Here is a 66,010-nt window from a genome sequence, read left to right as displayed (position 1 = left end):
TGAGTTTATAGTGGGGTTTAGGTTTAAGTGTCATTTTCCACCCCTGTTTTTTTGGCCCTGTCGCCCTTCTCTTGGCACGACTCCAGCGACGATTTGGGGATCTGCCCCATCCAGCTCGGGAATTCCAGCTGATCGTGTAAAGTCGGCATTATGAAATTGTTGGGCTGTGAAGCCTTCATGTGGAGTCCAACATTTCTTGACCGGGGAGGGCTGGGTCAGCAAGACTAGGGGAAGTGTTCATTCGTTAGACCTTAAATGGGCACCCGTTCAGGCAGACACACCTTGGAAATTGGGTTCTCTGAGATTGGCAGGATTCACCCCTCCGATTCCTCTGCAAGCAGGGGGAAGCAAAAAAATCAACCAGGGCGGAGCAAACACACCAGGTGCTGGGATGGGGACACGTTAAGTGGAGAGAAGACTCACAGAAGAAAAGCCAGGAGCTGCGGGGAAAGGATATGGGGCACCCCACGGTACTCTGTCCAAAGCCAAAGCACTGCACACTCCCCAGCAGTGAGGAACCCAAGCCAGGGAAATGCACGCAGGTGTGCTGGCTGCTTTGTCTAGAGCTGTGTATTTCTTGTGCTAGTGCGCACAGCTGAGTGACAGCGTTTGGAGGGATGGTTTATTCCCTGAAATATGTAGTTTGGGGTCAACTAAAACGTCACATATCCAGATTGAATTCGCCAAATAGTTTCAGATGAAAAAAAAATTCAGAGAAGTGGAAACGTTTTTGGACATATTCCAAATGAACCATCTGCACTTTTCACTTTGAAGCAACACTTTCTTTTGAAATTTAGCTAGATTGATATTTTTTAAAAAAAAATCTTAATAAAAAGGGGAAAGAAAGAAAGAAAGAAAGAAAGAAAGAAAGAAAGAAAGAGAAATGCCACATTTCAATCCAGAACCTCACCCCCATGAGAACCTTCAGCCAAGGATACTCTTAACCCTGACCCCATTATAACCTTAGCCCTACGACAACCTTAACTCTTGTCCCTAACCCCAATGATACCACTTTATCCCATCTCACTCCCCTCCCACAGCTGGGATCAGACCCAGGATTCCTGGCTGCCAGCCTCATTCCCATGGCACATTCCCAGGGCAGATGTGGAATTTTGGCTGGCGTGAGGACAGCAGGGTTGTCCTGGGGCAGTGGGTGGAGTTTGGGGAATTGTGGTGGAGCTAATGTCCCAGCAATTCCTCTGGATGTCCTCACCCTCATCTGCTCCTACACACTCATTAATATCTTCCGCTTCTCTTTGTTTGCTCCCTAGGTGCTCAGGGGAGCTGGAATCAGACAGGTAAGACACCCACCGCAAAACCCCAGCCTTACCTGACCTGGACACATGGCATGAATATGAGGCTGGGAGCCAGGACTCCTGGGTTCTATCTCCAGCTCTGGGAGAGGAGGGGGGCTAGTGGGTTAGAGCAGCGGTGTGGAGCTCCGGCAATTCAAAGTGTGTCCCAGGGCAGCCACCCCCTCCTTACACTGGGGCAACCATTTGGTATCAGGTTCCCTGTGCACCTGGCAGCTGGGGACTTTCCCCAATGACCCTTCTCTGGGTTCTCCTGTCCCTCCCCTTCTCCATCTCCTGTTCCTGTTTTAGCTGCTTCGCATGGTCTCAGCTTGCTCCTTCTCCCGGCCAGCTAGTCCTGCTGCCGCCTCCGTGGCTCTCAGACCCTCTTGGCTCTCTGCCTGGGTCCAATCAACCTTCTCCAGCTGTGAAACCAGCGCCGCCTTGTTGAGCTCGCCGGCACCCACCCCTCCATTCCTTCACAGTTTGGTGATATTCTTCTTCGGGAGCTGGTTATCCGCCGTTCTCTTCCTGTTTCCTTTGACTACCCTCGTTTTACTGCTGCAGGTCACAATACTCCTAGTGCATTCGGTATCCCACCGCTGCCACCATCTGTCACAGAGCCACAGGATCGGTGCTACGGCCCCGGCTTTGGAACGGTGTCTAGGAGGATCCCCTTCAGCAAAATACTTGGGTTTGTTGGTCACCTGGCACACAGCACATGGGGTTCTTTGGGGAGCACAATTAAACCATGGTCCATTCTGGTCAGCCCAGAGGTCCAGCCATGCTGCAGTGAACCCCACGCTCAAGCTCTGTCTGACCCCCTGGGTCAGTCCCCAGGTGTGAACCCCGACTCCCTCCAGCACTCAACCCTTATCCCCCCCCACACCTCCCCAGTCCTTTCTTCTGGAGCTGGGGGGTACTTCTCGGCTTCCCTGCGGAGAGGTGGGGAAATCCATCTCCCACCGGGGCGCTGGCCACCAGGCGTCAATGGCTGGTGGTTGGATTTTCCGTCATCTTCATGGATTCTCCACCAACGTGGGGTTGGCCGGTCCTTTTCCAGGGCCCCGGCCTGGCTCAGGCAGCGAGGCGACAGTTACGCCTCAGGGCTTGGCTACACTTGAAATGCTGCAGGAGGGGGTATCTCTCATCAGCGTAGTTAATCCACCTCCCCGATAGGCCGTACGAAGGGAGAATTCACCCACTGACTGAGAGCTGGCGACACCCGGGGTTAGGTCAGTTTAACTTGCCCGGGGGTGTGTGTGGATTTTTCACACCCCTGAGTGACATACTGATGCCGATCGAATTTCCCAGTGCAGGGGAGGGCAGTGTCACTAGCCTGCCCTGAGAGAAAACAATCCTTTCCCACACATGGGGTGACAATGCAGCATGCAGGGGAAACTGAGGTACAGCTAGTGACCATAAAAATAGTTCAGAAAATTCACACTTGCTCTGGCGAGTCAGTGCCACGATGGGGACCCAGGTTTTGGTGGGGGAGGAGGTCTGGGCAGTGCCCAGCATGATGCAGGGACTGAGTTCAGTTTGGGGGTGGGGGGGGGCGTGTCTGTGCCCAGGGGCCCTGAGCTTGGTCAGTGTCTGTACAGCGCCTGACACAATGGGGGCCCCAATCTCGGGGGGGGGGGTCTGCGCAGCACCCGGCACGATGGGCCGCCCCACACTCTGCTGTCCCACAGCTCATCCCAAGCAGTGGTGGCAGCAGGACTGACCCTAGCGGAGGCGGCGCCAGCTGCTGCCAGACAGGTCGCGGCTGCTGACGGGAGGAGATGGAGTTTGCAAAGCCGATTTATTGATGATTTTCGGAGCACAAGTGGCCAGATCAAAGCGGCTGCGGGGCCCTTCCCCACCGGCCTCCCAGTCACCCCCGGGGGCTGTGTGCTGCAGCGTTGCAGGAAGGGCTGGATATGAACCCCTGTGCCCACTCCCCATAGCGACCTCCTGAGCTTCCGTCCACCACCCTCTCCCAGCCGTGTCCCCCAGGCCCCAGCAATGCGGAGCCCACACCGGGTGCCAAGGGGGGGGTCTATACACACCCCTGCTGGCGGGGGGCTGCCGTGTTACCTGGGGCTGCGTCTGGGCCGGGGGGGTTGGCGCGGGGGGGAGCCCCAGGGGGCAGGTCACAGGGCCAGCAGCAGGAGCCCAGCAAGGAGCGGTGCAGCCAGAGCCAGCGCTAGGCATGAGCAGACTAAGCCGTTGCTGCAGGGCCCCGGTGGGGTGGTACTGGCGGTACCGGCACTGAGTACGGCAGGAGAGACGATGGAGAGGCCAGCGCCACCCGTGACATTCTGGATCCAGTTGACATAGAATGGAACCTGGACGTACACCTTGGGGAGTAGGGGTGAGCAGTCTATGCCCCAGCTGACGATCCCAGTCAGGACGAAGCTGCCGTTCCTTTGACAGACCAGAGGCCCCCCAGAGTCAAACTAGAGAGAGAGAGACACTAGGGTCAATGAGGGCGGCCCCTTCGCCTCCCTTCCCACAAAGTGCCTCCTGTTTTTCCTCCACCAGAACCAGGGAGAGAACCCAGGAGTCCTGGCTCCCAGCCCCGCTCTAACCCACTAGCCCGCACTCCCTCCCAGAGCTGGGGATAAATCCCATTTCCTTCCCATGCCATGTCCTGCTGCAGTGCCCGGGCAGAGCTTCCACCCTTGTTAGGTTTGTTTTCTCTGGCATTAAGCTCAGGCCAAATTTAACCCTCTCACTTCAGCAGGGCTAGAGCTCAGAGAGTTCCCCCCCATCTTGTGGTGACTTGTGAGATCTCCCAGAATGCACTGGTGCTGGGAGAGCTGCTTTCTCCATCAATGAGACGCGCAGAAGATCAAATTAAAACATCACCCACCTGGGCCTTGTTTGAGAGCTGGGGAGGAAGGGCCAATGTTTGCAAACAGAACAATGGGCCAGATAATTTCAAGCAGCCCCAGTGCTGCCCCCCTAAGCCAAGAAGCCCACCTTGCAGGGGCCATTAGGGTCACACCTGGCCCCAGCGCACAGCATGTCATCTTTGATCCAGTGGCTCTGTTTCCCAAACTGTTCTCTGCAGGTCGACACATCGACGAGAGGAACCTCCACCTCCTGGAGAGTCCGGGGCGGCTGAAGTGCATCTGGAATGAGAGAGTCGGGGATGGAGCCGCGGGGAGCCGAGGGAGCTGGAAAGGACGGGGATGGGCTGGGGAAAATCTCTCCTAGTGTAACACGGCGGCTCGGCATGTGAGCAACAGCACAATCCAGGGGCTGCAGATCAGAGTGCGCATAAACGTCCCCGTCAGGGGAGATTGTGTGTGAGCGCGCGCAGTGCTGCCCCCTGATGGAGAAGACAGGGCAGAGAGTGAGTGTGTGTGTGTGTGTGTGTGTGTGTGTGTGTGTGAGCGCGTGCAGTGCTGCCCCCTGATGGAGAGGACGGGGAAGAGAGTGAGAGTGTGTGTGTGTGTGTGAGCATGCGCAGTGCTGCCCCCTGATGGAGAGGACGGGGAAGAGAGAGTGTGTGTGTGTGTGTGTGTGTGTGTGTGTGTGTGTGTGTGTGAGAGCATGCACAGGATTTCCCTCGTGGCTACACAGCCCTGTGTGTTTCGAGCTCAGAGGAAGGGCTCTCAGATCACCCCCCATCACCCATTAGACCCACCAAGCTCCCATCCCCCCCTCACCTTTATTCTCTGGCCCGGTATTCCCCCAGCCCATGACCCAGCACTTTTCCCCGGCTGGGAACTGGGTGGAGGGGCCCAGCAGGGAGACGGGGCGGATGGTGTCCGTGAAGTTGACAGGTTCCATCAGCTGCACCAGGGCAATGTCGGCGAAGTGCATGCTCTGGTTGTAGTCGGGGTGGCTGATGAAGCGACGCACGGGGGACGAGATGCAGGTGCGGGAGGCGTTGGGGAGCTGGTGCTCCCCCAGGTTCACGCAATAACTAGATTCATTGAGATTGCTGGGAGAGGAGGGGCAGAAAATACTGATCAAGGAGGAAAGATAGACTGTGAACATAGACAAAAATGCAGCCACCTCTGGGGCAGCGAGGCTGGGGAACAGCCACACAGCAACGCGATGCCTCACCCAGCATTAAGATACAGCCAGCTCTGGGGTGGGGGCAGCAGGGGAACGGTCACACTGCACCATGGGGATAGTCTGACCAAGAGCGGGAAGTCAGCGATGGAGCTGAGACCATAGACAGATGTCACTGCAAACCAAGTCAGGGCAGCCTGGGATCCCCTGCCAGGGTGACTCACCGATCGAAGCAGTGAGCGGCTGACACCACCCACTGGGCTGAGATGAGGGATCCTCCACAGATGTGGTCGTATTCATCTTTATCACCATCATATTTCTGCACACTGACCTGCCAGGGCCATCGACCCTTCTTGGCATCGTGCCCCCCTATGATACGGCTGAACACTGCACAAACCAGGGAGCCATGTTAACACAGGACAAGGTGCACACCTCCCGCCCCCCAGAACTAAGGATAGAACCCAGGAGTCCTGAGTCTTTACCTGGCTGGTCTTGACTCTCCTCAGCACCTGTGGAGGGAACAGAAATGTTGGGGAGACATTACAGCATCAGGGCCATAGGGACAGGAGCGGCATTAGGATCCGAAGGAAGGCAGGAGGATGGAAGGTGCGGAACTACTAACTGTGGTATATAACTGTGGTATGTATCATTTCAGTCAGCTTCTGGACCCAATGAATGGAGGATTAGCTAATGTGACTCCAGAGGTGATCCCAGAAATTACAGGCCCGTAAGCCTGGTTTCAGTACCGGGCAAACTGGCTGAAACTATAATAAAGAACAATATTGTCAGATTTATAGATGAACATAATTTGTTGAGGAAGAGTCAACATGGTTCTTGTAAAGGGAAATCATGCCTCACCAATCTACTAGAATTCTCTGAGGGGGTCAACAAGCATGTGGACTAAGGGGATCCGGTGGATATAGTGTACTTAGATTTTCAGAAAGCCTTTGACAAGGTCCCTCACCAAAGGCTCTTAAGTAAATTAAGCTGCAGCGGGGTAAGAGGGGAGATTCTCTCAATGACTGTTAACTCGTTAAAAGATAAGAAACAAAGGGTGGGTATGAATGGTCAGTTTGCAGAATGGAGAGAGGTAAATAGTGGTGTCCCCCAGGGGTCTGTACTGGGATCGGTCCTATTCAACATATTCATAAATGATCTGGAAAAGGGGCTAAACAGTGAGGTGGCAACATTTGCAGATAATACAAAATTATTAAAGATAGTTAAGTCCCAGGCAGATTGCGAAGAGCTACAAAGGATCTGTCAAAACTAGGTGACTGGGCAACAAAATGGCAGATGAAATTTAATGCTGATAAAGGCAAAGTAATGCACATTGGAAAGCATAATCCCAACTATCGATATAAGATGATGGGGTCTAAATTAGCGGTTCCCACTCAAGAAAGAGATCTTGGAGTCACTGTGGATAGTTCTCTGAAAACGTCCACTCAATGAGCAGCAGCAGTCAAAAAAGCCAACTGAATGCTGGGAATAATTAAGAAAGGGATAGATAATAGGACAGAAAATATCATATTGCCTTTGTATAAATCTATGGTATGCCCACATCTTGAGCACTGCGTGCAGATGTGGTCGCCCCACTCACAAAAGATGTATTGGAATTGGAAAAGGTTCAGAAAAGAGCAGCAAAACTTATTAAGGGTCTGGCACAGCTTCCGTATGAGGCAAGATTAATAAAACTGGGGCTTTTCATCTTGGAAAAGAGGCGACTAAGGGGAGATATGATTGAGGTCTATAAAGTCATGACTGGTGTAGAGAAAATAGATAAGGAAGTGTTATTTACTACTGCCCATAACACAAGAACGAGGGGTTGAAATGAATAGGCATCAGGTTTAAAGCAAACCAAAGGAAGTATTTCTTCACACAACGCACAGTCAACCTGTGGAACTCCTTGCCAGAGGATGTTGTGAAGGCCAAGACCACGACAGGGTTCAAAAAAGAACTAGAGAAGTTCATGGAGGGCAGGGATGGTGTCCCTGGCCTCTGTTTGCCAGAGGCTGGGAATGGGCGCAGGGGATGGATCACTTGATGCTTCCCTGTTCTGTTCATTCCCTCTGGGGCACCTGGCATTGGCCACTGTCGGCAGACAGGACACTGGGCTACATGGACCTTTGGTCTGACCCAGGATGGCCGTTCTTATGTTCTTATCGGGCTGGAATACAAGCCCCACCCACTGTCCCATAGCTCCTCCCATAATCCCCATACCGTACCCCAAATTGTAGGTGGCTACCATGTGTCAATAGGTTTCAGAGTGAACATCGACATGAGATGAACGAGGGCTGCACTCAGCTCTCTCAGGGCCACACGTGCTCTTTCCACCCAGCCAAGCCTGAGGGCAGGAGATTGGGGCACAACAAATGGGAGGGGGACTGGAGGCAGTGGCTCCTGTGGGGGGTTAGTCAGAGGGGTGGGAGGGGTCAAGCCGGTGATGCCTGTGGGGGTGGGGATCAGGGTCCCTTCATGCACAGCAGGGCCTGGGGACCGGCACTGTCATTTCTGCCCCTCTCTGGGCAGGATCTGTTTTCCTCACGTGCCCCCAGACCCACAAACCCGCAAACCCAGGCCCTGGGAAAGAGTCAGAGCCAGACCACTGGGGCAGGATCTGGATCTGATCTTCCCCTTCTGGTCTGTTCCCCGTGGCTCTGCATCGCTCTGGATCCCTTGCTCCCTCTTACCATGCACTGGGGACGGCAGCAGCACCAGCAGCAGGAGCAGCGCGGCCAGCTGGGAGCAGAGTCCTGCCATGATCCAGCCCCACAGGAGCTCTGGGTCGGGACGGCCCAGCTCAGCCTCCAGCCGGCGGAGCAGGGAGCTCTGGCTTCGAGGCAGCGGGTTCTAAACCCAGCGGGAGCCGCCCCGTGGGTGTGGGGGCTGATTTTGGCCAGATGTGCTGATGCTGAGGAAGCCATGGCACCTCGGACTCTTGTTCTCCAGCTGTCTGGCTCGGAGCCCAGCAATTACATTTCTGATTCACAGGAAATTGAAAGCAGAAGCTCATGAACCCTCATCTCTGCGCCCCACCCCATTGTGAGACACACCCGTTCACAGCCCGGCTCCCCTCTGCACAGAGTCTCTTTTCCTCACATCCCCCGACCTACAAACCCACGAGCCCAGGCCCTGGGAAAGGGACAGAGCCAGGCCACTGGGTCAGGCTCATCCCCTCTGGTCCGTTCCTGCCCCCAACCTGGTGGCAACATGGAAGCTCCCAACCTGCTTTCCACCCAGGTCTCCTGACTCTGGCCCGTGTCAGGAAGTGGCCAGTTGGCAGATGTTTGTCCAATCTGTTCTTAAAAGCCTTCAATGACAGATATATTCCCCAGCCTCCCTCGAAACCCTGTTCCAGGCACCTTAACTACCCTTAGCCTTAGAAAGCTCCTCCTAATATCTAATCTAGATCTCCCTTCCACCTCAAGATTAAACAAGGTCAGTTATATAATAATACATGGAGATATACTTATCTCCTAGAACTGCAAGGGACCCAGAAAAGTCATTGAGTCCAGCCCCCTGCCTTCACTAGCGGGACCAAGTACTGATTTTTACTCCAGATTCCTAAGTGGCCCCCCAAAGGAATGAACTCATAACCTGGGTTTAACAGACCAATGCTGAAACCACTGAGCTATCCCTCCCCCTAAACCTTATAGGCCCTGTTTTCTGAACCTTTGATCATTTATGTTGCTCTACTCTGGACCCCTCAATTTGTCCACATCTTTCCTAATGTGCGGTGTCCTGAATTCAGCACACTCTGCCCCCTGAGACTTCACCATAGAGTGGGCAAATGACCTCCCATGTCTTCCTGACAACACTGCTTTTAATACAGCCCCAAAAGATATTCGCCTTTTTTGCAACAGCGTCCCATTGTTGACTCAGATTCAATTTGAGATCTGCTCTAGCCCCCGGGTCCTTTCCAGAAATACAAACCCCCAGCCAGTGATTCTCCATTTTGTAGTTGTGCATTTGATTTTCCTTCCTACTTTGCGCTCGTCTTTCCTGAATTTCTTCTTGTTGATTTCAGACCAACTCTCCCATTTGTCAAGGTCTTTTTGACTTCTGATCCTGGACTTTAATTAATCACTATGCTTGGAAGGATCAGATTGTTACCGGTAAACGTCAATTTCACTGCATCCACCCCAACTGATGAGCAAATATTTCCATCGGCAATCATCAAAATTTACCAATAGGAAACATAAGAAAAATGTATCAGAGGGGTGGCCATGTTAGTCTGGATTTGTGAAAAGCAACAAAGAGTCCTGTGGTACCTTATAGACTAACAGACGTACTGGAGCATGAGCTTTCATGGGTGAATACCCACTTTGTCAGATGCAATTGAGTATTCACCCATGAAAGCTCATGCTCCAGTACGTCTGTTAGTCTACAAGGTGCCACAGGACTCTTTGTCGCTTTTTACATAAGAAAAATGCTGTTTGAAAACTTAGAGTCAGAATCCAACGATTCAGATTTCTGAACTAGGCTTGTTACAAACGGGCTAGTGAATGAAGAGGTCTGATTTGAGATTTACTTTGTATATTTTCACATGCAGTGTTCACATTTTGTGTTCACGCGTTATAAAGCTTAGACGCTTTGGATCGCATTTACTATCAGTAAAATAATTGCCTGACCGCCCCCACCCCCCCGCCACACACACACCCATCATTTCCTGCAACTAAACAAAATTAAATAGATAAAAACCAAAAAAAAATGCTTAAAAATAAGTATTGTTCTCTATCAAAATTATCAAAAAATAAAATTTAAATTCTACCGAGCCTATTCCTACCCCGGGCGGGCAGACACCAGGTCTGTAGCCACCTTTTGGCTGACTTACAGTTACGATTGATACAGTTGATTATCTAAGCCATTGTATTGTCCAGCATGGCCATGCCCTGCTCTCAGATCCGGCTTCCACCAGATCAGGGGCTTCCATCTGAGCCTTGACTGACCATCAGACCATGAATTTACGTTTCCTGGAAGTCAGTGGCTGGAGCATAAAAGTCTGTGCATGAGGAATTGTGAGAGATAAAACAGGATCCAGTAGGTTGGCATTGGCACCCCTGTCGCTGCCCCTTGCCACCCTGAAATGGCAGGCTGGGTTCTCCTCTTTTGCCAGGGTTATTGGATGAGAACCGGGCATCGCATGATGTGTCACCTTTCTTTTAAAGCTCTGAGCTCCAGGAGCCAGGTGATCGCTGATATTCGCAAGGGGTCAGTTACTTGCCTTTGTGGTGCCAGAGAAAAACTCGACATGAAGGCTCAGAAAGCCAGAAGCTGCATTTGCCCCTTTTCTCCATCTCTGACCTCCCCGAAAATCAGCAGGGTTCTGGCCATTGGCACCTAGAACATGCCCGGCACTTTTGGAAGCCCTGGATGTGGCATTCAAACGCTATCACGTTACAGACAGGATCACCGCTGCACCCTGGCTTTGCTAGAGACCTTTGGAGGAACCGCTTCAGGGCACCCGACCTTCAAGGGATCCCCCTCTTTCTTCAGGGTCATTGTCCAACTCCGGCAGACCCCGGCTGAGTTCACAGGCTCCGCCTGCCGGAGATCCCCGGGGATCAGCGTCAGTTGTTCAGTCCTCAGGGCTCCGTTGTCCTGGCCAACCCTCCATTCACACGGGTCCATTTCAGCCAGTCTTGTAATGACCCAGCCACCCTACCCCAGTTATGTCACCCAAACACCCCATGTTTCCTTCTCTGCCCTCAAAATGGCTTTTAACCCTTTTTCACTCCTGGGTAGCAATGCACCGTAGAGAGGGAAACTGAGGGAAAAATAGGACAGGAGATTCCTACTTCATCACAGCCCCACCTCATTCAAAGGGTGGGTGTGAAGCTGCCCAGGAGCTATGGGCTGAGGATTGGTTTAGGTGGAGGCAGGGGCGGGGGAAGAGAGATCACAGGGGAGCTGAGGAGAGACAAAAGACAGAGGAGAGGAGAGCAGAGACAGAGGCAGAGGCAGGGTCTTGTGAGAACAGTGTGATGCTGGGAAAAGCCAGACTGAGAGTTTGGGGCTCTGCTGGTGAAGGGGGCTGAAAGCTAAAAACCCTGCTCCTTTCATTCTCAGCTCCCCCTGGGTTTGGAGAAGCAGGACTTTGTATGCTCTGTGTGTAACCAGCAGGAAGCTTACCTCGATCCCTGGGTGCGTGTAGCTCAGGGGAACCAGGCTGGTTTGGGGAAGGATTGCAGGTGGTCTGCTTGGAGGATGGGTGTGAAGCTTGCTTTGTCTCTGTGAACCCCTTCTTCATCTACGTCAGTTTCAACCAGTCTCTTAATGACCCTATTCGTTCCTCCCAGACAGCGCGGTGACAAACACCCCCCTGTGCCTCTTAGTCTGCCCTGAGAGCAAACTGGAGCCTGTTTTCCCGTGGGAGAAACTGAAGCTTCCTATAAATCCGAAAAATGCAGACTATCGTGTTCCAAAGCTGTGGGAGCCGGGCGATTGCCAACAAGCCCGTCCAAAATTGTGACTAACTCCCCAAAACCATGAAAAAACAATTAAATAAGTGGTGGGAATTTGCATCCCAATGTCATGATGCTGGGCAGTGTTAGGGATATAGATATTCAGGCCTGTCTGTAAAGGCCTATATTTTAAGAATTTAGGTATATGTTTGTAACCCTTCGGCCCATCTAAGTTGGCAGCAACAAGGGCCGGGTTCAGTATCCAGGGGTTCCGTGTCAATAACGCAATGCAAAACCGGCTCGAGCCCCCACCCAGTGACCTGGGACAATTACATACCACCCTCCCCCACCGGGCGCCTCTAGGAGGCAACACTTCCCCTCTTGCAAACAGGGAGTCCAAGTGTAGCAAAATCCTTTTAATAAAGGAGGGAAACAATGCAGTGTTATGTTGGGGAAACACCACAAACAGGATTCATAACACAAACCATGAGCAAAAGACCCCCCCTCCCCCAAGTAAGTTTGGCAGTGTCCTTTTCCCCTCAGGGTCTTAAGTCCGGAACCCCCAAAAAATCACCCAAAAGTCCAACAACCCAAAAGTCTCTGTCCCTGGTCAGTGCAGCCCCAGAGTTCAAAAGTTTATCTACAGAGTTTTACCTCCCAGCCTGGGGGGAGGGGAGGCACAGCAGTGTTAAGGGGCACCTTACGTGGTCCAAGGCCGACTGCCCCACCTCTCCATGGGGTTCTGCTGCAGTCTTCACCGTGAGCCATTCCACCAGCCGCTCCACTCCTCCAGCTGTCCCATGAGCCGCTCCACAAGCTGTCCTGCAAACCACTCCAGCCATCCCAGAAATAGCTCTGCAGCATACCTTCAGGCCCCCGCACAGCACTCAGTGACTTCAGCTTGTAGCAGGGGAGCCTCAGTGCTGTTGCACCATTGGCCTGCAGTGAATTCAGGTCTGCAGCCTGTAACCTGACTCCTAACAGAATTAAAGTTAGCTCTGATATTCCACAGTAGAGAGCAAAGAAAAACCTCAAGAAGGGCAGGCTGCCCATCAGGTACAAAGTCCCCGTCCCCGTCCCCGTCCCCGTCGCCAGCCAGCCAGCCAGCCAGCCAGCCTGCCTGCCTGCCTGCCTGCCTGCCTGCCTGCCTGCCTGCCTGCCTGCCTGCCTGCCTGCCTGCCTGCCTGCCTGCCTGCCTGCCTGCCTGCCTGCCTCTCTCAATTCACTGGGTTTTGGAACCCATGTGTCCCTTGTCTAGCGAGTGCTACTTAGTTGATGGCGAGTCCCTCTGTCATGAAACAGTTCCACTGGCCTTGATTCACATAATCAGGGTAACAACACTTTATTCTTCCTGCCTCAATAACAGAGAAACTGGGGACCCCACAGCAGCCACAGTGACCATGTGGGCTCATGCTAGGCAGGGTGGGTGTGCCTATGCAAACAAGACCAGCCCCTTAAGTTCTTTTCCACAACTCGCCACAATTCACCACCAGATCTGAGGGTAGAGCTCAGCCTGACTCTGCTTACATGTTTATCATTTAGCTAGTTATAGCGGTATAAAAGAAATAATCTGTGGCTATGGCTACAGCACACTGGGGCTTTGGCCTTCTCTCACTGTGACACGCTGAGGCCCTGTTCTTAGGCTCAGGCCTTTGGCTAAGCAGTGGGAGCAGCCACAAGCTGGGAAGCGACCGGTCACATCCTCACATTCCAAACTAGTCACACTGAAATAAGGCACTATTGGGCTGTTAGGTAGGTGATCCGATCTATCATCTCCAGAGAAAGGGAAGAGCCTAGAAGATGTAAAAGGAAATTTACTTTCATCGTTTTCTGTTTGGTAAGAACTCATGTATCAATAGACACAGCTGGGAAACCCTTATGTCTGTCTAGATGTAGTTGTGAAATCCTCCCTTCTGTTATTGTTTTGTCATTATAGGTCCCACTTTGCTGTTGTTTATTTGCATGGTCTCTGTCTGGTTCAGTGATTGTTTCTGGCTGCTGTATAATTAATTTTGCTGGGTGTAAACCAATTAAGGTGGTGGGATATAATTGGTTAGCTAATCATGTTACAATATGTTAGGATTGGTTAGGTAAATTTCAGAAGAATGATCGGTTAAGGCAGGGGTAGGCATCCTATGGCACATGTGCCAAAGGCGGCACGCGAGCTGATTTTCAGTGGCACTCACATTGCCCGGGTCCTGGCCACCGGTCCAGGGGGCTCTGCATTTTAATTTAAATTTAAATGAAGCTTCTTAAACATTTTAAAAGCCTTATTTACTTTACATACAACAATAGTTTAGTTATATATTATAGACTTATAGAAAGAGAACTTCTAAAAACGTTAAAATGTATGACTGGGACATGAAACCTTAAATTAGAGTGACTAAATGAAGACTCGGCACAGCACTTCTGAAAGGTTGCCAACCCCTGGGTTAAGGTATAGCTAAGCATATTACTATATAAATTAGGGGTGGGATGTTGTGCGGTCTATATGGTTTTATAAAAATATGATAATGAGTGAATATAATGTAACTGGAATGTGCTTCATGCAAAAGGTCTCTTGTAAGGTATCGTTACAAAGCTTATAATCTACTGAGTGTGATCATCCTAGTTGTACAAATGTACCACTCTTGTATCTGAAACTAGAAATATGAAATATAACTTTGAGGTCCTACTGTAATTATGCAAAGTGTGGACCATGAATGGTGGTTTGGAATCTTGATGACTCCCATTAGCCAGAACAATTGACTGCAGATGGCTCTGTTTTACCTGTCAGTCTTCCTGTATACCTGTGTGCTGGCAAGCGGGTAATGAAGTCTTGCAGTGACATGTGATCATGTCACCTGAACTGGAATCCATCTTTAACCTGGTGCTTTTCCAGTGATGGGGGGGTGGAAACCCAGAGAGACAAAGAATTCCCGCCTTATGCAAAAGATATATAAAGGGGTCGAACAGAATAAAGGTGGGGAGGAGCTATCGTGAAGAATCCCCTAGTTACCACCTGAGCTGGAACAAGAACTGTACCTGGGGAAAGAATTGTGCCCAGGCCTGGAAGGTGTCCAGTCCGAGGAAAAAACTTACTGAAGCATCTCTGAGGGTGAGATTATCTGTATTCAGTTTGATTAGACATAGATTTGCGTATTTTATTTTATTTTGCTTGGTGACTGACTTTGTTCTGTCTGTTACTACTTGGAACCACTTAAATCCTACTTTCTGTATTTAATAAAATCATTTTTTACTTATTAATTAACTCAGAGTATGTATTAATACCTGGGGGAGCAAACAGCTGCGCATATCTCTCTGTCAGTGTTATAGAGGGTGGACAATTTATGAGTTTACCCTGTATAAGTTTTATACAGGGTAAAATGGATTTATTGGGGTTTAGACCCCATTGGGAGTTGGGCATCTGAGTGCTAAAGACAAGCACACTTCTGTGAGCTGCTTTCAGGTAAACCTGCAGCTTTGGGGCAAGTAATTCAGCCCCTGGGACTGTGTTGGAGCAGACGGGAGTGTCTGGCTCAGCAAGGCAGGGGTGCTGGAGTCCCCGGCTGGCAGGGAAAGCAGGGGCAGAAGTAGTCTTGGCACATCAGGTGGCAGCTCCCAAGGCATTTCTGTGACCCAACCCGTCACAAGGGGCAAACAGGAAGTAAGTTGGGATTCAAAAATAAGGAAAAAGGAACTTGGATTTAAGCTTGCTCAAAGTTCACCCCAATAAATATCAAATTGTTTGCACCTTCGGATGCTTAGGGTGGCAAAAAGGCTGGAGCCGGCCCTGCCTGAGAAGCATTGCAACAGTGCCGGGCTTTTTGTGGGCTTTGTTTGCTGTCTTGTTTTGCAGCCAGTATGAATTCTGCTAAACCTTTTCATGTTCTCTGTATGTATAAATATCTCCTGTCTGTGTGTTCCATTCTATGCAGCTGATGAAGTGAGCTGTAGCCCACAAAAGCTTATGCTCAAATAAATGTGTTAGTCTCTAAGATGCCGCAACAACTTCTGTTGTTTTTGCGGATACAGACTAACACGGCTGCTACTCTGAAAGCTAACCCTCTTGTTTCTCAGAAAGAGCAGTTCGAACCTGCTTTTGGTTTCCAACTGCATGAGACAGGAAACCAACCTAATGAAAGGTGGAAGGTCTCATGGCCAGCGACTGAGATACATCAAAGAAACCTGACAGCTCTTACTGATGTCTCTGCAGCTCTTCATAATATGATCGCTGCCGTCTGGCCTCAAAGCCCGGGATCCACAGTGAAGACATTGGGATGCTGAGAAGTGAGTCGCCCTTAGCAGGGATCAGAGTTAGCGCCACATTGAGATGTATTGGGCCCAGCTTGCACCCCTCTCACAGCCCTTGTCTCAGGCTCTCGGCAGAGGTTAGGGAGTGGTTCACCCCATCTTTAAAGAACCAGAAACTGGGAAATACCAGACAGGAGACCATCACACAGGAGGGTTCGTACCCAGAGGCAGTAAAAAGCCTGAGCACAGAGATGCAGGGTACAGAACACTCTGAACAGAGCGGGGCTCATACAGCAGTGAGTTCCAAACATAAAAGATCCACTAATAAATATATGAAGAACCCACCTCAGAGGGGGTTAGGGGCCAGGCAGGAGGCTGGAACTGAAGGTTCAGAGGGGATTAAGTTACACAGACTGTGATGGAGCAGGGCGTGGGGAGGACTGACCCGGGAATGTTGTGGGGGAGTGTTACTGGGACTGTCTGCATTGGGGATGGGATATCAGGGTGTGACTTCACTTGAGGGACGATACCTGAGCATGTAACCTGAGCCCAGGACGGGGATGGGGCCAGGTGACACCTTCTCCCCAGGAAACTGGACAAAGGCTGGAGAAGGAGCCGGGGGGAGGCTGGGGGAGAGGCTGGAGGGGTTTCAGTTTGGAGCTGGCTGGGGAAATGGAGGGAGACCCAGGGCCATGATCTAGGCTCCCTGTCCCCCAAGATGGACTTGACTGAGGGGGTCCTGCTGTTGGTACCTACAAGCTCTGTTTTGGTCTGTGTTCCTGTCATCTAATAAACCTTCTGTTTACCAGCTGGCTGAGTCACGGTGAATCACAAGAAGTGGGGGGTGCAGGGTCCTGACTCCCCCACACTCTGTGACACAGACCCCAAATGCAACCCAGGGAACCCCACCAGCAGCACAGCCAGATTCTGGAAGAAGACACCGGACTCATAAATTTGTTGTGACTGTAAAGTTCATTGCACTTTAGAGACTGTTGCTCTGAACCTCACCCAAGCCATTTCCTCACGGGGTGCAACCTGGGCTGTGGGACCACGGACCCCTCTGCCCCACTGTCCTGGGGTGAGCGTCTCACGCTGTGATGTTGTGACAAGCCACAGGCCTCTGGCAGGCGCTGAACCCACACAGACACCCACAGGCAGGGATCCGCCCAGCTGAGATACATGGATGCTTCTCCCAGCCACTAGTGAAGCAACAGTAGAGAGACCTCATCCAATTCCCCCTCCGCCTTGCACCCCAGAGCTGTTCTGTCTGGAAGTGGTCAGAAGCCCGTCCAGTGCAAGCTCATTACCCAGTTCGCCCCTCCCTCAATTTGCAGAGGAGATGCACCAGCCTGAGCTGAGATTTCCCCAGCACTTCAACCAAAACTAACTTTTTAAGGTAAAATATAAAACAGGTTTATTAACTACAGACAGATCGATTTTAAGTGATTATAAGTAACACGCGCAGACATCAGAGTTGGTTCCTAAAGAAACAAAAAATAAATTAGCAGTCCCAGGTCTACAAACTAAACAGGATTTGAATGAAGCAGAGTCTCCCCCTAACAGATGGTACAAACTGGTCAGAGATCCTCAATGCGTAGGCTGGGACTCTTTCCCGGCCCGGGACCACCCTTCCCTAATTCAAAGTCTTTGTCTTCCAGGTGTCAGTTCCCCGCTTTTATAGTTTCTTCCAGCTTCCTGGAAAGATCCTTGCTGTGAAGTGAGGGTCAGGCAGTCTCCACTGTATACGTGTTCCCACTGAGAAGTCTCCATTGTATGCGTGATCCCTCTGAGAAATCTCCATTGTCTACAGTTCCTGGGACAGTGGATTCTTTCCTTGATGGGTGTTGATGAGCCATTGACCCGCTGTCTAGCTGTTTATGGCTACTCCTTTGTTGTACCTGAAAGGCTCGTTGTGGGTGTCTCCCTGCCTCACAACATTTTTCAGTGACACACACATAGCAAAGCTTCATAACTTCACATACAGTGGCAGCACACACAACTCAACAGGATATGAATGTTCAACAGATCAAGACTTTTCAAATGATACCTCACAAGGTATGTGTGACGGGTTCGGTCACAGAGACCCCCTTGGGACTGTCACCTGATGTGCTGAAACTACCTCTGAACCCGTTTTCCCTGCCAGTTTGGGACTCCAGAACCCTGCCTTGTTGAGCCAGACACACCAGCCTGCTGCAAACACAGACCCAGAGTCTGAACCACGTCCCCAAAGCTGCAGACTTAACTGAAAACAGCTTAGCAAGTAGTCCTGTTTCCAGCACCCAGACACCCAGTTCCCAGTAGGATCCAAACCCCAAATAAATCTGTTTTACTCTGTATAAAGCTTATACAGGGTAAACTCATAAATTGTTCGCCCTCTATTTCACTGATAGCGAGAGATGCACAGCTGTTTGCTCCCCCAGGTATTAACCACTTACTCTGGGTTAATTAATAAACAAAAGTGATTTTATTAAGGATTCAAGTGGTTTCAAGTAATAACAGACAGAACAAAGTTACCAAGCAAAATAAAACAAAAACACTCAAGTCTCAGCCTAATACATTAAGAAACTGATACAGGTAATATCTCACCCACAGAGATGTTCCAATCAGCTTCTTTCACAGACTAGACACCTTTCTAGTCTGGGCCCAATCCTTTCCCCTGGTACAATCCTTCTTCCAGCTCAAGTGGTAGCTAGGGGATTCCTCATGACTAGCAGCACCCTCTGTTCTGCTCCACCCCCTTTTATATCTTTGGCACAAGGCGGGAATCCTTTGTCTCTCTCTAGGTTCCCACCGTTCCATCTAAATGGAAAAGCACCAGGTTTAAGATGGATTCCAGTACCAGGTGACATGGTCACATGTCCTGGGAGACCCCCCCAAGCCTTCATTCTTCCCTGCCTGACCCACAGGAAGGCTTTCAAATAAACAGAGCCATTTACAACCAATTGTCCTGGTTAATGGGAGCCATCAAGACTCCAAGCCATTATTAATGGCCCACACTTCGCAAAGTTACAATAGGACTTTAGAGTAATACTTCATATTTCTAGCTTTAGATACAAGAATGATACATTTGTACAAATGGGATGACCACACTCCATAGATTATAAGCTTTGTGACGATACCTTACAAGAGACCTTTTGCATGAAGCATATTCCAGCTACATTATAGTCACACTCATTAGCATATTTCCATAAGCCATATGGAGTGCAACGTCACGCCAGGCCCTGCACAGACCCCCTGACTGAGATCAGGTGCCCTGTTAAGCCAGGCCCAGCACAGACCCCCCTCACTGAGATTGGGGGCCTGTTGTGCCGGATGCTGCAGAGACTGACTGCGTTTGCGGCTAGGATGTGTCAGCGAGGGCTGTGCGGGGGGGGGTGACGTTTTGGGGGATGGGGCAAAGTGAAGCAGCCACAGCAGAGTAAAGGAAAAAAGCCGCTCTGAGCTCAGTGGTGTCGGCGTGTTTCTATAGCCCCCCCATGTACCATCCCCTCCCCACCTACTACCCCCTGCCACCAAACTGCTGCGGGGGCAGGAAATCTCTCTGGTGCCCCCGGCTGCTGGAGGCCAACGAGCGAGAGCAGCACGGGAGGCTGCTGCCTGCGACACCTGCCTGGGGAAAGGGCTGCACGGGAGGTCCCTGGAAGTGGTGGGTAGCGTCTGGGAGGGGGAGTGGGCGCATGTGTGGAAGAACTGGCTGGCTGGGGGGATCCTGACCCAGAGCACTGGCCAGCCGTGGGCACCGAGCACTGGACAGAAGGCCCAGCCCGGCTACCTCCAGCAAAGGGACAGTCCCAGGCAGGGCCGGTTTTAGGCCAATTCAACCAATTCCCCTGAATCGGGCCCCGCACCCAAGCCCCAGCACGGCGTACGGGCAAGAGCCGGTGCGCTGTACCGGGGTGGCCCGGCTTTCCCAGGGGGCAATTTAAAGGGCCTGGGGCTCCCAGCAGTGGCTGGAGCCCCAGGCCCTTTAAATTGCCACCAGAGCCCCACTGCTGGAGCCTTGGGGTAGGGCTGCGGGGCTCTGGGGGCTATTTAAAAAGTCCAGGGCTCTGCTGCTTCTACCGCCCCGGCCCTTTAAATAGCCGCTGAAGCCCCACCACTTCCCCAGGGCTCCCGCGGGTATTTAAAGGGCCAGGGTGGTAGAAGCAGGGGAGCCCTGGGCCCTTTAAATAGCCCCGGAGCCCTGTGGTAACGGGAGGCTCTGGGGGCTATTTAAAGGGCCGGGGCTCCAGCTGCCCCTGCCGCTCTGGTCCTTTAAAGAGCAGCCAGAGCCCCGCCGCTTCCCCGGGGCTCCCGTGGCTATTTACGGGGCCGGGGTGGTGAAAGCACAGGCGCCCCGGGCCCTTTAAATAGCCCCCGAGCCCCGGTCTGCTGCTGCTACCCGGTGGGGAGGGAGGAGGAGGAGGCACTCACCGTACAGGGTGGGCTGTACCCCCTGTACCCAAACCCCTGCCCGCAGCCAGTCCCTGCTGCACCCCCTGCCCTGCCCACAGCAGCCCCGCACCCCCTTCCCTGTCTCCAGCCAACCCCTGCCGCACTCCCCTGCCTGAAGCCAGCCAGCCCACCCCACATCCCCGTCTCCAGCCAGCCCCGCACCCCTTGCCCTGCCTGCAGCCAGACCCTACCTCCAGTCAGCCCCTGCCCGGCCTCCAGCCAGCCCCATGTCCACTGGTGCCCTGCAGTTCCCAGGGCAGTAACCCTGCTTCAATGAGGGGGGCAGGGAGCAGCTGGGACCCACACATGTGCACACCCTAGGGTGACCAGACAGCAAGTGTGACAAATCGGGATGGGGGTGGGCGGTAATAAGATCCTATATAAGAAAAAGACCAAAAAATCGGGACTGTCCCTATAAAATCGGGACATCTGGTCACCCTAGCACACCCTCAGGGAGTGGCAGGGACCCACCCATGTGAAACGGAGCTCATTTCTAACTCAGGCCCATCTTTTAAAAAAAGAACTTTAGGTAGGATTAACATACATCCGTATTTTCCCGGACATGTCAGGCTTTTTGGTTCTTAAATCGCCATCCGGGAAGAAATTTAAAAATTTAAAAATTCCTCCTGGGAAAATACGGACATATGGTAACCCTATTGGTACAAAAAATACATACCGTGGCATGTCCCTTAAATCAGAACTTTTTATAGGGAACTGGTTGCTAAGAAATGAAAGGCTTCTTTTTAAATTTTTTTTTTTTTAGTTGTACCTGCCAGGGCCCCGCCGAAAATGTTCGAATTGGGCTCCGCACTTCCTAAAGCTGGCCCTGGTCCCGGGAAAACCAAGGCAAGGAGTTGCAGCCCTGATTTCTCCTCCCGACAGGTATGGCCCGGCAAGGACCAGATCTCGGCTAAGCCACGCAAGGGGTCGGGGAGAGATGAGGGTCTGTGAGCTTCTGCTTTCACTTTCCTGTACTTCAGAGATTTAAACAGGAAAACGCGGGGCTCCGAGCCAGAGAACCACAGGACCAGAGATAAGGGCTCAGAGGTGCCGTGGCTTCTTGGTGCACACGGCTGGTGGTCTGGCAGAAATCACACCCCACACCCATGGGGCGGCTGTAGCTGGGTTTATAACTCGCTGCCTTGAAGCCAGGAGCTGTCTGCTCCGCTAGCTGGAGGCTGAGCTGGGCCGTCCCGACCCAGAGCTCCTGTGGGGCGGGATCATGGCGGGACTCTGCTCCCAGCTGGCCGTGCTGCTCCTGCTGCTGGTGCTGCCGTCCTCAGCGCATGGTAAGAGGACCCAAGGGAGCCAGAGGGATGCAGAGCCGCAGGGAACAGACCAGAGGGGTCGATTCTGCAGCCTGGGGGTGGGAATAGATCTGAGGGGGGCAATTGACTGGATGTGATGATCCTGCTCCCTGCTGGTTGAATTGACAGGAGGGGACCATCCTGCCCCCCCCGGGGGTGGAATCGACTCAGGGGGACGATCCTGCCCCAGTGGACTGGCTCTGTCCCTTTCCCAGGGCCTGGGTTCAAGGGTTTGTGGGGACGGGAGCAGAACAGGTTCTGTGCACTGAGGGGCAGAAATGATGTGCCGGTCCCCGGACCTGCTGTGAATGAAGGGACCCTGAGCCCACCTCTGAGACACCACCCCCACACACACACAGTCCGGCATGACCCCTGCAGCCCCTCTGACTCACTCCCACAGGTGCCATGGCCCCAGCCCCTCTCAGCTTCAGCACCCAAACCCTCTCCCGCCCTTGGGCTTTGCTGGGTGGAGGGAGGACGTGTGGCCCTGAGAGAACTGGGAGCAGCCCCCTTTCATCTCATGTCAGCGTTCACTCTGAAACCTACTGATGCATAGTAGCCACCTATGATTTGAGGCAGAGTATGTAGATTATGGAAGGAGCTATAGGTCAGTGGGTGGGTGGGGGTTATTCCAGCTCTTTTCCCTGCCTTCCACCCTCCCCAATCGGACCCTAGTGATGCTCCTCACCAAGTGGCCCTGACTCTGTAATGTCTCCCCAACATTTCCATCCCTCCGCAGGTGCTGAGAGTCAAGACCAGCCAGGTAAAGAGTCTGGACTCCTGGGTTCTATCACCTGCTCTGGGAGGGGAGTGGGGGCTGGTGGGTTTTGGGTGCGGATGTGGGAGGCAGACAGGACTCCTGAGTTCTCTCCCTGGCTCTGGGTGGGAGATGTGCACTTTGTCCCATGTTAACATGACTCCCTGGTTTGTGCAGTGTTCAGCCGTATCATAGGGGGGCAGGATGCACAGGAGGGTCAATGGCCCTGGCAAGTCAGTGTGCAGAAATATGATGACAAAAAACATGAATACCACCACATCTGTGGAGGATCCCTCATCTCAGCCCAGTGGGTGGTGTCAGCTGCTCACTGCTTCAATCGGTGAGTAACCCAGGCAGAAGCGGGGGGAGGGAGGGGCAGGTTCCTCTTATTTGGGTTGCAGCAACATCTGTTTGTGGCCTCTTCCCCCACATTGACCCACTGCTCTTGGTCAAGCCATCCCCACGGTGCTGTGCAGCTGTTCTGCTGCTGTGCCCACCCCAGAGGCGGCTGCATCTCAGTATCACACTGTCTTCCCCTTTTCCTTTTCTCTCCTCCAGCTCTCTGCCCTATTCCCAGTACCAGTTAGTGCTGGGAGCGCACCAGCTCCTCAACCCCTCCCCCAATGAGGTCCTGGCCGAGGTGCAGAAGATCATCCCCCACCCCCGGTACAATAGGAGGAGCTTCATTGCTGACATCGCCTTGGTGAGGCTGAAGGAGCCAGTGAAATCCACGTTCATCCGGCCCATCTCCCTGCCAGGTGCCTCCCGCCAGTTCCGCGTGGGGAAGAGGTGTTGGGTCACCGGCTGGGGACGGGTAGAAGTGAGCGGTAAGTCTCAGAGAGGCACTGGGAGAACATAATCATTAGGGGGTTGGGGAGAGAAGTTCCCTGCTCTGTCCCCGCCCCTGCTCCGCCCCCTCCCCAGCCCCATTCCACCCCTTCCCCCAAACCCCCTCCCCTGAGCGACGTGGCCTGAGGCGGTAGCAGGGGGCCTGGTGCCAGCAGCAGGAGTGGAATCACCCCCGCATTGACCTGCTCTGCTCCGCTGGCTCCCAGCCGTGCCGCTCCACTTCCCACCACTGCCGGTGAATGTGGGGAGACAGGCCTGACCCCTGCTGCCAGCGCCAGGCCCCCACTAATCCCTCAGACTGTCCTGTGCCCCACAGGGCCCCCCCAAAGCACGGGGCCCGGGGCAGACGCCCCAAACCTTCCTATGAGAAGGGCTCTGGTGGTCATGGACGCTGTGACCATCTCAGCTGACCTCCTGCAGAGCACAAGCCAGAGAACATCCCTGAAGGAATTGCTGCTTTAAGGAGGCCAGATCTCTGAGCTGCCTCCCCATCTGGATTTACAAATGGAGAATCCACCACTGCCCTTGGTAAATTGCTCCAACCGTTAATCGCCCTCACTGTTAAAAACTGACACCTCATTTCCAGGCTGAGTGTGTCGGGCTTCAACTTCCAGCCGCTGGATCATGTTCGACCTTCCCCTGCTCGACTGAAGAGCCCGTTATTAAACACGTCTTCACATTGTAGATACGAATAGACTGGGCTCAATTCACCTCTTAACCTTCTCTCTGTGAAGTTAAATCAACTGAGCTCCTGAGTTAGAGGCCTGGGGTCCCGGATGATCAGGGCCATGTGTGTGTGTGGTGGGGGGGGGGGGCAGCGCTGCTCCCTGCTGCGCCAGACGCTGGTGGAATAACCCTGCCGCACCTCTGCTTCTCCCCATCCAGAGCCTCTCCAGCCACCCCAGACCCTGCAGGAGCTGGAGGTTCCCATCCTCAGCACAGCGACCTGCAACAAGCGTTACAGCACACTGAGACGAAAACCATTTCTGGGTCCACAGGCAGTCAAATCCAGCATGATCTGCGCTGGGTACATGGACAGCAACAAGGGATTCTGCAATGTGAGAGCCTTTCCTCCCAGTGATTGTGGGTATTGCAACTCCACTGCCCAGACTCTGACCGAGATCAGAGCCGCCTTGTGCCAGGCGCCGCCCAGACCCCGACCGAGACCAGGACCTCCATGTGCCAGGAGCTGCCCAGACCCTGATCGAGACCAGGGCCCCCATGTTCACGGTGACAGCGACGGGAATTGGGGCCCTGACCCCCGTTTCTCTCTCTCTCTCTAGGGCGACTCCGGGGGGCCTCTGGCCTGTCAGCAGGGCGGCACCTGGTACCTGGCCGGAGTCGTGAGCTGGTTTCTGACCAGAAAAGTGAGTGGAAGCGTCTGTTCTCATCCCAAGTTCCCCGGGGTCTTCACCCGGGTGACGGCCTACGACAGCTGGATCCAGGAGCATGTGAAGGGCGTGGGCCCTCTGCCAGCGCTTCTCCAGCTGCACTGACACTCGCCGCCCTCCTCCTCGCAGCCCTGTGAGCCACGCGCGGACCTGCCCCTGGCACTGCCAGGCCGACCCCCCTCAGGATGTCTATAGACCCCCCTTGACACCGGGTGGGGGCCCCGCGCTGCTGGGGTCTGCGGGACGCGGCTGGGCGTGGCTGGTGGATGGAAGCACGGGGCGGGGGCGCTATGGGGAGGGGAGGGCAGGGGGTTATATCCTGCTTTTCCTGCAGCTCTGCAGCACCCCCTGGGGGTGACTGGGAAGCCGACAGGGACGGGCCCTGCAGCCGCTTTTATCCCACGACTTGTGCTCTGAAAATCATCAATAAATCGGCTTTGCAAGCAAACTGCCCTGCAGCAGCTGGCGCCACCTCCTGCTAGGGCCAGTCCTGCCACGGCAACAGCCTCCCACGGGCTCCACGGTTTAGCTGAGTGTAGGGGCCTCCCATCGCGCTGGGCGCTGGCACAGACACCCCCCACCGAGATCAGGGCTCCCGTCATACTGGGTGCTCCACACACCCACCCAATTGAGATCAGGGCCCCCATCGCCCCAGGCGCTGCATATATACCCCCCAGACGAGAATGGGGCTCCCAGCACACTGGATACTGTGCAGACCCTCCCTACCGACTGGGAACCCCATCACGCCGGGTGCTGCACGGGTCTCCTTGCCTGAAATCAGTGCCCCATGGTGCCAGGCGCTGCACATACCTTGACTCAGATCAGGGCCCCATCGTGCCAGGCACTGCCCAGACACACGTTATGAGACAGTCCCAGCCCTCACAATCACAGACAAAAGATCCCAGCTGGGGACAGACAGACAGACGGGGAAGCACCAGGGAGCAACGGGACAGTGCTGGTCACCGTGATGGGCTCTGTTCTCTGCCCACTGTCACTCAGCCACTGCCCCGGTAGAGCTTCCCTGCTGGACACTCACCGGGCTACGGTGTGAGGGTCTCAATGCACCAGGCCCCATGTGCTTTAATCCTCCAGTGGCTGAACAGAGCCCAGGCACAGCCCCTGGCTGGGTCCCCAGGTGCCCCCTGTGCAAAATTGTGGGATTTGGGCATTTTTAATTTTTTTTTATTGATTTAAATGTTCAGAGTTGTGGGAAATTATGGAGGTGGGGGTCAGACACTGTGGGGATCAGACAATAATTAGATAAGGACAGTGGATGCTAAAAGCTAAAGCTTTAGAACCATTCAAATACAAATATTCAACATCCCACATCAAAAAAGTACAAAGTCAATCGCCTTAAAGCAAAGTCTTTTCTCACTGTGTCTGGTGGCACATTTCAATTCTTACTGATGGAAATATTTAGGCAGCAGTCTCTGTGTGTGCAGTGACATCAAGGTGGGGGAGCCAATATCCTTTCTCAGACCATCTTCCATTAGTGGAAGAGACAAGCTCAGGACCTTCCCAAAGCTCTGGTTCGGGTCTGGGCTGAAGAAGACCAGAAGAAGATTTGAAGAAGAGAAGCTCCGTGTAGCTGGAAAGCTTGTCTCTGTCACCAACAGAAGCTGGTCCAACAAACGATATTCCCTCCCCCACCTCATCTCTTATATCCTGGGACCAACTCGGCTTCGACACTGCGAACAGCTACGGTGAAACCGACATTTACCGACACAACTCCAGCCCTTCCCAGGCTGGTAGCGCAGGAGCTCAGGCGAGGTGATCACCATGGTCCCGTCTGGCTTGAGAATCGACGCGTCTGTGTCTGGACTTTCGGACATGACCCGATCGGCATCTCAGAGATCACAGGACGGGGACTGCAGCGAAGAGCAGGCCTGGCTCCTCGCCCCGATTTCTCCTCCAAAGGGAAACAGCTCGGAAACAGATAAACCACTTGGGGCCAAAATGGGGAAACGGGTGTAAACACTCTGCTGCCGATTCGACTGCAAATCTCTGGTCCTGGCGGGGGAGGGGAGGGGAGACAAAGGCCCCGGGTCAGACGTGCCGGGGGCTTCCCAGCACAGAGCCACAGGGTCGGGGGCCCCCAGGGTCGGCTAGTCCCAGCCCCGGCCGAGATGCAGGATTCGTCGTGTCTGCACCACCCAGGACAGATGGTTTCGCAGCCGCTTTCTGAAACCGCCCAGTGAAGGAGCTTCCAGCCCCTCCCAAGGCCTCCTGGGAGTGGGGCCTCCACTGTCCTGCTGCTCTTACCCAGCCGGGGGCCGGCCCAGATCGCCCCCCAGCTCCGAGCTGCCCGGCCCCAGGGCTCACGTGGGGCTGGCCCGGGGGGGCTCCCAGCTGGCCTGGCTGCTGGGGCTGGTGCGTGTTCCCAGCTAAGGGGGGGGCAGAGCAGCCTCCCACCGAGAGAGAGTCACAGACATCCGGGGGGGGGGGTAGCCTGGAGGGGGCAAATCTGCCCGGGGGGCGGAATCGACTGGAGGGGGAGATCCTGCCCCCCCCCGGGGGATGGTAGTTCCCCCCCCCCTCTGTGACCTGCCCCACAGCTCGCTCTGTCTGCCCGGAATTTTCTCGGGCAGAACCGAAAGTAAAACCTCCGCTGGTTTCTGTTTCCTCCTGCCCCGCAGCCGGGCGCTGACCCCGCAGGAGATCGGCTCCCAGGGGCGGGAGGGGTGTAGCCAGAGGGGAGGCTGTTAATAGCCACTGCTGGTGGGGGCTGGGAGCCAGGACTCCTGGGTTCTCTCCCCAGCCCTGGAAGGGGAGGAGGGGCCAGGACTCCTGGGTTCTCTCCCAGCTCTGGGAGGGGGGTCTGGTGGTTAGAGCGGGGGGGGGGGCTGGGAGCCAGGACTCCTGGGTTCTCTCCCCAGTTCTGGGAGTGGAGTGGGGGCTGGTGGTTAGAGCAGGGGGGCTGGGAGCCAGGACTACAACCTGTTCAGCATGTTACATTTAGCAGCTGTTATTTCCTTGCTCAGGTTCCCAGGAAATCAGTCTCCATTATTCTCTATAGATGCAGGGAGGGGCACACAGGTGCCCATAAAAACCTGCCCCGGCGCTTGCATTCCCCAGTCGGGCTTTGGTCGGAGCACTGGAGGCAGCTGCATGCAGCCAAGACAGGCCTGGGGAAGGCTGAACCATGGGGCATCTCCGCTCCCCACTGGCCCTAGCACTGCTGGCGCTGACCCTGCTGCAGGGTGAGTGTGGGGTGGGGATGTAGGGACCAGCCCCTCCCTCCCAGGGGGAGGGGAGTGAGATACGGGTTGTGGGGGAGGGAATTGGCTAGTGACTATCAGGGAGATCCAAGCCCTTGACCCTTCATAGACCCCCGCCCCCAGCCTGGATTGGTACCTTCAGTCCTGAGCTGCCCCACTCAGATCAATGGGGAGTGTTGATTCTTGAACCGGCTGGTGGTAAATCAGAAACACTGCTGAGAATTGTGGCTGGTGCTGAGGATGGCAGGGCGGCAATGGGCGGAGCTTGGGAATTATGGGTGGAGCTACTGGCACTCAGTCCCCTCCACACACCTTCTCAGGTCCCAGCAATGCCTGTGAATAACCCCCTCACCCCCAACACACACACTGGGTGCTCAGGGGAGCTGGAATCAGCCAGGTAAGATACCCACTGCAGAACTCCAGCCTCACCTGCCCTGGGCATGTGCCATGAGAATAAGGGTGGGAGCCAGGACTCCTGGGTTCAATCCCCAGCTCTGGCAGAGGCAGGGGGTGGGGGTGAGGCTGAAAGTCAGGACTATGGCTTCTTTGCTCATCCCATGTCAATGCTGTTCCCCTCTCGGGTGCAGCCACAGCGGTCTGTCAGGTTGAATTGGTGGGGACGCCGCAAGGGGCCAGTGGCCGTGGCAGGTCAGCATCCAGTACAGTAGACACCACTTTTGCGGCGGGTCCCTCATCTCAGCCCAGTGGGTTGTGTCAGCAGCTCATTACTTCCAATTGTGAGTAACTGGGGTGGGTAGGGACTGGTGCTGCACAGTCAGGCATCCTGCCTCGATCTATGCCAGGGAAACCATCCCTGGATGGCATCGCTGTGTGGCTGTTACCCAGCTGCCCCACCCCAGAGGTGGCTGCATCTCAGAATTGGATGGGCCATCCCCGTGCAGCATCCTGGGTGGTTTTCCCCCAGCTGCCCTGCCCCAGAGGTGGCTGCCTCTCACCGTCAGGTGTTCCCTGGACCCAACTGCATTTTTGCCCATGTTTGCAATCCAGTTTCCCCCACTGATCGTTGCTGTCCCTCTGCTCCCCAGCTCTTTCCCCCAGTCTGCCTATCGTGTGACCCTCGGGGAGCACCAGCTGTCCAACCCCTCCCCGAGCCGGGTCTCATCCCCTGTGCGCCAGATCCTCGTCCACCCCGATTACAACAGGGGGACCCGTTCCGCCGACATTGCCCTAGTGCAGCTCACGGAGCCAGTGCGATACACCGACGAAATCCTCCCCGTCTGCTTGCCAGGCCCCTCCCACTCCTTCCCTGGCAACCACACATGCTGGGTCACCGGCTGGGGGACAACAGCCTCTGCGGGTAAGACCATGCCCCGGGGGAGATGCACTATCACTCTGTGACTCAACCCCCGAGCTCCTGGAGCCCCGTGATTCCTGCTGCATCTTGAAATAATCCTCACCCAGCTCTCTGCTGCCCCCTGCCGGCAGGAGGACCAGGAAGTAGGTTGGGGAGGTATATGGGGAAAGGGAATTGCCAGGCATGGGCGTGGGTTGCAGCCAAGGCTGTGTTAACTTTTCTGAGGGCTCAGGGATATTAGATTTTGTGGGGCTCCCTAGGCTCAGGACGCAGCCAAAAATGTGGGGTAAAAGTGTGGGAGAAGGCAGGGGGTTGGGTGCAGGAGAGGGTGAGACCTTCAGCTGGGGGTGTGGGCTCTGGGGGGTGCATTTGGGGGGCAGGAGAGGGGGTCCAGGCTGGGCTCAAGGGGTTTGGCGTGCAGGAGCGGACTCAGGGCAGGAGGTTGGGATGTGGGGTCTGGTTGGGAGTCGGGGTGCTGGAGTGGGCTGGGAGTTGGAGTGAGGGGGTTCTGGGAGGGAGTTATGGTGCAGGAGGGGGATCAGGGCTGGGGCAGGGGATCGGGATGTGGGCCGCGTCCCTGGGGCAGCTCCTGTTTGGTGGCAGAGCTGGGCTGAGGCAGGCACCTGGTCTGTCTTGGCCCCACGCTGCTCCTTCCTGACTGATCCTGAGGCTGCCGGCATGGCACGGACATCCCTGGCTGTGGCTCTGTGCACCGCCCCCGCAGCCTCCATTGGCCGCGATGCCCGATCAATGGGAGCTGCGGGGGCAGAGCCTGCGGGCGAGGGCAGCGTGCAGACGGAGCTCCCCAGCGCTCACAGCTCCAGCCCGGCGGGGCTGAGAGGGGGGAACAGGAGTGTGCAGAGCTGCCCCCACACCAGGCGGGGCTGGAACCCAGGGGCTTTAGTGGTGCAGCCCACGGCCCCAGGCTAAGGGGACCCCTGAAAAGATCTGCACTTTTGGCAGCCCGGAGATCTTTTTGCGGGGGTCCCCTTAACCTGGGGCTCTGTGTAGGGGTTTGCTCCTGCATTAATTCGGCCCCAGTTGTGGGTGTCCCAGCTCCTCCCCCCCCCCCCCGCAGTCTCTCTCCCACCCCCCAAAACGCTGCAGGAGGTTCCGGTCCAGCTGATGGACACTGCGCCTGCAACGCCTCTACAACATCGACCCGGCCCCGAACATCGGCAGGGACCCCATTAAACCCAACATGATCTGTGCCAGCTACGCCAAAGGGCAGAGGGACTCCTGCCAGGTGAGAGAGGGCTCTGGGCCGGCTGGATGCAGGTGAGCCCCAGTGCGTCTCCCCGTCACCATCTAGGGCCTGTCGAAGGTAAAACGGCTGCTGCATTTGCAAAGCTCCAGACATGGTTCCTCCCAGCTGGCAGGTGCATCTCTGACTTTTAGAGCCAGGTGGAGTCACAGCCCTGTGCCTAAGCCCCAGCTCCTGGAGTCCTGGGATTAGGTCACAGCTTTTATATTTTACTAAAGTAATAGTTGAACCTTTGGGTTTGCGTAGAAAAGAGGAAGAATGTGGCTAGACAGTAACTGAGGCCTGCCTGAGTCTGCAGAGAGCCTGAGCCAGTCACTGTGGGATGGGAAAATACCCCATGCCTGAATATTCAGGGTGTCAACTCCCAGCCCCACTGCTCTGGGGAGCTCTGCCAGTGGTCTCTGTGTAGGGCAGGAGAGGAAGAACACAGCCACCCCAGCGCCTGTGAAAGTACTGGGGGAATCTCACTTCCGCTACCAAAGCCTCCTTCAGGGAAAGTGAGCTGGAAAAGCACAGCAAACTCCTTTCACTTCTCATGTTGGTGTGGACAAAACTTGTGGGTGGGGCCATGGGATGGCCCATATGCCTACAGTCCCAAGGGGCTGGATGCCTGGGGATAGGGTCATCAGGGGGGAGACCCTCATTAATCCCAATTTCTCTGCTCCTCCAGGGTGACTCTGGGGGGCCACTGACCTGTGACCACAATGGGACCTGGTTCCTGATGGGGGTTGTGAGTTGGGGGGACGGCTGTGGCCAGCCCAATCGCCCCAGTGTCTATGTCCGGACAGTGGCCTATGGTGAATGGATATGGGGGCACATGGTCTCCAGGGGATGAGCCACCAGTACAGAAAACAGCATCTCCGGAATAAATGATGCTAGATCCTCCTTCAGCACCTACATGCTTCTCTTCACCACTCTCATGATGGCACTGTGACATCCCCCCCATCTCTCCCTCCTCCGTTCACCCAGCAGTGAAACCATCCACTGTCTCTGGACAGTGTGAGATGGAGATGGGAGAGGATCTGAGATCTATCAGCAATGTACCTGAGTCTGCAGAGAGCCTGACCCTGTTGCAATGAGAAGGGAGAGCTGCCCTGAGTGTGATTGAGAGCAACACTGCCTGAGTCTGCAGAGAGCCTGAGCTGGTTGCTTGGAGAGGGGTGAACAGTGGATCCCTAGAATCTCACCAACTTGTTGAAACACTTCAGAGTCAAAGCTTCGCCCATGATCTCTGTGTAACCCACCCGGGAGCCCGGACCTGGTGAAGGATTCATTCCCAGGGACCCCGGCTACTGTCACAGACTCGGGATTTCTTAGGGGCTGGGTTGTGAAGGTGGCCACAGCGACCAGCCAACGTTCTCCACTAGAGCCTGTCCGAGGCAAAGTCCAAACCACGTCAGCAGCAACCTGCCCCATTGGTGCCCCCGCAAGTTACCGCCGCGCCGGGCACTGCCTGTCTTAGGGGAGCCCTTTCTTGCAAGGAGAATCACATTCCATGAGCCCGAGTTCTACACCCACCCAGCAGAAATTCACCCGGCGCCTGGCTACGGTTTTACACCCTGAACTGTGCAGCCATTTTAAGACCGTGGCATGACCCTTCTCAGAGTATCTGGTACAAGCAGCTGATCCCGGGACTCATCCCTCACCCGCTGACGCTTCACTCCCACCACTAGATGGCAGCAGGGAGCCCCTCCCCCAGCGCGCTGCGGGGTGGGGCCGGATCGCAGGCGAGAGTTCGGCTGCGACTTTGTTCAGCTGAACAATGGCAATTCTCTGAGCTGTCCCTGTCTGGGGGGAAAATCCCACAAATTGCAAAAGGTTTCAGCGATCAATTTTACCTCCATTTTATGAAAGTAAGAGCCCCAGGAACTCTACCCCCCACCCCCACCACTTCCCTGCAAGAGCTAGGGAGAGAACCCAGGAGTCCTGGCTCCCAGCCCCCCCCCCCGGGAACGCACCCGCCCCACTCCCGCCCAGAGCTGGGAGAGAACCCAGGAGTCCTGGCTCCCAGTACCCCTGCTCTAACCCACCAGCCCCACTCCCCTCCCAGAGCCGGGAAAGAACCCAGGAGTCCTGGCTCCCAGCACCCCCCTGCTCTAACCCACCAGCCCCCACTCCCCTCCCAGAACTGGGGAGAGAACCCAGGAGTCCTGGCTCCCAGCCCCCACCGGCAGTGGCTATTAACAGCCTCCCCTCTGGCTACACCCCTCCCGCCCCTGGGAGCCGATCTCCTGCGGGGTCAGCGCCCGGCTGCGGGGCAGGAGGAAACAGAAACCAGCGGAGGTTTTACTTTCAGTTCTGCCGGAAAAAATTACGGGCAGACAGAGCGAGCTGTGGGGCAGGTCACATGGGGGGGAGGGGGGAACTACCATCCCTGGGGGGGGGCAGGATCTCCCCCTCCAGTCGATTCCCCCCCGGACAGATTTGCCCCCCCCCGGCTGCCCCCCCCCCCCGGATGTCTGTGACTCTCTCTCGGTGGGAGGCTGCTCTGGTCCCCCCTTAGCTAGGAACACGCACCAGCACCAGCAGCCAGGCCAGCTGGGAGCCCAGCCCACCCCCGGGCCAGCCCCACGTGAGCCCTGGGGCCGGGCAGCTCGGAGCTGGGGGCGATCTGGGCCGGCCCCCGGCTGGGTAAGAGCAGCAGGACAGTGGAGGCCCCACTCCCAGGAGGCCTTGGGAGGGGCTGGAAGCTCCTTCACTGGGCGGTTTCAGAAAGCGGCTGCGAAACCATCTGTCCTGGGTGGTGCAGACACAACAAATCCTGCATCTCGGCCGGGGCTGGGACTAGCCGACCCTGGGGGGCCCCCGACCCTGTGGCTCTGTGCTGAGAAGCCCCCGGCACGTCTGACCCGGGGCCCTTGTCTCCCCTCCCCCCCACCACCAGGACCAGAGATTTGCAGTCGAATCAGCAGCAGAGTGTTTACACCCGTTTCCCCAGTTTGACCCCGGCGGTTTCCCTGACTTCCGAGCTGTTTCCATTCGGAGGAAAAATCGGGGCGAGGAGCCAGGCCTGCTCTTCGCTGCAGTCCCCGTCCTGTGATCTCTGCGATGCCGCCCGGGTCATGTCTGAAAGGTTAGACACAGAGACGTCGATTCTCAAGCCAGATGGGACCATGGTGATCACCTCGCCTGAGCTCCTGCGCTACCAGACTGGGAAGGGCTGGAGTTGTATCGGTAAATGTCGGTTTCACCGTAGCTGTTCACACTGTCAAAGCCGAGTTGGTCCCAGGATATAAGAGATGAGGTGGGGAGGGAATATCGTTTGTTGGACCAGCTTCTGTTGGTGAGCGAGACAAGCTTTCCAGCTACACGGAGCTTCTGTTCTTCAAATCTTCTTCTGGTTTTCTTCAGCCCAGACCGGAACCAGAGCTTTGGGTAGGTCCTGAGCTTGTCTCTTCCACCAATGGCAGATGGTCCGATAAAAGATATTGGCTCCCCCACCTTGATGTCACTGCACACACAGAGACTGCTGCCTAAATATTTCCATCAGTAAGAATTGAAATGTGCAGACAGGCGCAGTGAGAAAAAGGCTTTTTGAGAACCTGTTAGACTTTGCTGTAAGGCGATTGACTTTGTACTTTTTTGATGAGGGATGTTGACAGTTTGTATTTAAATGGTTCTAAAGCTTTAGCTTTTAGCATCCACTGTCATTATATAGGTTTCAGAGTAGCAGCCGTGTTAGTCTGTATCCGCAAAAAGAACAGGAGTCCTTGTGGCACCTGAGAGACTAACACATTTATTTCAGCATAAGCTTTCGTGGGCTACAGCCCACGTCATCAGATGCATCCTGTAGCCCATGAAAGCTTATGCTGAAATAAATCTGTTAGTCTCTAAGGTGTCACAAGTCCTCCTGTGCTTTTTGTCATTATCTAATTATTGTCTGATCCCCACAGCGTCTGACCCCCCACCTCCATAATTTCCCACAACTCTGAACATTTAAATCAATAAAAAAAAATTAAAAAATGCCCCAAGTCCCACAATTTTGCACAGGGGGCACCTGGGGACCCAGCCAGGGGCTGTGCCTGGGCTCTGTTCAGCCACAGGAGGATTAAAGCACATGGGGCCTGGTGCACTGAGACCCTCACACCATAGCCTGGTGAGTGTCCTGCAGAGAAGCTCTACTGGGGCGGTGGGTGGGTGACAGTGGGCAGAGAACAGAGCCCATGAGGGTGACCAGCACTGTCCCGTTGCTCCCTGGTGCTTCCCCGTCTGTCTGTCTGTCTGTCCCCAGCTGGGATCTTTTGTCTGTGATTGTGAGGGCTGGGACTGTCTCATAACGTGTGTCTGGGCAGCGCCTGGCGCGATAGGGCACCGATCTCGGTCAAGGAGACCCGTGCAGCGCCCGGCGTGATGGGGTTCCCAGTCAGTAGGGAGGGTCTGCACAGTATCCAGTGTGCTGGGAGCCCCATTCTCGTCTGGGGGGCGTATATGCAGCGCCTGGGGCGATGGGGGCCCTGATCTCGGTTGGGTGGGTGTGTGGAGCACCCAGTATGACGGGGGCCCTGATCTCGGTGGGGGGTGTCTGTGCAGCGCCCAGCGCGATGGGAGGCCCCTACGCTCAGCTAAACCGTGGAGCCCGTGGGAGGCTGCTGCTGTGGCAGGACTGGCCCAGCGGGAGGCAGCGCCAGCTGCTGCGGGGCAGTTTGCTTGCAAAGCTGATTTATTGATGATTTTCAGAGCACAAGTCAGGGGATAAAAGTGGCTGCGGGGCCCGTCCCTGTCAGCTTCCCAGTCACCCCCAGGGGGCGCTGCAGAGCTGCAGGAAAAGCAGGATATAAACCCCCCCGCCCTTACCTCCCCATAGTGCCCCCCTCCCGCCCCTCCGTGCTTCCATCCACCAGCCTCTCCCAGCCGCGTCCCGCAGACCCCAGCAGCGCGGGGCCCACACCCGGTGTCAAGGGGGGTCTATAGACATCCTGAGGGGGATCGGCCTGGCAGTGCCAGGGGCAGGTCCGCGCGTAGCTCACAGGGCTGCGAGGAGGAGGGCAGCGAGTGTCAGTGCAGCTGGAGAAGCGCTGGCAGAGGGCCCACACCCTTCACATGCTCCTGGATCCAGCTGTCGTAGGCCGTCACCCGGGTGAAGACCCCGGGGAACTTGGGATGAGAACAGACGATTCCACTCACTTTTCTGGTCAGAAACCAGCTCACGACTCCGGCCAGGTACCAGGTGCCGCCCTGCTGACAGGCCAGAGGCCCCCCGGAGTCGCCCTAGAGAGAGAGAGAAACGGTGGTCAGGGCCCCAATTCCCGTCGCTGTCACCGTGAGAGCGAAGGCCGGATGAGGGTCACAGAACACACCCGGTCTGAGCAACAGGAGCAGCGACTTGTGTCAGAGGGGTCTGGGCATCAGCTGGTACTATGGGGCCCTGATCTCAACCGGGATCTGGGTGGCACCTGGCACACTGGGGCCCTGGTCTCGGTCGGGGTCTGTGCAGCACCTGGCACACTCAGGCCGTGGTCTCAGCTGGGGTCTGGGCAGCGGAGGTGCAATACCCACAATCACTGGGAGGAAAGGTTCTCACTTTGCAGAATCCCTTGGGGCTGCCCATGTCCATGTACCCGGCGCAGATCATGCTGGTTTTGATTCTCTCTGGACCCAGAGGTGAGCGTGGATTCAGTGTGTTGTAACGCTTGTTGCAGTCTGCTGTGCTGATGATGGGAACCGCCAGCTGCTGCAGGGTCTGGGGTGGCTGAAGAGGCTCTGGAGGGGAAGAAAGGGGGGTGCGGCAGGGTTATTCCACCAGAGTCTGGCGCTTCCTGAACCCAGCGCGCCGGGGTCCAGATGTGGCGTTTGTGCCCGCGAGCAGGTTCCCCCGGGCCTGAGCCATTCTGGAGAGGAGTCTGGCTGCCAAGGCACATTTCTGCACATGTGACTATCTCCTACTATGGCCAAGTGCAGGCGTGTCCCTGTGTGTGTCAGTGCTGCCCCACAAGGAATCCACACACACACATACACACACACACACAATCCCCTCCAGCAGGGGGCAGTGCTGCCCCCCCCCCCATGGCCCTGATCATCCGGGACCCCAGGCCTCTAACTCAGGAGCTCAGTTGATTTAACTTCACAGAGAGAAGGTTAAGAGGTGAATTGAGCCCAGTCTATTCGTATCTACAATGCGAAGACGTGTTTGATAACGGGCTCTTCAGTCGAGCAGGGGAAGGTGGAACATGATCCGGTGGCTGGAAGTTGAAGCCAGACACACTCAGCCTGGAAATGAGGTGTCAGTGTTTAACAGTGAGGGCGATTAACGGTTGGAGCAATTTACCAAGGGCAGTGGTGGATTCTCCATTTGTAAATCCAGACGGGGAGGCAGCTCAGAGATCTGGTCTCCTTAAAGCAGCAATTCCTTCAGGGCCGTTCTCTGGCTTGTGCTCTCCAGGAGGTCAGCCGAGATGGTCACAGTGTCCATGACCACCAGAGCCCTTCTCATAGGAAGGTTTGTGGTGTCTGCCCCGGGCCCCGTGCTTTGGGGGCCCTGTGGGGCACAGGACAGTCAGGGGGATTAGTGGGGGCCTGGCGCTGGCAGCAGGAGTCAGGCCTGTCTCCCTGCACTCACCGGCAGTGGTGGGAAGTGGAGCGACACGGCTGGGAGCCAGCGGAGCGGCTCAGGCTGGAGCCAGATCACTGCATTTCCCGTCAGTGTTCCCACTCCTGCACCAGGCCCCCTGCTACCCCCCAGGCCACGGCGCTCAGGGGTGGGGGCTTGGGGGAAGGGGTGGAATGGGGCTGGGGATGGGGCGGAGCAGGGGCGGGGACAGAGCAGGATACTTCTCTCCCCAACCCCATAACAATTATGTTCTCCCAGTGCCTCTCTGAGACCTTTAACACTTACTGGTCACTTCAACGTTTCCCCAGCCGGTGACCCAACACTTCTTCCCCACGGGGAACTGGCGGGAGGCCCCTGGCAGGGAGATGGGCCGGATGAACGTGGATTTCACTGGCTCCTTCAACCTCACCAAGGCGACGTCAGCAACGAAGCTCGTCCTATTGTACCTGGGGTGGGGGATGATCTTCTGCACCTCGGCCAGGACTGGTTTCGGGGAGAGAGGGAGGAGCTGGTGCGCTCCCAGCACCACACGGTACTGGGCAGGGGACACGGAGCTGGAGGAGAGAAAAGGAAAAGGGGAAGACAGTGTGATACTGAGATGCAGCCACCTCTGGGGTGAGGACAGCAGCAGAACAGAGCAGGGAGTCAATGAGGGGGCAGAGGCCACAAACAGATGTTGCTGCAAACCAAATAAGAGGAACCTGCCCCTCCCTTCCCCCCCCACCACAGACGTTCCTGCCTGGGTTACTCACGGATGGAAGCAGTGAGCGGCTGACACCACCCACTGGGCTGAGATGAGGGATCCTCCACAGATGTGGTCGTATTCATGCTTTTTGTCATATTTCTGCACACTGACCTGCCAGGGCCATCGACCCTTCTGGGCATCCTGCCCCCCTATGATACGGCTGAACACTGCACAAACCAGGGAGCCATGTTAACATGGGACAAAGTGCACATCTCCCACCCAGAGCCAGAACCCAGGAGTCCTTGGTCCCAACCCCAACCCCCTAGACCCCACTCCCCTCCCAGAGCAGGTGATACAACCCAGGAGTCCAGACTGCTTACCTGTCTGGTCTTGACTCTCCTCTGCACCTGCGGAGGGATGGAGATGTTGGAGAATCATTACAGAGTCAGGGCCATTGAGGGAGGAACATCACTAGGGTCCGATTGGGGAGGGTGGAAGGTGGGGAAAAGAGCTGGAATAAAAACCCCATCCACTGTCCCATAGCTCCTCCCATAATCTGCATACTCAATAGGTGGCTACTATGCATCAGTAAGTTTCAGAGTGAACGCTGACATGAGATGAAAGGGGGCTGCTCCCAGCTCTCTCAGGGCCACACGTCCTCCCTGCACCCTGCAAAGCCCAAGGGTGGGAGAGGGTTTGGGTGCAGAAGGTGAGAGGGTGCTGGGGCCATGGCTCCTGTGGGAGTGAGTCAGAGGGGCTGGAGGGGTCATGCCAGCCCTGGCGGGGGTGGTGGTCGGAGGTGGGCTCAGGGTCCCTTAATTCACCACAGGGCCGGGGACTGGCACATCATTTCTGCCCCTCAGTGCACAGAACCTGTTTTGCTCACGTCCCCACAAACCCTTGAACCCAGGCCCTGGGAAAGGGACAGAGCCAGTCCACTGGGGCAGGATCTTCCCCCCGAGTCGATTCCACCCCCAGGGGGGCAGGATCGTCCCCTCCTGCCAATTCCACTCGCAGGGGGCAGGATTGTCTCATCCAGTCGATCCCCCCCACCACCACCACCACCAAGGCTGCAGGGTCGTCCCCTCTGGTCCATTCCCCGTGGCTCTGCATCGCTCTGGATCCCTTGGTCCCTCTTACCATGTGCTGGGGATGGCAGCACCACCAGCAGCAGGAGCAGCGCGGCCAGCTGGGAGCAGAGCCCCCCCATCATCCTGCCCCACAGGAGCCCTGGGTTTGGACGGCCCAGCTCAGCCGCCAGCCAGCAGAGCAGGAAACCCCCAGCTTTGAGGCAGCGAGTTATAAACCCAGCTTGAGACGCCCCGTGGGTGTGGGGTGTGATTTCTGCAAGACCACTTAACCGCCTGCCGTCTGCATCAAGAAGCCACGGCAGCTCTGAGCCCTTATCTCTGGTCCCGTAATTCTCTGGCTTGGAGCCCAGCGTTTTCCTGTTTAAATCTGTGATGTACAGGAAAGTAGAAGCAGCAAAGAATCCTGTGGCACCTTATAGACTAACAGACGTTTTGCAGTCTGTAGGGTGCCACAGGATTCTTTGCTGCTTCTACAGAACCAGACTAACACGGCTCCCCCTCTGGTACATGAAAGTGAAAACAGAAGCTCACAGACCCTCAGCTCCACCGACCCACCCACCCCTTGTGCAGCTTAGCCAAGATCTGGTCCTTGCTGGGCCATACCTGTCAGGAGGAGGAATCAGGGCTGTGACTCCCTGCCCAGGTTTTCCCAGGACTGTCCCTTTGCCTGAGGTAGCCGGGCCAGGCCATGTGTCTGGTGCTCGGTGCCCACGGCTGGCCAGTGCTCTGGGGTCAGGAAACCCCCCGCTGTCCATTCTTCAGCACCACACCCCTGCTCCCCTCCACTTCCAGGGACCTCCCCTGCAGCCCTTTCCCCAGGCAGGTGTCGCAGGCAGCAGCCTCCCGTGCTGCTCTCGCTCGTTGGCCTCCAGCAGCCGGGGGCACCAGAGAGATTTCCTGCCCACGCAGCAGTTTGGTGGCAGGGGGTAGCAGGTGGGGAGGGGATGGTACATGGGGTGGGGGGGGGCTATAGAAACACGACGCCACCACTGAGCTCAGAGCAGCGTTTCTCCTTTACCCTGCTGTGGCTGCTTCACTTTGCCCCATCCCCCAAAACTTCACACCCTCTCCCCCGCACAGCCCTGGCTGAGGTATCCCAGCCGCAAACGCAGTCAGTCTCTGCAGCAACTGGCACAACGGGTCCCCGATCTCAGTCAGGGGGGTCTGTGCAGAGCCCGGCATGAGGGGGGCCCGGATCTCAGTGCGGGGGGTCTGTGCAGGGCCTGGTGTGACGCACTCCATAAGTCTTATGGAAATATACTAATGAGTGTGACTATAATGTAACTGGAATATGCTTCATGCAAAAGGTCTCCTTTAAGGTATCGTCACAAAGCTTATAATCTACAGAGTGTGGTCATCCCATTTCTACAAATGTCTCATTCTAGTATCTGAAGCTAGAAATATGAAGTATTACTCTAAAGTCCTATTGTAACTTTGCGAAGTGTGGGCCATTAATAATGGCTTGGAGTCTTGATGGCTCCCATTAACCAGGACAATTGGTTGTAAATGGCTCTGTTTACTTGAAAGCCTTCCTGTGAGTCAGGCCGGGAAGAGTGAAGGCTTGGGGGGTCTCACAGGACATGTGACCATGTCACCTGGTACTGGAATCCATCTTAAACCTGGTGCTTTCCCATTTAGAAGGCAGGGTGGGGACCCAGAGAGAGAGGAAGGATTCCCGCTTTGTGCCAAAGATATAAAAGGGGTGGAACAGAACAAAGGGAGCTGCCAGTCATGAGAAATCCCTTAGTTACCACCTGAGCTGGAACTAACAAGGACTGTACTGGGGAAAGGATTGGGCCCACCCTAGGAAGGAGTCCAGTCTGTGAGAGAAGCTGATTGGAACATCTCTGCGGGTGAGATATTACCTGTAATCAGTTTCTTAATGTATTAGGCTCAGACTTGTGTGTTTTGTTTCATTTTGCTCGGTAACTTACTTTGTTCTGTCTGTTTTACTTGAAACCACTTGAATCCTACGTTTTATACTTTAGAAAATCACTTTTGTTTATTAATTAACCCAGAGTAAGTGATTAATACCTGGGGGGCAAACAGCTGTGCATGTCTCCCTATCAGTGTTATAAAGGGCGGACAGTTCATGAGTTCACCCTGTATAAGCTTTATACAGAGTAAAACGGATTTATTTTGGGTTTGGATCCTATTGGGAGCTGGGTGTCTGGGTGCTGGAGACAGGACTACTTGCTAAGCTGTTTTCAGTTAAGTCTGCAGCTTTGGGGTCATGGTTTAGACTCTGGGTCTGTGTTGCAGCAGGCGAGCGTGTCTGGCTCAACAAGGCAGGGGTCTGGAGTCCCAAGCTGGCAGGGAAAATGGGCTCAGAGGCAGTCTCAGCACATCAGGTGACAGTCCCAAGGGGTCTCTGTGACCGAACCCGTCACACATACCTTGTGAGGTATCATTTGAAAAGTCTTGATCTGTTGAACATTAATATCCTGTTGAGTTGTGTGTGCTGCCACTGTATGTGAAGTTATGAGATTTTGCTATGTGTGTGTCACTGAAAAATGTTGTGAGGCAGGGAGACACCCACAACGAGCCTTTCAGGTACAACAAAGGAGTAGCCATAAACAGCTAGACAGCAGGTTAATGGCTCATCAACACCCATCAAGGAAAGAATCCACTGTCCCAGGAACTGTAGACAATGGAGATTTCTCAGAGGGATCACTCATACAATGGAGACTTCTCAGTGGGAACACGTATACAGTGGAGACTGCTTGATCCCCACTTCACAGCAAGGATCTTTCCAGGAAGCTGGAAGAAACTATAAAAGCGGGGAACTGACACCTGGAAGACAAAGACTTTGAACTCGGGGAGGGTGGTCCCGGGCCGGGAAAGAGTCCCAGCCTATGTATTGAGGATCTCTGACCAGTTTCTACCATCTGTTAGGAGAGACTCTGCTTCATTCAAATCCTGTTTAGTTTCTAGAACTTTGACTGCAAATTTATTTTTTGTTTCTTTAGGAACCAACTCTGATGTCTGCGCTTGTTACTTATAATCACTTAAACTCGATCTGTCTGTAGTTAATAAACCTGTTTTATATTTCACCTTAAAAAGTTAGCTTTGGTTGAAGTGCTGGGGAAATCTCAGCTCAGGCTGGTGCATCTCCTCTGCAAATTGAGGGAGGGGTGAACTGGGTAATGAACTCGCACTGGACAGGCTTCTGACCACTGCCAGACAGAACAGCTCTGGGATGCAAGGCGGAGGGGGAATTGGCTGGGGCCTCTCGACTGTTGGTTCATGAGTGGCTGGGAGAAGCATCCATGTATCTCAGGTGGGCGGATCCCTGCCTGTGGGTGTCTGTGTGGGTGCAGCGCCTGCCAGAGGCCTGTGGCTTGTCACAGCATCACAGCGTGAGAGGCTCACCCCAGGTCAGTGGGGCAGAGGGCTCCGTGGCCCCACAGCCCAGGTTGCACCCCGTGAGGAAATGGCTTGGGTGAGGTTCAGAGCAACAGTCTCTGAAGTGCAATGAACTTTACAGTCACAACAAATTTATGAGTCCGCTGTCTTCTTCCAGGACCCGGCTGTGCTGCTGTCACACCGCTGGTGGGGTTCTCCAGGATGCATTTGGGGTCTGTGTCATGGAGTGTGGGGCAGTCAGGGCCCTGCAGACCCCACTTCCTGCAATTCACCGTAACTCAGCCAGCTGGGAAACAGAAGGTTTATTAGACGACAGGAACATAGACCAACACGGAGCTTGTAGGTACAGACAACAGGACCCCTCAGTCAGGTCCATCTTGGGGGACAGGGAGCCTAGACCATGGCCCTGGGTCTCCCTCCATTTCCTCAGCCAGCTCCAAACTGAAACCCCTCCAGCCTTCTCACCCAGCCTCCCCCCGGCTCCTTCTCCAGCCTTTGTCCAGTTTCCTGGGCAGAAGGTGTCACCTGGCCCCAGCCCCCTCCTGGCTCAGGTTACATGCTCAGCTATTGTCCCTCAAGTGATGTCATCTCCTGTTATCCCATCCCCAATGCAGACAGTCCCAGTAAAACTCCCTCACAACATGCCCGGGTCAGTCCGCCCCACGCCCTGCTCCGTCACAGTCTGTGTAACATAACCTCCTCTGAACCTTCAGTTCCAGCCTCCTGCCTGGCCCTTAACACCCTCTCCACCGGCTCTGTTCCCGTCGGAGAGGTGCACATTGCTGGGGAATGGGCTGGAGGGGACGATCCTGCCCCATGGGGAGTGGGGAATAAACGGGAGACGACCCTGCCCCTGGGTGTAGGCCTGGCCCGACATTAGTAACTTGCCTCATTTCTTAGGGGCCGGGCCTGGGAAGGGCCCTGGGAGGGTGAGTTGTAAGTAGGGGTTTGCCGTGCAGGGCGCTGCAGTCGGGGTGGCTGCGCTGGCTAAGATAAGCAGCAGCCTCCTGCTGGGGACAAGGAATAGGACAAACGGGGACTGTACAGATCAGGGTCACACGAACAGGACTGGACACCGCGCGCTTCTGAGCAACCGGGCCTGGAAATGCACATGCCTTGTGACTGCCCTGGGGCCGGAGAGTTTGGCCGGAGCCCTGGCAGAGACACAGCCCCCCCTGCAGTAAAAAGCCTGAGCACGGAGATGCAGGCTCCAGAACACTCTGAACAGAGCGGGGCTCATGTGGCAGTGAGTTCCAAACATAAAAGATCCATTAAGAAATATATGAAGAACCCACCCCAGAGGTGGCTGCATTGCAGTGCTGGCTGCTGGGGGACTGTAACCCAGCGCTGGAAAGAGTGTTAAGGGCCAGGCAGGAGGCTAGAACTGAAGGTTCGGAGGGGGTTACATTACACAGACCCCAAAAGCATCCCGGGGAAACCCCACCAGCAGCACAGCCGGGTCCTGGGAGAAGACACCGGACTCATAAATTTGTTGTGACTGTAAAGTTCATTGCACTTCAGAGACTGTTGCTCTGAACCTCACCCAAGCCATTTCCTCACGGGGTGCAACCTGGGCTGTGGGGCCACGGACCCCTCTGCCCCACTGACCTGGGGTGAGCGTCTCACGCTGTGATGCTGTGACAAGCCACAGGCCTCTGGCAGGTGCTGCACCCACACAGACACCTACAGGCAGGGATCCGCCCAGCTGAGATACATGGATGCTTCTCCCAGCCACTCATGAACCAACAGTCGAGAGGCCCCGTCAATTTCCCCTCCGCCTTGCACCCCAGAGCTGTTCTGTCTGGCAGTGATCAGAAGCCTGCTGGTATGAGTTCATTACCCAGTTCACCCCTCTCTCAGTTTGCAGAGGAGATGCACCAGCCTTTGTAAACTGAGCTGAAATTTCCCAAACACTTCAACCAAAACGTCCTTTTTAATGTAAAATATAAAACTGGTTTATTACCTACAGACAGATCGATTTTAAGTGATTATAAGCAGCAGGCGCAGACATCAGAGTTGGTTACTTAAGAAACAAAACTAAATTTGCAGTCAAAGTTCTACAAATTGTGGTAAGACGAGGCCCTGAAACATAAACCCTTATATCAGAGGCCTGGTATGAGGCCTGAGGCCTGAGCTAAAGTAATGGTCAAGACTTTGCTAACATAAAGCAAAGTGAAGCTGTGAGCCAGAGGCAGGCCCTGCTCACAGGAGCTGGCAAGGAAAGGGACAAAGAGACACACCTAAAAGGTGCTGGACACTAGAGATATAAACATGTGCCAGGATGGTACCAGAGCTCTGATACTTTCACATTCCACACAGATAACAAGGAACAGGCCGACCCATCCTAAAGACAGAGGCAAAGGGTAACATGATGGACAGAGTTGTGTTAATTGAACCAACATGTACAAGGAGGGATTATACCTCAATACATCAGGAGTGATGTGTAACTTGTTTGTACCTGTGTGAAAAAATGGACCCCCGAGGAGTTGTCTTTGTCCAGCCTAGGGGGCAATGGAGAGTCCTGCCACTGACTGAGCCGGTCCATTGTCCGGGAGCACATCTGTACTAGCAGAACTGTAGACATCTGATCCGGGGAGCTAGAGACTGTTTTTCGTTTGGCAATAAACCTGGCCGGGAGCCTTCGTACCTTATCGGAGTCTGTGGTCATTGGGCAGTTTGCTCAAGATCTGCTGTGTCAGCAGTCTGCAGAGCTGGGGCAACACACAGAGGGAACACACACATGCAGCCGACTGTTATCAAGATTGACTAGACCACTGGTCTGGTGAGTAAGCGAGCTGTCCAGTGTAGGAATCGTTATGTAACATGACAGAAAACCACAAGCTAGGAAACCCCTTTAACTCCTCCCTGCAAAGCCCCACAGAGTTTAATAACTCATGGACCTGCTGGGTTGCTGCAAAAGAGGGTCCATATGAATGTAAGCAGAGTCAGGATGAGCTCTACCCTGAGACTGGCGGTGAATTGTGGCAAGTTGTGGAAAAGAACTTAAGGGGCTGGTCTTGTTTGCATAGGCACACCCACCCTGCCTAGCATGAGCCCACATGGTCACTGTGGCTGCTGTGGGGTCCCCAGTTTCTCTGTTATTGAGGCAGGAAGAATAAAGTGTTGTTACCCTGATTATGTGAATCCCGGCCAATGGAACTCTTTTATGACAGAGGGACTCACCATCAATTAAGTAGCACTCGCTAGACAAGGGACATGGGTTCCAAAACCCAGTGAATTGAGAGGGTTAGGTATAGACATTTAGACCTGGTGGGATGGGCCCCTTTGAGAACCTTAAATATCTATTGCGCCGCCACCACCACCACCACCACTTTTCTCCAGTGTGGAGTATCAGAGCTAATTTTGATTCTATTAAGAGTCTAGTTACAAACTACTGAGCTGAATTCACTTTAAGCCAATAGTGCACCAGCACTGTGGCTCCCCTACTACAAGTTGAAATCACTAAAGAGCTAGAATTGCTAAGAGCTGAAATTGCTGGGGGGGGGGGCAGCAGAGCAGAGGAGTTTGCAGGACAGTTGGAGTGGCTCAAGGGATGGCTGGTGGAGTAGAGTTAAGCAGAGCGGCTCACGGGATGGCTGGTGGAGCGCAGTGGCTGGGGTGAAGGCTGTAGCAGAACCCCACAAAGAGGTGGGGCAGTCGGCCTCGGACCATGTACGGTGCCCCTAAACACATCTGTGCCCCCCCCCCCCATTTCCACCCAGGCTGGGAGGTAAAACTCTGCATATAAACTTTTGAACTCTGGGGCTGCACTGACCAGGGACAGAGACTTTTGGGACTTTGGATGATTTTTTGGGTGGTTGAACTTAAGATCCTGAGGGGAAAAGGACACTGCCAAACTTACTTGGGGGTGGGTCTTTTGCTCATGGTTTGTGTTATGAATCCTGTTTGTGGTGTTTCCCCAACATAATGCCGCATTGTTTCCCTCCTTTATTAAAAGGACTTTACTACACTCAGACTCCGTGCTTGCAAGAGGGGAAGTATTGCCTCCTAGAGGTGCCCGGGGGGGTGGTATGTAATTGTCCCAGGTCACTGGGTGGGGGCTCGAGCCGGTTTGGCATTGTATTATTGAAATGGAACCCCTGGATACTGAACCCGGCCCTTGTTGCTGCCAACTTAGATGGGCAGAAAGGTCACATGAATTTAAAAAATATAGTGGGGAAGTGATTCTATGACTGAATCAGGGTTTTGGGGGTGTTGTAATGGATGTAGGCACGTACATACTAAACCGAAACAAAAAAAATGGCCACCCACTGATAGTAAACCTACCCCTATCTATCACTACACATCATACAGGCATTCTATCTTGAAGATACATTTCTTTGCGACAATCTGTTGCCATAAATCTCCCTCATGAGCAGTTCTCAGGGGAGGGAGGAAGGGGCCTGAGCCAGGGCTTGTTTATGTAGCTGGGAGGGAGGGGGAGAACATTTCTTTTACCTTCTCTCACAAGAAGGGCATTTATTTGACAGCTACATTTCTCCTGCAGCTACATCCTTATCAATCCTTACAAGCAACACGGAAGGGAAGAATATAGCAACTTATGTATTAAACAAAGAAATACTGCCTACTCCAGTTTGTTCCTCACGGCAGCCCAGCCTTGGCTCTCTTCCCCGCCCCGACCTGCACCTTGCGCCTGCAGCACGTTCCTGTAGCTGAGGACTTTCAAAACCCCTGTCCCAGCCGGGCTCAGCCTGAGGCTGACGCCCGAGAGTGCATCAGTGACACCGGCTCTCACAGGTCTGGTGGTATTAGATTAGCTTTTTGCTTTTATTTCATTTGACCAAATCTTACTTGTTCTACTTCGACTTGTAATCACTTAAAATCTATCTTTTGTGGTTAATAAATCTGTTTATTCTACCTGAAGCAGTGCGTTTGGTTTGAAGCATGTCAGAGACTCCCCTTGGGATAACAAGCCTGGTACATATCAATTTCTTTGTTAAATTAACGAACTCATATAAGCTTGCAGCATCCAGCGGGCATAACTGGATACTGCAAGATGGAGGTTCCTAGGGTTGTGTCTGGGACCGGAGATGTTGGCTAGTGTCATTTGGTTGCTCAATCCAAGCAGCAGCTGACATGCAAGAGGCTGCGTGACCAGCCCAGGAGTGGGGGTTCTCACAGCAGGGCTGGGTCAGGCTGGCTCCCAGAGCCAAGGAGGGAGTGACCTAGCAGATCATCGGTCCAGATAACACCACAGTGAGCATGAAAGATTTGCTTGGTATATGTATTCAGTGCATGTTGCTAACAAATAGATGTTTAGTGCACAACTGTGTAAGGCTCTTTCACTGGGAAAAGGTTCTGCAGACCCGTAGAGCTCTGAGGGGAAGGGCGGGTACTTAAATTGACCCAGTTTCTTCCTTATCCCCATGGGTACAGATAGGTTTGCCAGTAGCTGGGATTGGGCAACAGGGGATGGATCGCTTGATGATTCCCTGTTCTGTTCATTCCCTCTGGGGCACCTGGCACTGGCCACTCTCGGAAGACAGGACACTGGGCTAGATGGACCTTTGGTCTGACCCACTGTGACCATTCTTCTGTGTCTTACACCCCGAACCCTCTGTAGGGAAAGGGTGAGGGTGCCTTAAATTGACTGGGTCATGCCTTGAGCCCTAGGTAGGGTATAGGCGGGGGGCCCCAAATTGACCGGGTAACACAATGACTCTGGCACAATCTCTGCTGTGGTGCTGTGCTGGAGTGGCTATTGGGGTGTAGTTATTCTGGAATAGTTAAGCCGGTCTATTCCCCCCATGTACATAAACTGAGTCCCCCCTGTTCTCCTCTAGAAGAGGGTCTGGGTAGCACCTCGCCCAGCGGATCTGAGGATGACACCCAAGAGAACTTTGCAGTCCATGTCTATAGTTCTGTCTACACTGCGATGTAAGCCCAGAGTTAGCAGGAATGGATTTAGCAGCCCCTGGGGTTGTTAACCTAGGGCTGGAGCATCTAGAATCATTTGTAACCCCAGGTAAGGGCTGGTTGAACCCTGGGTTCCAGCTCGGAGCTCCAGCATCTACACTGCATTGTGCAGGCCTGAGTGCAACCACCTGCATCCCAGACTCCCTAGCGCCCTCCCCAGCTGCTGCTGCCCTTTCCCCCTTTGGGGGTGGTGCAGCCTGGGAAAACTGAACTGTCCAGAGGAGATAGAAAGTCGGCCCGTCGGATACTTTGGGTGGCCTCCCAGAGCACAAGTCCAGCAGGGGTAGGGCTACGCTGCAGAGCACCAGGGCTTGAACCCTGGCTCCCAGCTTGACTCAGGCTCCGACCCTCCATCCCCGGGCGGTCCTGGGACCCCGGGTCCCCGAATTCAGGGTCACAATAGTGGCTTTAAAGCACCTTCCGCCATCTCGCCACATGTGCCTCCCATGGTGCACCGGGGCCATGAGGCCTGGCTTCCCCGCACCAAACAAGGAGATGCTGGTGCATCATGGGAGATGAAGTCCAGTTGCCCCATTGTCCTCTGAGGCCAGGCTCATGGGAGGTGACGTCCAACCAGGATTCCCACCTGTGATGGGGTGAACCTGGCCCCTTAGGGCCTGTTGCTGGAGGTCCTGCAGTCCTAGGACACCCCACCCCCACACCAGGAAAAGGAGCAATGAGGGGGGGTCCTCCAGGCCTGCCTAGAAAGGCTGCAGGGAAGCAGCCAATCAGGGTGCAGCAGGCTCGGTTAAAAGGAGCTGCAGGGGCTGAACAGGGCAGTCGCTGGCTGGACCAGAAGGGTCACAAAGGAGTCAAAGGCTGTGAGACTCCACCGGGAAAGCAACTGGGGCCAAGCCCTGCTCACCCCGGGACAGGCCTGGGACGCTGCCCAGCCACAGGGGCCTGAGAGACCCTGAGAACTCAGGACAGAGACAGAGAAACTCTCAGGCGAGGAGGCCTGGGGGAGACGCTGCTCAGACAGGGAACGGACAGAGAACCCAAGAAGGGGGTGGGACAGAGCGGGGAGCAGCCCAGGAAGTGCAGCAGGTGGCTGCTACCTGCAGCGTCCCTGGGTTGGGACCCGGAGTAGTGAGCGAGAGTTCAGCCTTCACCCCAGCCACTGTGCTCCACCAGCCGTCCCGTGAGCTGCTCCGCTCAACTCTACTCCACCAGCCGTCCCTTGAGCCACTCCAGCTGTCCTGCAAACTCCTCTGCTCTGCTGCCCCCCCCCCCCAGCAATTTCAGCTCTTAGCAATTCTAGCTCTTTAGTGATTTCAGCTTGTAATAGGGGAGCCTCAGTGCTGGTGCACCATTGGCTTAAAGTGAATTCAGCTCAGTAGTTTGTAACTAGACTCTTAATAGAATCAAAATTAGCTCTGATACTCCACACTGGAGAAAAGTGGTGGTGGTGCAATAGACATTTAAGGTTCTCAAAAGGGCCCATCCCACCAGGTACAAATGTCTGTAACTGACCCTCTCATTTCACTGGGTTTTGGAACCCATGTCCCTTGTCTAGCGAGTTGATGGCAAGTCCCTCTGTCATAAAACAGTTCCACTGGCCTTGATTCACATAATCAGGGTAATGACACTTTATTCTTCCTGCCCCAAGAACAGAGAAACTGGGGACCCCACAGCAGCCACAGTGACCATGTGGGCTCATGCTAGGCAGGGTGGGTGTCCTATGCAAACAAGACCAGCCCCTGAAGTTCTTTTCCACAACTCGCCACAATTCACCACCAGTCTCAGGGTAGAGCTCAGCCGGACTCTGCTTACATTCATATGAACCCTCTTTTGCTAGCAACCCAGCAGGTCCATGAGTTATTAAACTCTGTGGGACTTTGCAGGAAGGAGTTAAAGGGGTTTCCTAGCTTGTGGTTTTCTGTCATGTTAGATAACGATTCCTACAATGGACAGCTCGCTTACTCACCAGACCAGTGGTCTATTCAATCTTGATAACAGTCGGCTGCATGTGTGTGTTCCCTCTGTGTGTTGCCCCAGCTCTGCAGACCGCTGACACAGCAGATCTTGAGCAAACTGCCCAATGACCACAGACTCCGATAAGGTACGAAGGCTCCCAGCCAGGTTTATTGCCAAATGAAAAACAGTCTCTAGCTCCCCGGATCAGATGTCTACAGTTCTGCTAGTACAGATGTGCTCTAGAGTTTAGACAGGCCCAGAGATGAGGCTCAAGACCCCCAGAGAAGCCAACTGTTTGCTCGACTGTGTTACCCGGGAAGAGGTTCCTTCCTTTGTGTGTCTTTAGACTGCGTGTGACTTAGCCGGAGGGCCGAGGCACCCTGAGTATGAGAACCGGCAGCAGGGGGCACCAGGAACAGAAAAAGGGAAGGGGGCAGGATCACACCCAGCTGACAGGAGCCGCTCATGAACTATGCTATGATTGTAAAACCTCTGAATGATCTTACCAGGGGATACCAGTCCAACAAGAACAAATCTAAGACCCAGAATAAGAGGAGGCCTCCAAAGCCTCCTGTGCAGAGACACTATGGCCCCTTTGAATCGTTTGGGCCACAGTGGGATGAGAAATGTGAAAGGGCTTTTCGGGAAATCATTACTCGCCTAACTCATGCTCCCATCCTAGTCTTTGCTGACCCAAGCAAGCCATTTACCCTGCATACTGATGCCAGTTTGGAGGGTCTGGGAGCAGTACTGTACCAGGAGGTGGAAGGCACGCGTAAACCTGTAGCCTTTGCCAGCCGAGGACTGTCTGACAGTGAAACCCGCTATCCCATCCACAAGCTGGAGTTCTTGGCCTTGAAATGGGCCATCACTGAGAAATTTCAAGACTACTTGTCTGGTGCTCAGTTCCAGGTGTGGACAGACAACAACCCACTGACCTATGTGTTAACAAGCGCTAAGTTGGATGCTACAGGGCAAAGATGGGTGGCTGCTTTGGCTAGCTATGACTTCAGCATTCAGTACCGATCAGGGAGAAGCAAAGGCCCCAGAAATTCCTTGCGGCATGCGTTCAAACTGGTAGAACCCCAACGGGCAGATGAAGGCTGTCTTCTCCTTATCCTCTTCTCCCAGAGGGATCTGGTAGTATCCACTCCGAAGATCCAACACAGAGAACCACTGGCTACCCAGCAAACAGTCCAAGGCATCTTGTACTCAAGGCATGGTGTACTGATCTACTGTAGTGCGCCTGTTTAGGGTGCGGTAGTCAATACACATCCAGATTTTTCCACTCTTCTTACGAACGACCACAATGGGTGAGGCATAGGGGCTTCGGGACTCTGTAATGATACCAGCCGCGATCAGCTCTTGAAGATGATGGCGTACGTCTTCCATCTCAGAGAGGGCAATCCTCCTAGACCTCTCCCTGAAGGGTTGGGGATCTTGTAGCCTGATGTGGTGTTCCACTCCTTTGGCACATCCGACATCCCACTCATGTAGTGAGAACACCTTGGATCTCTCGCAAAGCTTTTTCCTCAGGCGATCCTTCCACTCCTCAGACAGTGGTCAGTCCCCGAAGTCAAACTTTGCAGGATCTATCATTGGAACTTCAGCTTCACGCTGCGGTCTCACAATGCTTTCAGGCTCAAAGATGTCTGCAATCTTCTGCCCTGGTTTTACAAACACATCACGGTGTGTTTCATTAGCAACCAGGATAGTCACCTCCTCCTGGGCTTCAGCAGGTAGGGTTATGACTCCACTGAGAACCAGCACTCCTTCTGGGAGCCCTCCCTCGGTTGGCTGCTCTGCCACAGCTAATGTTCCCTTACTGCCTTTTAGGCCGGTACTCCTGACAATCACCTCCTTTTCTGACATTGCAGGCACCACTAAAGGGACCAGGCCCGCATACCTCAGTGCTCCCACTGGCAAATCAGGCATCACTTTTCTTGTGTCCTCAATTTTTCTGTAGGCCGCAGCACAGTGTGTGTGTATCACCAAGGTGTTCAGATATTGGTCTCCTGCTTGCTGTCTGCAGTAATCGGCAAGTATCCTAAAGAGGCTGGAGTTGTTGTACCCGAAAGGCTGGTTGTGGGTGCCCCCAACCTCACAGCATGTTTCAGTAACATACACAGAAATAGCTCATAACCTCACCCAACATGAAGGCTGGGGAGCAGTGGGGAACTGGCTGGAGCCCCTCCATTGAGGGTTCATGGGTGGCTTGTGAAAGCATTCATGTCACTCAGCTGGGTGTGTCCCTGCTTGTGGATGGCTGTGTAAGTGCGATGCCTGTCAGAGGCTTGTAGCCTGACATCAGTGTGAGAGGCACCCCCACTCGATGTATTTGGGAAGGTTTAGCGGTTCCCCGGTCCAGGCTGCACTCCAGGGATCAAGTCACAGGGGGTCATTATCGTCTTTCCATGTTTCACGCTCTCCCACCCCTCCCCTCTCCCTGGGGGCTCTGCCCTCCCACTCCTCTCCCCGGCCCGTATGTCACCAAGGAAGGAAGGAAGCAGCACGTGGAGTGGTCCCGTCCCTCACCCTCCAGCCAGGGGCAGAGACAGCAGCAACATGGCTAGTGGGGAACACAGATGCCCCGTGATGCTGTCGTCCAAGGAGCAGCCTCCCCGGATGCTATCGGCAGATGGAGACTAGAAAGTGCAGCTCCCAGCCCGGTGATGCCCAAGGGCTGCCGGGGAATGAAGGAAACACTCCGGCAATTATAGGCATTGCCAAGCTGGCTGGGCGATGAAACTCCAGAAATGTACATTTTGCCGCTCCTCACCTCGCAGTCACTGACCCGCTCCCTCGCGAGGCCAGTGAGGGGGGTCTGATTGTCACATCCTGGAAAGAGGAACAACTAGATCCACTGTAGCAACCCTAGCAAAAGACAGGGGGGAGGGATATCTCAGTGGTTTGACCTGCTAAACCCACAGTTGTGAGTTCAATCCTTGAGGAGGCCACTTAGGGATCTGGGGCAAAAATTGGTCCTGCTAGTGAAGGCAGGGGGCTGGACTTAATGACCTCTCAAGGTCACTTCCAGTTCTAGGAGATTGGTATATCTCCTATTATTACTAAATGAAACAGCAACAGGCACCCTCTGATCAAGCCAGTCTCCTGGCATCTATGTGGATGCTCTTCTTGGGGTTGAAGAGGGGCTTGTTCTGCTTCAGCTGAAACCCCATCCAAAGAGACACCAGCTGTTGTTGCATTTTTCTGAACTGAGTGGCTAGTCAGGGGTCGGGGCCCTCAGGATGTCCCAGCCGGACAGAGAAATTGCTGGAGTTTGCTCTTCTCTGTGCTGCCGTCCTGTTTACTTGCAAGGAACCTCTGTCGTCCTGCTGCTCTGAAACCAGGACCTGGGCCAGGAGAACCAAGAACGGAAGAAATTTTCTTAGCTTTTTGCCCCACTCCCAGCCCCCTGAGCCAGCACAGCCCCAAACTCTCTGTCTAGCTTTGCCCAGCGTCACGCTGTGTTCCCAGGCTCCTGCCTCAGCCGCACTCTCTGCTCTCCTCAGCTCCTGTGTGATCTCTCTTCCCCCGCCCCTGCCACCACCTAAAACAACCCTCAGCCAAAAGCTCCGGGGCAGGTTCACACCCACCTTTTGTCTGAGGTGGGGCTGTGATTGACTAGGAATTTCTGGTCATATATTTATGATGCTGTTGCATGCCTCAGTTTCCCTCTCTACTGTGCATTGTTACCCTGGGGGTGCAAAAGGGTTTAGAAGCTGCTCTTGGGGCAGAACAGGAAACATGGGGTGTGTGGGTGATGTTACTGCCTGGGGGGGTGACTGGGTTGTTACAGGACTGGCTGAAACTGACCCGCATCACTGGAGGGTTGGCCAAGACAACGGGCGCCCCAAGGACTGAACAACTGACACTGATCCCTGGGGAATCTCCGGCAGGCGGAGCCTGTGAACTCAGCTGGGGTCCCTTGTACAACGGACCATTGCAGTGGTGTGGCCGACCCCGAAGGAAAAGGGGGACCCCTTTGGCGTTGGGGGCACTGAAGATGTGCCCTCAAGGGGCTGTATCAAAGCCAGGGTGTAGAACAGGTCCTGTGACCCCAGGACAGGACCCTATACTGACACTTATCTGAATGGAAAGGTGAGTCCAAACCCAACAACCTTAATGGGGTGTTAACTCAACCCGTAACAAGGTGTCACCCAGCTCAGAAGGCTATCTGTCGCTCCCACCACCACCGTCTGTGGCCGAGCTGACAGAGGCCCGATACACACCCGATGGTGTTTCTCTGCCCCTCTCTATGCAACAGTGTTTAAACGCCACATTGGAGCCTTTCCAAGATTTCTGGGAATCTTCTAGGCACCAGTGGCTGGAAACCCATTAATTTGGGGGGAGCTGGAAGGGGCAAAAGGGGGAAGATGCAGCTTCAAGCATTTCTGGCTTTCTGAGTCTTTCAGGTTGTGCCCCAATTCGATGTTCAAGCTTCATTCAAACCACAAGAGCCAGAAATTGTCTCCATGTGAAGACCCAGCTTCATGGTAAGAGGGTGGGGCTGCGAGCTCCTGCAGGGCAGTGTGTTTAGCTCCGGCGGGCCGCGCGGCTGCCAGACACTGCTCTGAGCGGCATAGTAAGGGAGACGGGGCCGGGAGGTTGGATAAGGGGCAGGGAGTCCAGGGGGGCAGTCTGGGGATGGAGACCGGGGGGTTGGATGGGTGTGGGAGTCCCAGGGGATCTGTCAGGGGCCGGGGGTGTGGATAGGGGTCAGGAAGTCAGGGGACAGGGAGCAGGGGAGTTGGATAGGAGGTGGGGTCCTGGGGTGCAGTTAGGGTGGGAGGGTCGCAGGAGGGTGCGGTCATGGGACAAGGAGCAGGGAGCTTAAATAGGGGTGGGGTCCCAGGGGTGGTTAGGGGCAGGGGATTTCTGGAGGGACGGTCAGGGGACAAGGAGCGGAGGGGGGTTCAATGAGGGGGGTTTCTGAGGGAGGCAGTCAGGGGACAGGGAGCAGAGGGGTTGGATGGGGGTGCAGTCCCGGTGGGGCTGTCAGGGGGCAGGGGTGTGGATGGGGGCAGGGCAGTCAGGGGACAGGGAGCAGAGGGGCTGGATAGGGGGTGGAGTCCCAGGGCGGTGGTTAGGGGCAGGGGGATTTCTGGAGGGGACGGTCAGGGGACAAGGAGTGGGGTTCGATGAGGGGTTTCTGAGGGAGGCAGTCAGGGGACAGGGAGCAGAGGGGGTGGATAGGGGGTGGAGTCCCGGGGCGGTGGTTCGGGGCAGAGGGTCCCAGGAGGGGGCAGTCCAGGGACAAGGAGCAGTGTGGGTTGGATGGGTCCAGGGTTCTGAGGGAGGCAGTCAGGGGGCAGGGAGCCGGGGGGGGGGGGGTGGATAGGAGGTGGGGTCCAGGGGGGCAGTTAGGGTGGGGAGGTTTCTGGAGGGGACAGTCAGGGGACAAGGAGCAGGGGGGGTTGGATGGGTGGGGTTCTGAGGGAGGCAGTCAGGGGGCCGGAAGTGGGTGGGGTCAGATAGGGGACAGGCTGTTTGGGGAGGCACGGCCTTCCCTACCTGGCCCTCCATACAACTTTGCAACCCAGATGTGGCCCTCAGGCCAAAAAGTTTGCCCACCCCCGCCATAGTTCTTTTGGGGGGAGGAGTGGGGGGGCCAAGGAAATTCCCATACCAAAATCTTTGTGAATTTACAGTTAAGGTTGCTACAATGACTAACCCAGGGATTCTCAAACTGGGGGTGGGACCCCTCAGGGGGTCACAAGGTTATTACATGGGGGGTCGTGAGCTGTCAGCCTCCACCCCAAACCCCGCTTTGCCTCCCACGTTTATTAATGGTGTTAAATATATAAAAAAGTGTTTTTAATTTATAAGGGGGGTCGCACTCAGAGATTTGCTGTGTGAAAGGGGTCACCAGTAAAAAAGTTTGAGAACCAGTGCAATAACCTATTTTCTTCCTCTTCTTCTTTCCTATGGCTTAACAACAGAAATGCTAGATGTCTAATTGATTGCTTCAGGTGACAGGGAGTAGATGGCAGAAATACCACCGGGCTATGATAGTTCGGCACATTGGTTGATGATGTGTTTCATAGTTTCAAGGCCATTTCCACAGTCACAAACAGGGTTGCGTCTCGGTCCCCATTGATGGAGAAGGTAGGCACATCAGCCATGTGACGTGAAGATGCTCTTGAAAGTAGACCATATTTTCTGTGGAAGTGAAAAGCAACTAGATTATTTGGTTGGGTGCTTGATTAGGTGTTTGTTCAGGATGTTGGCATCCTTCCATCTTGCCACCCATTGGTCTTTGAGGGAGAGCCCTGAGTCTTTGAGTTCTTGTGCTACTTGTGGAAAAAGTTTTTTGGATTAATTCAGAATCTCTTCTGAATTATTTCTATCTTCATGTACTGGAAGATCCTTGTTCCCTTGAATACAACAGGATTCCCAATAATCTAACTTCCCATCCTGCAAAGAGCATTGCCATTAAAAAACACTTCAATGTAAAAATGGACAGCTGAGGTGATTGACATAAATATTGGATTGTCCTCATGGTTCATACAGCCAGCAACAAGCGTAAGGAACATGTGAAAATGCAACTTGCATCCCCTCACAATACCCCATAACTAGGCTTGGCAGGATTCGATTATTTTGCTAAACAGCAGTAAACATCAATTTCACCGCACACACGCAGCAACCGATGAAAAAATATTTCCACAGATAATAATCAGAATTTACAGACAGGCAGAGTAAGAAAAATGCTGCTTGAGAACTTCTTAGAGTTTGATTTAAGGATGTCTACTTTGCATATTTTGACATGCGCTATTGACATTTTGTGTACGAACAGTTATAAAGCTTTAACTTTATGAATCTCAACAACTACTGTCATAGAATAATTATTCTTTGACCCCTTCAAATTGCACGAACCCCCGTACTCTTCCACAGCTGTGCAAATTTAAATAGATAAAATACAAAATGCTTAAAAATAAACATTGATCTTATCCGTCAAAATTTTAAAAAAAGTCTAATACTGCCAAGCCTATGCATAATACAGTGCAGGTTTGCTTGCCTGTAAGTCAGGAGTTAAATGACTCAGACCAGACAGTGGATGGGCAGGTGTGTGCGGAATAAACAGATCAAGTCCACAAAGGAAGTTTACGTATTTATTTTGGCATGCTTTCCGCCAGCTGAGAAGGGGTGGGTGTGGTATCTAACGTCCACACCTTAGCAAACAATATGATAGGGCGTCTCCATCCCGGCTGGGGAATAGACGGTCAGGAATGATCCTGCCCAGATGGGAAGGGCAGTGAATTGGCCTGATCGTGCCCCACAGTAGCTTTGATCCCGGGACCCGTGCTCTGAAAATCATTAATAAACAGTCTACACAAATTCGGTCTCCTCCCAGCAGCAGCCATGATCTGCCCCACCGCAGATGGTGTCGCCTCCCACTACGGCCACCATAACAGTCTCCAGCTAGCTCCATCGCTTGTTATTAGCTGTGGGATGGCAGAGCGAAGAGGCCGCCCACCATGCTGGCTGCTGCAGAGACCCAGCCGGCGAAGATCAGGACCACTGTCTCACCAGATGCGGCACAGGACCACCACCCCCCACAACTGAGATTGGGGCCCCTGTGACGCTGGGCTCTGCACAGACCCCCTGGCTGAGATCGGGGACCCGTTGTGCCGGATGCTGCAGAGACTGACTGCGTTTGCAGCTGGGATACGTCAGCCAGGGCTGTGCGGGGGGAGAGGGGGTGAAGTTTTGGGGGATGGGGCAAAGTGAAGCAGCCACGTCTGGGTAAAGGAGAAACGCTGCTCTGAGCTCAGTGGTGGCGACGTGTTTCAGTCCCCTGCCACCAAACTGCTGCGGGGGCAGGAAATCTCTCTGGTGCCCCCGGCTGCTGGAGGCCAACGAGCGAGAGCAGCATGGGAGGCTGCTGCCTGCGACACCTGCCTGGGGAAAGGGCTGCACGGCAGGTCTCTGGAAGTGGAGGGGAGCAGGGGGCGTGTGGAAGAACTGGCCGGCTGGGGGGATCCTGACCCAGAGCACTGGCCAGCCGTGGGCACCGAGCACCGGACAGAAGGCCCAGCCCGGCTACCTCAGGCAATGGGACAGTCCTGGGAAAACCTGGGCAGGATCCACTGACTGGGGATGGCAGCATAGGGCAGGCCTGAGTCACAGCCCTGATTTCTCCTCCCCATGACTATGGCCCTGCAAGGACCAGAACTCGGCTAAGCCGCGCAAGGGGTGGGGGAGAGCTGAGGGTCCGTGAGCTTCTGCTTTCACTTTCCTGTACATCAGAGATGTAAACAGGAAAACGCTGGGCTCCGAGCCAGAGAACCACGGGACCAGAGATAAGGGCTCAGAGGTGCCGTGGCTCCTTGATGCACACGGCTGTCGGTCTGGCAGAAATCACACCCCACACCCACGGGGCGGCTCCAGCTGGGTTTATAACTCGCTGCCTTGAAGCCAGGAGCTGTCTGCTCCGCTGGCTGGAGGCTGAGCTGGGCCGTCCCGACCCAGGGCTCCTGTGGGGCAGGATGATGGGGGGTCTCTGCTCCCAGCTGGCCACGCTGCTCCTGCTGGTGCTGCTGCCATCCCCAGTGCATGGTAAGAGGACCCAAGGGAGCCAGAGGGATGCAGAGCCGCAGGGAACAGACCAGAGGGGTCGATTCTGCAGCCTGGGGGTGGGAATAGAGCTGAGGGGGGCAATCGACTGGATGTGACGATCTTGCCCCCTGCGAGTGGAATTGACAGGAGGGGACGATCCTGCCCCCTGGGGGTGGAATCGACTCAGGGAGACGATCCTGCCCCAGTGGACTGGCTCTGTCCCTTTCCCAGGGCCTGGGTTCAAGGGTTTGTGGGGACGGGAGCAGAACAGGTTCTGTGCACTGAGGGGCAGAAATGATGTGCCGGTCCCCGGCTCTGCTGTGAATGACGGGACCCTGAACCTACCTCTGAGACACTCCCTCCCCCTGCCGGGGCTGGCATGACCCCTCCAGCCCCTCTGACTCACTCCCACAGGAGCCACGGCCCCAGCACCCGCTCAGCTTCTGCACCTGAACCCCTTGGGCTTTGCAGGGTGGAGGGATGACATGTGGCCCTGAAAGAGCTGGAAGCAGCCCCCTTTCATCTCATGTCAATGTTCACTCTGAAGCTTACTGATGCATAGTAGCCACCTATTGAGTATGTAGATTATGGGAGGAGCTATGGGACAGTGGGTGGGGGGTTTTTATTCCAGCTCTTCTCCCCACCTTCCACCCTCCCCAATCAGACCCTAGTGATGCTCCTCCCCTAAGGCCCTCACTCTGTAATGTCTCCCCAAAATCTCTGTTCGCTCCACAGGTGCAGAGGAGAGTCAAGACCAGCCAGGTAAAGGGTCTGGACTCCTGGGCTCTATCACCTGCTCTGGGAGGGGAGTGGGGTCTAGTGGGTTATGGGTGCGGATGCGGGTGGGAGCCAGGACTCCTGGGTTCTCTCCCTGGCTCTGGGTGGGAGCTCTGCACTTTGTCCCATGTTAACATGGCTCCCTGGTTTGTGCAGTGTTCAGCCGTATCATAGGGGGGCAGGATGCCAAGAAGGGTAACTGGCCCTGGCAGGTCAGTGTGCAGAAATATGACAAGCGTGAATACTACCACACCTGTGGAGGATCCCTCATCTCAGCCCAGTGGGTGGTGTCAGCTGCTCACTGCTTCAATCTGTGAGTAATCAAGGCAGGAACGGCTGGGGGGAAGGGAGGGGCAGGTTCCTCTTATTTGGTTTGCAGCAACATCTTTTTGTGGCCTCTGCCCCCTCATTGACCCGCTGCTCTTGGTCAAGCCATCCCCACGGTGCTGTGCAGCTGTTCTGCTGCTGTCCCTGCCCCAGAGGTGGCTGCATCTCAGTATCACACTGTCTTCCCCTTTTCCTTTTCTCTCCCTCAGCTCCGTGTCCCCTGCCCAGTACCGTGTGGTGCTGGGAGCGCACCAGCTCCTCCCTCTCTCCCCAAAACCAGTCCTGGCCGAGGTGCAGCAGATCATCCCCCACCCCAGGTACAATCACACGAGCAAAGTTGCTGACGTCGCCTTGGTGAGGCTGAAGGAGCCAGTGAATTCCACATTCATCCAGCTCATCTCCCTGCCGGGGGCCACCCGCCAGTTCCCCGTGGGGAAGAAGTGTTGGGTCACCGGCTGGGGAAACGTTGAAGTGACCAGTAAGTGTCAAAGGTCTCAGAGAGGCACTGGGAGAACATAATCATTAGGGGGTTGGGGAGAGAGGTTCCCTGCTCTGTCCCCGCCCCTGCTCCGCCCCCTCCCCAGCCCCATTCCACCCCTTCCCCCAAACCCCCTCCCCTGAGCGACGCGGCCTGAGGGGTTAGCACGGGGCCTGGTGGCAGCAGCACCCCCCCCACACACACACACTCACCGGCGGTGGCGGGAAATGCAGCGACCTGGCTCCAGCCTGCTCCACTCCGCTGGCTCCCAGCCGTGCCGCTCCACTTCCCACCACTGCCGGTGAGTGCGGGGAGACAGGCCCGACCCCTGTTGCCAGCGCCAGGCCCCCACTAATCCCTCAGACTGTCCTGTGCCCCACAGGGCCCCCAAAGCACGGGGCCCGGGGCAGACGCCCCAAACCTTCCTATGAGAAGGGCTCTGGTGGTCATGGACGCTGTGACCATCTCGGCTGACCTCCTGCAGAGCACAAGCCAGAGAACGGCCCTGAAGGAATTGCTGCTTTAAGGAGGCCAGATCTCTGAGCTGGCCGCCCCATCTGGATTTACAAATGGAGAATCCACCACGGCCCTTGGTAAATTGCTCCAACCGTTAATCGCCCTCACTGTTAAACACTGACACCTCATTTCCAGGCTGAGTGTGTCTGGCTTCAACTTCCAGCCACCGGATCGTGTTCCACCTTCCCCTGCTCGACTGAAGAGTCTGTTATTAAACACTTGTTCCCCAAGTAGGAACTTATAGCCTGGGAGCAAGTAACCTCTGGAGCGTCTCTTTGCTCCATTAAATGGATTGAGCTCCTGTGTTAGAGGCTTGGGGTCGCAGATGACCAGCCATGATCAGGGCCATGTGGGGAGGGGAGGGCGAGGAGAGGCAGTGTTGCCCCCTGCTGGAGGGGATGAGGACCCTGTGTGTGTGTGTGTGTGTGTATTCTTTGAGGTGCAGCAAACACACTGACGCACATGGGGACACGCCAGCACTTGACCATATTAGGAGATAGTCGCATGCACAGAAATGTACCTTGACAGCCAGACTCGTCTGGCACAGGCATGTGGGAAGCTGCCCAAAGGTACAAATGGCTCCTCCAGACCACAGCGGGCCGGGCACAGGGAGCTCTGGACACTGGTGGAATAACCCTGCCACACCCCCGGTTCTGTCCCTTCAGAGCCTCTCCAACCACCCCAGACCCTGCAGCAGCTGGAGGTTCCCATCCTCAGTACAGCGGCCTGCAATGATCGTTACAACACACTGAGTCCAGGCTCACCTCTGGGTCCAGAGAGAATCAAAAGTGACATGATCTGCGCCGGGTACATGGACAGCAACAAGGGATTCTGCAAAGTGAGAGCCTTTCCTCCCAGTGATTGTGGGTATTACAGCTCCCCTGCCTGGACCCCGACCGAGACCAGGGCCCCAGGGCACCAGGTGCTGCCCAGACCCCAACCGAGATCAGGGCTCCCCTTGTTCAAGGGGCTGCCCAGACCCCTCTGACAGAGGTCGCTGCTCCTGTTGCTCAGACCGGGTGTGTTCTGTGACCCTCATCCGGCCTTCGCTCTCACGGTGACAGCGACGGGAATTGGGGCCCTGACCCCCGTTTCTCTCTCTCTCTAGGGCGACTCCGGGGGGCCTCTGGCCTGTGAGCAGGGTGGCACCTGGTACCTGGCCGGAGTCGTGAGCTGGTTTAGGATCAGAAATGTGAGTGGAATCGTCTGTTCTGAGCCCACGTTCCCCGGGGTCTTCACCCGGGTGACGGCCTACAGCAGCTGGATCCAGGGGCACGTGAACGGCGTGGGACCCTCTGCTGTCACATCTCCAGCAGCACTGACACTCGCCGCCCTCCTCCTCACAGCTCTGTGAGCCACGCACGGACCTGCCCCTGGCACTGCCAGGCCAACCCCCCTCAGGATGTCTATAGACCCCCCTTGACACCGGGTGTGGGCCCCGCGCTGCTGGGGTCTGCGGGACGCGGCTGGGAGAGGCTGGTGGATGGAAGCACGGGGCGGGGGCGCTATGGGGAGGTGAGGGCGGGGGCTTATGTCCTGCTTTTCCTACAGCTCTGCAGCGCCCCCTGGGGGTGACTGGGAAGCCGACAGGGACGGGCCCAGCAGCCACTTTTATCCCCTGACTTGTGCTCTGAAAATCATCAATAAATCGGCTTTGCAAACTCTGACTCCTCCTGCCAGCAACCGCTACCTGCCCCGCAGCCGCTGGTGCCAGCTCCAACTAGGGCCAGTCCTGCCACGGCAACAGCCTCCCACGGGCTCCATGGGTTGGTATTAGCTCTGGGTTGGCAGAACTAAGGGACCACCCGTCGCCCCAGGTGCTGCAGACCCCGACTGAGATCAGGGTCCCCGTCATGCTGGGCACTGCACACACCCACGCAATTGAGATCAGGGCCCCCATCGCACCAGGCGCTGCATATACACCCCCCAAAGGAGAATGGGGCATCAGTCACACTGGATACTGTGCAGACCCTCTCTACTGACTGGGAATCCCATCACGCCGGGTGCTGCATGGATCTCCTTGACTGAGATCAGTGCCCCATTGCGCCAGGCGCTGCACATACCTTGAGTCAGATCAGGGCCCCATTGTGCCAGGCGCTGCCCACACACACGTTATGAGACAGTCCCAGGCCTCACAATCAAAGATAAAAGATCCCAGCTGGGGACGGACAGACAGACGGGGAAGCACCAGGGACCAACGGGACAGTGCTGGTCACCGTGACGGGCTTTGTTCTCTGCTCACTGTCACTCACCCACCGCCCTGGTAGAGCTTCTCTGCTGGACACTCACTGGGCTACGGTGTGAGGGTCTCAATGCACCAGGCCCCATGTGCTTTAATCCCCCTGTGGCTGACCAGAGCCCAGGCACGGCCCCTGGCTTGGTCCCCAGGTGCCCCCTGTGCAAAATTGTGGGATTTGAGCATTTTTAAACATTTTTTTATTGATTTAAATTTTCAGAGTTGTGGGAAATTATGGAGGTGGGGGTCAGACACTGTGGGGATCAGACAATAATTAGATAAGGACAGTGGATGCTAAAAGCTAAAGCTTTAGAACCATTCAAATACAAATATTCAACATCCCACATCAAAAAAGTACAAAGTCAATCGCCTTAAAGCAAAGTCTTTTCTCACTGTGTCTGGTGGCACATTTCAATTCTTACTGATGGAAATATTTAGGCAGCAGTCTCTGTGTGTGCAGTGACATCAAGGTGGGGGAGCCAATATCCTTTCTCAGACCATCTTCCATTAGTGGAAGAGACAAACTCAGGACCTACCCAAAGCTCTGGTTCGGGACTGGGCTGAAGAAGACCAGAAGAAGATTTGAAGAAGAGAAGCTCCGTGTAGCTGGAAAGCTTGCCTCGCTCACCAACAGAAGCTGGTCCAACAAACGATATTTCCTCCCCCACCTCATCTCTTATATCGTGGGACCAACTCGGCTTCGACACTATGAACAGCTACGGTGAAACCGACATTTACCGACACAACTCCAGTCCTTCCCAGGCTGGTAGCGCAGGAGCTCAGGCGAGGTGATCACCATGGTCCCGTCTGGCTTGAGAAGTGATGCATTTTTGTCTAAACTTTCGGACATGACCCGGAGGGCATCACAGAGATCACAGGACGGGGACTGCAGCGAAGAGCAGGCCTGGCTCCTCGCCCCGATTTCTCCTCCGAAGGGAAACAGCTCGGACGTCAGGGAAACCGCCCGGGGCCAAACTGGGGAAACGGGTGTAAACACTCTGCTGCTGATTCGACTGCAAATCTCTGGTCCTTGTGTTGGAGGGGAGGAGAGACAAAGGCCCCGGCTCAGACGTGCCGGGGGCTTCTCAGCACAGAGCCACAGGGTCGGGGGCCCCCCAGGGTTGGCTAGTCCCAGCCCCGGCCGAGATGCAGGATTTGTTGTGTCTGCACCACCCAGGGCAGATGGTTTCGCAGCCGCTTTCTGAAACCGTCCAGTGAAGGAGCTTCCAGCCCCTCCCAAGGCCTCCTGGGAGTGGGGCCTCCACTGTCCTGCTGCTCTTACCCAACCGGGGGCCGGCCCAGATCGGCCCCATCTCCGAGCTGCCCGGCCCCAGGGCTCGCGTGGGGCTGGCCGGGGGGGGGGCTCCCAGCTGGCCTGGCTGCTGGTGCTGGTGCGTGTTCCCAGCTAAGGGGGGACCAGAGCAGCCTCCCACCGAGAGAGAGTCACAAACATCCGGGTGGGGGCAGCCTGGAGGGGGCAAATCTGCCCGGGGGGGGGGAAATCGACTGGAGGGGGAGATCCTGCCCCCCCCCCCGTGACCTGCCCCACAGCTCGCTCTGTCTGCCCGGAATTTTCTCCGGCAGAACCGAAAGTAAAACCTCCGCTGGTTTCTGTTTCCTCCTGCCCCGCAGCCGGGCGCTGACCCCGCAGGAGATCGGCTCCCAGGGGCGGGAGGGGTGTAGCCAGAGGGGAGGCTGTTAATAGCCACTGCTGGTGGGGGCTGGGAGCCAGGACTCCTGGGTTCTCTCCCTGGCTCTGGGAGGGGAGTGGGGGCTGGTAGGTTAGAGCAGAGGGGGCTGAGAACCAGGACGCCTGGGTTCTCTCCCTGGCTCTGGGAGGAGAATGGGGAGCTGGTGAGTCAGAGCAGGGGGGCTGAGAGCCAGGACGCCTGGGTTCTCTCCCTGGCTCTGGGAGGAGAGTGGGGGCTGGTGAGTCAGAGCAGGGGGGCTGAGAGCCAGGACTCCTGGGTTCTGTCCTCAGCTCTGGGAGGGAAGTGGGGGGGTGTAGAGTTCCTGGTGTGCTTTCTGTCATAAAATGGAGGTAAAATTGATCGCTGAAACCTTTTGCAATTTGTGGGCTTTCCCCCCCCAGACAGGGACAGCTCAGAGAATTGCCATTTTTCAGCTGAACAAAGTCGCAGCCGAACTCTCGCATCCCGATCCGGCCCCACCCTGCAGCGCGCTGGGGGAGGGGCTCCCTGCTGCCATCTAGCGGTGGGAGTGAAGCGTCAGCGGGTGAGGGATGAGTCCCGGGATCAGCTGCTTCTACCAGATACTCTGAGAAGGGTCATGCCACGGTCTTAAAATGGCTGGACATTCAGGGTGTAAAACCGTAGCCAAGCGACGGGTGAATTTCTGCTGGGCGGGTGTAGAACTCAGGCGCATGGAATGTGATTTTCCTTGCAAGAAAGGGCTCCCCTAAGACAGGCAGCGCCCGACGCGGCGGTAACTTGTGGGGCACCAATAGGGCAGGTTGCTGCTGACGTGGTTTGGACTTTGCCTCAGACAGACTCTAGTGGAGAACGTTGGCTGGTCGCTGTGGCCACCTTCACAACCCAGCCCCTAAGAAATCCCGAGTCTGTGACAGTAGCCGGGGTCCCTGGGAATGAATCCTTCACCAGGTCCAGGCTCCCGGGTGGGTTACACAGAGATCATGGGCGAAGCTTTGACTCCGAAGTGTTTCAACAAGTTGGTGAGATTCTAGGGATCCACTGTTCACCCCTCTCCAAGCAATCAGCTCAGGCTCTCTGCAGACTCAGGCAGTGTTGCTCTCAGTCACACTCAGGGCAGCTCTCCCTTCTCATTGCAACAGTGTCAGGCTCTCTTAAGACTCAGGCATGTGGGCATTGCTGATAGGTCTCAGATCTTCTCCCCTCTCTATCTCACACTGTCCACAGACAGTGGAGGGTTTCACTGCTGGGTGAATGGAGGAGGGAGAGATGGGGTGGGGGGATGTCACAGCGCCATCAAGAGAGTGGCGAAGAGAAGCATGTAGGTGCTGAAGGAGGATCTGGCATCATTTATTCCAGAGATGCTGTTTTCTGTGCTGGGGGCTCGTCCTCCGGAGACCACGTGCCCCCGTACCCATTCACCATAGGCCAC

The 66,010-nt window shown here is 55.1% G+C and overlaps 3 protein-coding genes across 3 annotated transcripts; 1 reads left to right on the top strand and 2 right to left on the bottom strand.

The window, feature by feature from the left end:
* Positions 1-3,426: 3,426 nt before the first annotated feature.
* LOC120395105 (serine protease 27-like) lies at positions 3,427-8,217 on the bottom strand. The gene is made up of 6 exons (XM_039519266.1): positions 7,991-8,217; positions 5,786-5,812; positions 5,528-5,690; positions 4,952-5,229; positions 4,260-4,411; positions 3,427-3,733 (listed from the first exon to the last, which is right to left on the bottom strand). The coding sequence occupies exons 1-6, from the start codon at positions 8,058-8,060 to the stop codon at positions 3,428-3,430; spliced, it is 996 nt and encodes a 331-aa protein (XP_039375200.1). The 5' UTR covers positions 8,061-8,217; the 3' UTR covers position 3,427.
* Positions 8,218-21,423: 13,206 nt separating this feature from the next.
* LOC120395100 (transmembrane protease serine 9-like) lies at positions 21,424-62,163 on the top strand. The gene is given in 16 exon segments (XM_039519261.1): positions 21,424-21,660; positions 22,418-22,441; positions 22,613-22,775; positions 22,994-23,262; positions 24,170-24,342; positions 24,568-24,744; positions 28,902-29,211; positions 30,287-30,344; positions 30,346-30,454; positions 31,143-31,292; positions 32,976-33,103; positions 33,357-33,646; positions 59,310-59,336; positions 59,671-60,156; positions 61,338-61,510; positions 61,781-62,163. Coding segments are annotated over 16 exon segments (2,850 nt in total). The 5' UTR covers positions 21,424-21,593; the 3' UTR covers positions 62,027-62,163.
* LOC120395106 (prostasin-like) lies at positions 35,468-38,955 on the bottom strand. Its single transcript, XM_039519268.1, has 6 exons — positions 38,845-38,955; positions 38,085-38,111; positions 37,772-37,931; positions 37,305-37,573; positions 35,994-36,172; positions 35,468-35,680 (listed from the first exon to the last, which is right to left on the bottom strand). Exons 1-6 carry the CDS (start codon positions 38,915-38,917, stop codon positions 35,468-35,470), a joined length of 921 nt encoding a protein of 306 aa, XP_039375202.1. The 5' UTR covers positions 38,918-38,955.
* Positions 62,164-66,010: the final 3,847 nt, after the last annotated feature.

The sequence above is a fragment of the Mauremys reevesii genome, unplaced genomic scaffold (assembly GCF_016161935.1).
Source record: "Mauremys reevesii isolate NIE-2019 unplaced genomic scaffold, ASM1616193v1 Contig94, whole genome shotgun sequence".
NCBI lineage: Eukaryota > Metazoa > Chordata > Testudines > Geoemydidae > Mauremys > Mauremys reevesii.
This window is presented reverse-complemented; position numbering and strand designations above follow the sequence as displayed.

What these genes read in the sequence shown, in the direction of transcription:
- LOC120395106 (XM_039519268.1), bottom strand. Translation starts at nt 38,917, where the DNA reads ATGATGGGGGGGCTCTGCTCCCAGCTGGCCGCGCTGCTCCTGCTGCTG. An exon ending in GCTGCCATCCCCAGCACATG is followed by an intron (nt 38,112 to 38,844) that starts GTAAGAGGGACC and finishes ATCCCTCCGCAG; the next exon opens with GTGCAGAGGAGAGTCAAGAC. An exon ending in GGGAAACGTTGAAGTGACCA is followed by an intron (nt 36,173 to 37,304) that starts GTAAGTGTTAAA and finishes CTTCCCCTCCAG; the next exon opens with AGCCTCTTCAGCCACCCCAG.
- LOC120395105 (XM_039519266.1), bottom strand. Translation starts at nt 8,060, where the DNA reads ATGGCAGGACTCTGCTCCCAGCTGGCCGCGCTGCTCCTGCTGCTGGTG. An exon ending in GCTGCCGTCCCCAGTGCATG is followed by an intron (nt 5,813 to 7,990) that starts GTAAGAGGGAGC and finishes TTCCCTCCACAG; the next exon opens with GTGCTGAGGAGAGTCAAGAC. An exon ending in ACCCTAATGGCCCCTGCAAG is followed by an intron (nt 3,734 to 4,259) that starts GTGGGCTTCTTG and finishes CTCTCTCTCTAG; the next exon opens with TTTGACTCTGGGGGGCCTCT.